We start from the raw sequence: 71,260 nt of genomic DNA on the forward strand, positions 1-71,260 counted from the left end.
CAGTTCTTCACTTGAGATGTCGAATGTATAGTTTCTTGCAGATTACTCAACTTTCACAGGTAAGCTAAGACATAAGCCCCGAGACAGGAAGTGTGGATAAGATTCTTCCTCTCATTGATCATTGTGTCCTTGGATCTTCTTTCTTTTTCCTCTACTATTTGAACTGGAAAAGTTCCCTCCGTAAATGCCTTGTTCGAATTCTGAATGCGCTGTTAGATCGAGCAAGACTTTTCTCTGCTGTGGATGTGGATGTAGTTATATCCTACCAACCAAAGCCTCATCCGAATATGTAACCTTTGCAGCTTTACAGGGATCATCATGCAGGGTACACATCTGCCCTTGTCCATTGACACCAACGGCTCCAAATCAGACATTGCCGACGAAGCCATATCTAGTGGAATGACTCCAAAAAAAAGGACAACACGGTTAACATGGCGAAAGATTGTGCAATGATCTGCTGAGAATAGTCGACAGGAGATGTCTATTCTTGGCCACTGGATCCAGCACGAAAGGCAGTGGAAAAGAAGAGAGGTCGTTCAGTGCTGGTCCAAGGTTTGGTAAGCGGCCAAGCGGGGTGACAATTTCATAGCAGATTCGTGCTTAGCAAGTAAGCAAGAGGTGCAAAAAACAGGCAAAGGGCAGTATGCAAGAGACGGTGGTGTGGAGCTTGCCAGAGTGGCAAGTGAGGATTTGAAAAAATATCTCCTATCATTGAAGTAAGTTGAAAGAGCTTTATTTGTCATTTAAATTCCTTTCTGAACTTCTTTGATACCAGATTCCTGTCTGAACTTACATGCGCTCTGGAAAATAATTTAGCATGCGGTTTATCCCATCATCACTTGTGAGGTGCACTTAGGTAGGAGTACTTACTTCTACCAGTATTATTTATTTTGTACGGTTCCAAATTTTCAGTTTTTGCCTCCCATGTTCACGAAAGTGCTTCGTACGGTTCAGGAATTAAGGCTTACTGGCCCATATAGCTCAGCCTTTAAGTTTGTTGTAGTACGGTTCAATTATCTTCTGGTTTTCTTTGTTTATCTTTTACTATAAAAATTCAGGTGTATTTTTAAAATGTGTGCATATTAAAATAGGTTATTTTTTCAATTTTATAGTTCTTTAAATCCATGAATATTTGTAAAAATGCTCAAACATGTGTTACATTTGTGAACATAATTTCATTTTTTTTAGTACTCCATCCGATCCATATTAATCGTCGTTGATTTAGTACAACTTGTATCGGAGGTAGTAGTACATTTTTATACTTAAAAAAATCAGCTTTTCTTGGAGCCGTTATCTTTCATATCTAAATAGCTAGCCCTCGCTATTAGATTCTATGCAAATGTGTGGTTCCACGTCATGTAAATTGTTGATAGTTGTCTGATCGAAATTGTGTGGCATCAACACATTATGCATGTACATTAAGTTCCATCTTTTAAATTAATTTATCAATGCAAACAAGGCCACCTCACCAGGTATGCATTAATTTATCCATGCAAATAATGCCACCATATCAAGACATGCATGTACTTTTTTTCCTGATGGAATCAAGTCATGCAAATCAGTCACAAGTTGTTGTTTTGGAGTTACGGACACTATATCACTTGACGCGAGCGGTATGATTCACGTCGAATAACATTTGTGAGGCGACCATCAAGTTCCCGAAAGCTCCCTCCTCCCTTTGATAGTTTCACTTTTTCTTGCCCGTAGGTTTCAATTATCCTTCCCGTTTCCCTTTATTTTTCACTCACTCCGGCTCAAAAAACTAGCACAATGATTTTTTGCTTGTTTTGAAAAAAAGTTGATGAAATTAAATGACAAATATGTTAGTGAATTAAATAAATCACAAAAAAAATCATGAGAAATTTGTGAATTCAAAAACTATTCTGTAACCTAAAATTTTCCTATTCAAAATATATTTACAAATTTAAAAATGTTTGTGCATTTGTAAAATATACACGAATTACAAACGTCTTGATAAACTAAAACATGCTCATGAATTTCAAAATCTATTTGTGAATTAAAACAGATTTGGGGATTCCGTAAATATTTATGAATTTTTAAAAATATTCATGAATTTAAACATGTTCACAAATTTGAACAAAATTTACCGATAAAAAAATTGCGAAGTTAAAACAATGTTCATGAATTCACAGATATTCATGAATTTGTATAAAAATACTAAAAAAATAAAAATGTAGATTAAAGAAGGTAAAGTAAGAAAGGGAAGGAAAAAGGAAAATAGACAATGAAATGAAAAGAGGAAAATGCATACAAGAAAACACGAAAACAAAAATTAGAAAACCTGGCTTGCTAATGGAAAAAATGAAGTCTTCCTTTTGTTTAATAAAGACACCCTAAGGGCTTCTTAGATCTGATTAATATCGAACAAGACAAAGGCCAATACAACGCATAGACAACTTGACGAAGAACAACCAATAAATAAATAAAATTATATTAAAAAGCATACTAGCCTTCTTCTTCCTATGATTGTATGTTGCCCGCTGGAAATTGAAAAATGCACTAAACCAACAACAACAAAAAAAGAGACACCTGCAAATGCCCTCGTCATACCAGTCTTTGAAGACCGCCATAGCCACTCGCTCCTTGAGACAATATCTGGAAATCGCTGAAGCAGCATCGGCTGGAGCATCACCTCACACAAAACAGGCTTGCAATACATTACCACCAATTCAGAGGGTAGGAGAGACCGGATCAAGCCACAAAACAATACAAAAGCAAATGTTGAAGTCGCTGCACCAATAGCTAGCCAAAAGCTCTCATTGAAAAAGACATAAAGTGCCAAGGCCTGAATGAAACCAACAGATCTGGGGACACAAACTCACACAGGCCTTTCATCGGGCGCCGGGTCAGACATTGTTGAGGTAGGAAGAGACCGGAGAAACCTTATTCCAACACGCCATCGTTGCTAGCACTTCGTCTATGTCATCGGAGAACCAAAAGAAACTAAGATAAGTAAAATGAAATGGATGGGTCCCCACTCCTCTTCCCATCAACGTGGCTGCCGGACGGGGAAGAGGAGGGGGTGTCAAGGCGGTGGCTAGGGTTGGGAGCTATATAAAAAAATCCCAACATCTTACCCTATGCGCTAATGGGCGGACCCATCAGGGGTGCTCAATGGGCGAGCGCTATCGTAACGATTGCAGCGGGCAATTCATATCATTTATGAAGCTATTTGATCAAAATCAATTTTGAAGCTTTTCACGGATGTTGACAGAACTTCATTGCCCATCCCACCAAGTTGAGCTGGAGTTCCACATGACCACTCTCGGGTTATACACTGAATTAAGCAAGGGCACGTATATCGGGCGCGGCTATGTCTTGCTTATAGCGGGACATATGGCTGTCTCACCAGAAGCGAGTACCAGAATGGGCCGGCCCAGCACGCGGGAAGCCACGGCCCTCAAAAGCCCTTGTTTTTAAATGTTTTTTATTTTATTGTGTTTATCTTTATTTCTAACTTTTTTATACTTCTACATATTCTAAATATATAATTACAAAATATGTAAACATATATGTTAGAAAAATATATTTTATTTTAAAAATGTTAAATGTGCATATAAAAAATGTTCCTCCTTTCTACAAAATATGTACAATGTGTTTGAAAAAGAAAGTATAAAAATACAAGTTACCAAAAATGTTAATCATGTATTTGGAAAATAATAAACGTGTATATAAATGTTACTGTGTATGAAAAATGTAACAAAGAAAGCCAATAAAACCAAAAAACAAGAAATGACAAATAAAAACAAAAAAGTATTAAAACCAAGAAAGAAACAAAAAAACACAATAAAAACCTGGTAAAAATGCTGAAAGAAAAAAGGAAAAGGTTGAAACAGCAAAAAACCGAAGAAAACTGACGAACAAAATAAGAAGACTGAACGAAAGATTAAAAAGAAGACAAAAAACAAAGAAACCCAGGCCAAACCAGTACATCGAACGAGCTAGCGAGCAACCTAAGCTGCGATAGAGTGATCGGCCGGCCCTATATGCAGCGCGCCTTCAAGCGAGTTGGATGTTATACTTGTTATAAGCGAGGTATAACATTTGTGCGTCTATAGAGAACTCCTATTTAATGCTCTTTGAGTCAAATAGGAGAGCGGCGGCACATGGAGCCATCCTAGTGGGCCGGGCCATTGCGCTGAGTGGTAGCGAGACGTACATGCATCGTAGTGAATCGGGATCAAGCATTGTAGCGAGCCAAGACAAAGCACTGAAGAGAACCAGACCAGGAATGGCAACATAACGCATTATGTAGCAACTGATTTTCTAACATGAACATTTGTTTTTGAGAAAAGTGAACGTATGTTTTAAATTATGTGTGTTTTGTAAACTAAAAAATCATTTTTTTAAGCATTTTTGTAAGGAATTTGAATGTCCATGCAGTCCTTTTTGCCGGTCTACACCATTGAATAACAACAACTAGAATATTTATCTCATGTATTCATGAGTGCGAGAAGAAAAGTCTTCCATGTATATATGAAAAATAGTTAACTGGTTCACTTTGCTAGTGCATCCAATCTAAGCATGATATTTGTTTCAATCCAAGTGACATGTTCCTGTTGGGATATAAATTATTTTCTATTATTCTATAAAAAGTTCATATATATTTAGGAAATATTCATCTTTTTGTAAAAAATTATTCAGAGTCTATTTAGAAAAGATTCAATATGTATTTTTTTGTAATTTATTAGAAATTTTGAAGTCACTAAAAATGTCACATACTCTAACTTAAATTCGCATGCTGCTTAAACACCAATGTTCATGCTATTAAAACGTTTCACACAGTTTACAAAAAAATAACACTATTTTACAACAATATATGCATACATTAAACGGAACGTTCATGCTATTAAAAAATACGTGCTGTCTAGAAAAGAATAATAACCATTTTCCAAAAAGTTTACCTATTAAAACAATCTCGCTCTATTTACAAAAAAAATCACAGTATTTTAGAAAAAAATTATGAACTTATAATAAAATTTACATGCTACTAAAAACAGTTCAGGTTGTTTACAAAAAACCACTACATTGTTTTTATAACACGGAAAAACTGGCGTATCTTACACTGTGGAGTAAAGAAATAAAAGTAAAAAGTAAAAATAATATAGAAAGAAAGGAAAAAATAAATTAAATTAAAACACAAAGGTAGAAAGTGGAATTGGAATTGGAAAAAAGAAACAGCAAACATAAAAGAAAAGGAAAAGAAGTAAAGAAACAAAACTAGAAAAAATGATTAAGAAAACATTGGAACCCGGAGAGAAGCATAACAAATACACTAAATCAGGAGTGAACCAGAGAAAAACCGACCAGACAAAGCACTAAAACCAGAACCGAAAAACCAGTGAAAAAGAATACCACTCTGCCTTGGTACTGGGCCGCGGCCCACGTCGTAAGTGCCTGAGGCCAGCACTAGCTCTAACTCGCAGTAGCCGAGATATAGATTCAGCGTTATACAGGTACTTTTGTCAAAAAAAAAAAGGTTATACAAGGACCCATCGTTTTTTTTATTCCATAAAAAATAGAAACATAAATGGGCTAATTTTTTTACCAGGTCCATTCAAATTATCCATCCTAATGGTCTTTACACGTCTCTCTCTAGAAAAAACAGTCTTCACCGACCCAATATATCAATTTCTGTCATGAGTTCAAAAAATTCCAAAATGCAAGTGGGTTTGTACGTATTTCCATGTTTTCAGAGACAACGAGTAAATTGCTGATAGCAAAGTACTTGAACCAAACATCTCAGGCTGAAGCCAGTTTGATCATGTTTAGCCGCGTGATTCTACTCATATGCCGATGACCAGAAGAATTAGCCTAGGGCGAAAACGTGCGAGGCAGGGTATTTGTTACTGAGTTGACCATAACGATTTGTGGTTCTTCCAGTTCTTAGGTGTTGTGCAGCATGGTCATATAGTTGATGGTACTATGTTAGAGTAGTTTGGGCAGACCGTGGCCCTGATGTTTAAGTGTTGTTCGAATTCGTTTTTGTTTCATTTCAATGAAACCGGGAGCGCCGAAGCTCCTCGATTTGAAAGAGTAGAAAATTACTGACAGAAAAGTACTGAAAACCAAACATCTCAAGCCGAAGCCATAACACTGTAGGAGTATGCTACTAGCCCTACTGTGACAATCTTAGGCTGCTAGAACCAAAAGGGTCTAACTGCAGATCTCAAACCCTGACTCGATCGACTCCTAACATATGCCACCAGCTAAATCACCAGCTTCGTCGTCTCATGCGACCGCTCCGGCTCCCTCTGGTGATCCCTACATCATGATGATCAGTCAGATAAGATAAGAACAGAGAGTTCAGAACACATAGTTGGATCTGCAGAAACATGCTACTAGTTCAGAAACGTGCATGCAGCACCATGTGAAGAAGAGAGAACATTTCTTACCTTGTCGCATCATCGCGGTCGATCAGCCGGACGCGCAGGCCGGCTTGCGAGGGGGGAGCTGGTGATGGGGCGTCCTCTGCACGCAATAAACAGAGATTACTTACACCGCAGTTCAACTCTGAAAATCTGAATGATAGATGCTTGCAGTGCAATGTAATGCAGTGTGCAGTTGAGATGGGACAAGGATCACAACCTACCTTTAGCTTTGGCTTCAAGGATTCGATTGCCGCCGCCTGTGCGTTGTTGCTTGCAGCTTGCTGAAGCAAAAGGAGGAAACACAAGATTCAGAAAAGGGGTTTTGTGGATATAGCACATCTAACTTGTCAGGGCAGTGTAGATGATATTCAGTTTTGGATTGCACCAGTACCTTGCCGAGGACCCAGTCCGCGGAGTCGAAGTAGGCGCGCTCATGGTCCTGAAGCAGTAGTAGAATATATAGAAAATTAATGCAAGCAAATATAATCAGATCCTTATTCTGAATATATTTCTTCAGGCTCATGGAACGCTCATTATGTATTAGTTTCAGAAAACAATAGTAGTACTAGTGCGACAGCCTCTTCTATAATTATTTTTATGAAACGGCAGTGATTAAACAAGTCCATGGCGATTGAGTGTGTTGGAAGCCAAGCTTGATAATGAACGTTCACGCAGTAGCGTACCTTTGAAATCAGAGGCTTCTTTGGTGCAATTCCTCCGAACTTCTTCTCAGTGACCGTCTGCAACTCAAAAAAATTCAGGGGTTTCAGAGTTCGACTTTTCTTAACGGCCTCAAAAATTCAGCATAAAAGAGTCTGCAGAACAAAACAAAGATAAACAAATGGCTCGTGTAAAGTCGACGCAGCGATTATATGGTTTGTATGTGCAGTCAACAAAAGCAACCCCCTCCATGGCCCTATCGACTGATGACACGCATGATTTGATTTGATTTGATTTGACCGGTTTTGTTGTGTAGCTGTTGGGGATAAGTGGGAGAAAAGATCTGCACTGACTGGCTGTGGTGCGTGCGATTCAAATAAGAAGACTCCGATTTCCCGTGCAGTGCAAAAGTCTCTCTTTTGTGCTAGAAAATTAGACAGCACGCGACTAGTCAGATGCCCCAGCAGAACAGAGTAAGTACTCCTTTGTGCTGGAGTGTTCCTCTGGTAACCGGCCCGAAAATAAAATGTTCAGATAACGCTCCTCGTCCTCGGCATGTATGAAGAAACATCAACGGCCCTAAAGGAAAATAAAATCTTGAGATAACGCTCAGCTAGAAAATATCTTCGGATAACCGGTCGTCGGCACGCAACACTGCATTGTTTCTACGCCAACTCACAGGGAGAGGGAGAAGAAAAGGAGAGCAAGACAGCATCAACGACAGCAACAGGGCGCCCGTGATCGTTGGAAGGAAAATTTCCTCAAGAAACTGAACGGTTCTCCCGGACTGAATTGGCGTGTGTGTTCAAACTCCTTCAGAAACAGGGGAGGGATCCGATTCAGAGAGATGGCATCGGTCGATCGACCAAAGTACCTGATGCCCCATGGCCGAGGCGGGCGAGTTGCCGTTGCCGTTGCCGCTGCAGCCAGTCATCCGGTCGATCTCTCCACACCAAACAACAACAAGAAGAAGACTGCGACGACGAGGAAGAAGAAGCAGGTTCCAGAGGCCGTGGGAGTCCTGGAACAGCAGATGAAGAATCGGGGGCTATATAATAAGCATGTGCTTGCGCGAATCCGTGTGAATTGCGCAAAGATTTGGGGTAGGTGAGGGGGGGCACCTACTGTGTGGGAGCGAGGGGCGGAAGGGAAGGCGATCGAGGGCGACGGCGATGCGGATCGATCGATCGTGAACGGAGACGAGAGAAAACGTGTGAATGGAAATGGCCTATATATAGAGACGGAGCCGAGAATATGCCCGTGGATGTGGCCGGGGGGAGGGAGGGAGGGGGTAGGAGGGAAAAGGCAGGAAAAAGGTGGCGATATTTACCCGGTCGCGCGTGGAAAACTCGTGGTTTTTAGATAGAAAAATGGAGAGGATGGTTAATTCACTTATGACTTGCCTAGTACGGAGTATATATGGATCGGTGTGTGTGGTAATTCTGTAATTAGGAGTGAAGTTATTTGCTTCCAAGTTTTGTCGTGGTGGCGTCCATGGCAGGGTGTTATTGTGTCCCCCTTCCTGTCGCGCTGCGCCGCGCCATGCTTGGAAGGTAAAGAGATCGCTGCTCGGGCGACAGCACCCCTGATTTGTAGTACTGCTTGTCCTTCAACCCCTAATCTGTCAATAAAAATCAGATACTTTTTTTGTTGCGGGTGGATAAAAATCAGGTACGTGAACAGTAGGTGCGATCCTGGTGGTGGTTCAGACAGGGAGCCCATGACAAGAACCTGAGAAATAGCAAATGAGCAGAACTAATTAACCGAACACCTGAGTGCACACATATAAACAAACAGCATAAATTGGTACTCCCTCCGTCTGAAAAAAATTGTCCCTCAAATTGATGTATCTAGCATCAAGATAGTGCTAGAAATTGATACATCCATTTAAGGTGCAAGTTTGGGACAAACTTTTTCGGACGGAGGGAGTAATTCGTTGAGGTTTCGAACACTGTGGCAGATAGACACAAAGGTCGGCCGAGGTAGACACAAAAGTGTGAACCCGGTCGCGCGTGGAAAACTCGTGGTTTGAACATAACTAGCAAATATGTCCGTGCGTTGCAACGGGAGACAAAAAATTATGGCTAACCAAATAAGTATGACTCAATATCCTGATATATGAGCGTACTCTATTTTAACATAGTGGCTCATCATGTTGCCATTTTTTTACCCTAGCCGATGATGGCCGCGATGTCCACGTGATCACAATGCATTCGACGCGGTAAATCCCAAGGCTATGAGTTCGCCGGTGCATGCCACACGTGTCATTTTGTTGCGCAAGGGAACGTTTAAAACTTTAAAAACAAATCTCATTGACCACGAAATACTCCCAACGCCAAGACATATAAAGACTTTCGAAAAACTAATCAAATCCTAGACATAAAATACTTTTGAATCAGTGAACAATTTTTCGAATAGACAAACAATTTTTTTTTTTGAAATTTTTGATTTTCTCAAAAAAATGATAAAGATTAGTTTTCTTTACAAAAGAATTTAAATGTATGAACCGGTTTCGAATTCATTAACAATTTTTGACCCAACAAACATTTTTAGAAACGATGAATTTTTTTAAAATTATGGAACAAATATTTATTTTTATTTTTGTGAACATTTTCTAAAATGTCATGAACATTTTTTTCAGATTCCCGAATATGTTTTGAATACACGGTCATTTTTTTAAAATCATGAACATGATTTTATTTGCCGACCATTTTTTCTAAATCATGATTTATTTATAATTTTGCGAACAGTTTTGCAAAACCACCAACATTTTTTTAATCTGCAAAATTTTTATGATTTTCTAAACATTTTTGAATTCACATATATTTTATGATTTCTCAAAGATTTTTTTTTTGAAAAAGCGCAACTTTTAAAATATTCAAATCCCAAATTAATTTAAAGAGAAAAGAAGAAAGATAACAGAATGAGAAAAAAAAAGTAAAATGAATAAAAAACAGGGAAGTGAAGTCCCACACATGCGTGAGAAAAGAAAGATAAAAATTGCAAAACGGAGGATCGAACCCTGGTCTGCTCGATAGAGGAGCGATCGGCCAACCAACCTGGTGCGCCTCATCCTGTTACATATACTCGTCGCACCTCTATAAGACAATGAACGGGGCGGCGATATTTGGTCCGACTATTTGAATCGTTTTTTCACTTATGGGTGGCATTGGTGGGTAATTTTTAGTAACTTGGAGGGTAATTTTAATGACGGACGACCAGAAGCAATAGCCGCTTTATACATATATATATATATATATATATGTATATGTATGTATGTATGTATATGTATATGTATATGTGTATACATATACATATATATATATATATATATATATATACACACACACATATATACATATACTATACATATGTATATATGTGTGTGTGTATATATATATATATATATATATATATATATATATATATATATATATATATATATATATAGGTAAGAGGTAAGATAAGATAAGATAGAGAGATGGTTAATTCACTTATGACTTTCCTAGTATATGGCGGTGTGTGGTAATTCTTTAATTAGGAATGAAGTTATTTGCTTCCGTTTATGAAGGTGATCATCCTCTCGCCCCCGTCGCTCCCGCGAGCGGCGGCTGGCGAGCTCCCATTCCCGGCCGCCCCGCTCCCCTACCTCCTCCCTCCTCCTCGCCGCCGCCACTAGGCGCCGCCAGGCGAAGCCTGGCCTGCGTAGGCGGCGGCGGGGCTTCCTCTCCCCTCGGCTGGTGGCGGCTCGCGCGGGCGCCCCGTCCAAGCTGGTGGTGGCGCGCTGACGGCGGGGCGCGGCGGCGCGGCGACGAGTGGCAGCGGAGTGAGCTCGTGGCTGCGTGTTGGCCCGCGGGACCGGCTGCTGGTGGTGGTGCGTGGCAGTGGTGGTGGGGGCGGCCAGCTGCGGGCTGGTGGCGGCGCTCGTCCGATCTGCCGGTGGGCGGCGCGGGCTGAGGCTGAGGTTGGAGCTCGGGCGGCGCTTCTGGCGCGAAGGGGCGGCGGGCTAGGGAGGGCGCGCGGGCGCGGCTCCGGCTCCGGATTTGGCGAGGCCGACGTGGTTCTAGCGCACGGTGGGGGTGAGCTGCAGCTGCAGCTCGGGCGTGGTTGTGCAGGCGCGAGGCGGCCGGCGAGGCCGCGCAGGGTGGCGCGACAGGCGCGCACTGGGTGCGTCGTGGGCGCAGGTGGGCTCCGAGCAATCCGGATCTGGCGCTTGGGCGCGGCTCGGAGGCCCGGGGAGGCGGTGGTCGTTGGCGGAGGTAGCTTGGCGCAGCGGGAAGGTGGAGCAGGTGGACGTCGACCATGGGGATTGTGTGCTGCGCAGTGCTTCGGATCTGCTCGGGTTCGGAGGTGTGGAGGAGCTCCAGGCGAAAGTCCAGCACTGACCTTGGGTCGGTGCCGGCAACAGCGGCGCCATGGCCATGGTGTCGTTTCCTTCTTGAAGGTGTTGCCGTCGAGCTCCATTACACGACTCTCCGGGAGAAATCCCTAGCTTCGGATGGTCGAAGCGGGCGATGTCGGCGGCTACGTCGTTTCCTTCTTTGAGGCATCGCCTTGGAGAGTCAGCATGTTGCGGTTTGCACGGATCTCTTCGTCGTCGGGGACAGTGGACGTCGGGGCGGCGGCTCCGGGTAGTTTCTGATTGTGCGCCGAGATGGCGATCTCGGGAACAATGTGAGTGCAGCTCTATGAGGTGGGGCTCTATCTCGGCATTGGTTGGGTGGCATCCTTGTCCCGCTTGGGCGGTAGGGGTGTCGGCTCGGTCGATGCCTCCCAGAGGGGGCGGTCTGACTTTACGTCGGGGCGGTGGCCCCGGATATGGTGCGACGTTCGTGGTCTGCGAGTGGTTGCCCTGAGCAGCGTGGGTTGCGGGCAGCCGGGTTGTGCGGCGTTGCTGCTCGAGTGGAGCGGTGGTATGTCGGGGCAGCGGCCCCGGAAGGTGGTGCCGGTTGATTGCGCTGGGCGCGACGGAGCGGTGGATGTCGGGGCGGCGGCCCCGAGAGAATCACTGTAGCGACGAGACTTCTGTGGCAACGATGATGGTGGGAGCGACGTCGGCGACGCGGCAATGGTTGCGGTAGTCGGCTCTTCTCCGGCGTGTCCGCGGTTTTGCCTCGGTTTGCTTGCTGCTGTGGAGTCGAAGCCGCGGTGGCGGGGCCCTGTGGTGTACGATGACTGGCTGCAGGTGGCCCATTCGGCGATCGTCCATGGCGCCAGCCGTGCCTGGTTTTGTTCTTCTGAGTTCTCCGCCAGAGTCGGAGCTGCGTGGTCTGGCTGCAGGTCGACTTGTCATCGATTAGGGTGGGCTTTGCCCTGTGTGTTTCAGTCTATGGGAGTGGGCTTCGCCCTTGTTGTTCCGGTTTTTGCCCGATTTTCCGTAATTAACTGGGCAATTCTCTTCTGCTTATTTAATAGATGAGGCAATCTTTGCCTCCGTTTTGAAAAAAAAAAGTTTATGAAGGTGGCATCCATGGCAATATGCTATTGCCCGCTGCGCTCCCGTTCCTTCTTCCAGAAACAACCCAGATCTAAAGGGTAAGGAAAGCAGAGGCGATTCCCCCTTCCATCCGGGGCTCGATGTCAAGGAGAGAGGCGGAGATGGTGAAGCTGGCGGGTGGCAACATAGAGAAGCTGGTGCGGCTGCGTGAGATCGATGAGTGGTTGCCGACGGACAAGGCGTTGAACGACAAAGCGGAGGCGATTCGCTCCATCCAAACCGCCGAGGAGATAAGGAGGTGCTTCCCGAAATTACGACCTCAGCCACCGATGGAGGTGGTTCTCTGGGCGATGTTGGAGGCGGAATCGGAGGATCTAGCCACACGGTTCAAGTGGGCGGCGTTTCGCTTCCACATCTTCGGTCTGCTGCCGCCTCAGGAGGAGGTGGAGGTGGTGATGGCGTTGTTGGCGCCGTGGATGCAGGCGATGCCGATCGAGATCGTCGACAACGAGGTTCCAAGGCCCCACAGGGTGATGAAGAGGAAGACAGTGGCGCTTCCCCGCCGCTCGGCCCGCCTTCGGGCCCTCTCCCGGGCTCGGTAGGGTGCTCTTCGGCCGGCAGCCGCTTCTAGCTGCTAGCAGGAGATGGTTGGCTTGTCGGTTTCATCACGTACTAATTCTGGTTACCTCAAATATCTGATTTCTAGTTCATCGATTAGTGAAGATGAGATTGATTTGGGCAAAAAAAGAAATAAAATTAAGAAGAAAGTTGTTAAGAAAACTAACACACGATCTCATGATTCTGAGATAATTTGTGATGTGCAAATTTCTGATGCATTGGATACAAGTTATAATAAGAGAAAAAAGATTGATGCTATCAACGATTACATGATTAGATAGGGGCTTATGATCAAAAATCATATGCGATAGGGAATTTTCCTCCAATTCCACAATATTTAGAGGATCAAGATATTGATTTTGGGGAGATAGAATTATTCTCCTCTAAAGTCGTGGTAGATAATATGGATAAGACTAGGAATAAATTGGGAAAAAAGTACTAGTGCTGATAAAGCTAGTTGTACAAATTTTGAGGGTCCAGTTGGGACATATTTGGACTTTCTAGAAAGTGAGGTGGACCTGCGCTTTAGAGAGAATGGGCCTTTTCCACCAGACACATGCCCTAAAATATGCTGATGATACTACTTTTCTTATACAAGATGACATAGAAAGTGCAAAAAAAATTGAAATTCATTATGTGTGCATTTGAGAAAATGTCTGGACTCACTATTAATTTTCACAAGAGTGAGTTGTTTCTTTTTGGGGATGCTAATAACAAAAGAGGGGAATATCAAGAAATATTTACATGTGCTATGGAGACACATCCTATGAAATATTTGGGTATGCCTATATTTGGTATTAGAATTAGAAAGTCTTGTGTGACTAACAACATAGAGAAAAGATGTAGATGTTGGCAAGGGTAACTCTTGGGATCAACTGCTGGGAGAATCACACTAGTGCAATCCTGTTTGACCAATATACCCTTTTCATGATGTCTTTTTATCATATCCCTGTTGGTGTGCTCAAGAAAGCTGATTTCTATAGGGCTAGATTGGTCTGGCAGGAAGATGAGGATAAGAAAAAGTATCATTTAGTCAGTTGGAATTCCTGCTGCAAGCCTAAAGATATGGGTGGATTGGGGATTCTAAATTTAAACATCATGAACACTGCACTTCTAGCCAAGCGGTTTTAGAAATTAGAAAATGAGAAATGACTCTGGCAAACGGTCTTACTAGAAAAATATGTTCCTAATGGATGCTTGTCAAGGGGTAAGTCTAAAATTGGTGATTCCTAGTTTTGGACTAGCGTCGTGAAGGTTAAAGAGATCTTTTATAAATTCTGCAAGAAAAAACTAGGAGATGGAACAAATACTAGATTCTGGGAGGACACATGGGTGGATGACAAACCCTTAAAACGTGCATATCCAAGATTGTATATGCTTAGCTTTGACCACAATATTACAATGGTTGAAGCTCTTATGAGGGAATTGGTAGGGGTTTCAATTTCGCAAAACTTTAATTACATGGAGAAACTATGGATCTGTGGAACAATCTTAGAATGAGATGTGAAGAGGTGGAAATGAACACTGACAAAGATCAGACTGAGTGGATGCTGACTCCCAACAAACAATTTACTGTCAAATCCTTATATAGGAAGTTGATAGAAAATTATTGTAACTTCCCTCACAAATTTCGGTGGAAAGTTGAAGTACCTGCTAAAATTAAAGTTTTCCTTTGGTTATTGGCTAAAAAGAGTATTTTTTAAGCAACTAAAAAGAGTATTTTAACCAATGACAGCTTACTTAGGAGGAGTTGGAAAGGAAGTAAACAATGTGTTTCTGCAGGCAGGATGAAAACATAGATCTTTTTTTAAAATGCTCGGCAGCTGTCTTGGTCTGGAATTTACTGAAGTTTAGTATAAACTCTACACCAGACTCTCTAAATTCTTGTTTTGGGGGCTGATTTGAAGCTTTCCGAAGGATAAAAAAACTTGTGCTGGTTGGTATATCTGTTGTTTTCTGGACTCTTTGGAAGTGTAGAAAGAATCTTATTTTCGAGAATAAAACATATGCATACCCACTGATAGTAATTAAGCTGATTTGCTATTGGATCGTGGGATGGTCAATTTTACAGATAAAGGAGGAGCGGAAAGAGGCGCTGATGGTGGAGGCAAGGGTTCTCAAACATGTAGCAAATGAGGTCTACAAAGCTTCTCATAGATGGCACAATGGAGTCTACAGACTGGGAGTGTGATGAAAGACTTTGCCGAACCTCTGTGGTCGTTTTAGCTGCATTTTCTTTAGTTTTTGGTGTAATAAGGTTGCCTCAAACCTGGTTATCTTTTGTACTGCGCCTTTGTCCTGCTCTTTTGTTTCATCAGGTGTGTGGCCGTGGGGCGGTTGATGCTCTAAGATTAATTATTTTCTGTAGTAGTTTGTTCTTAGATGAACCATTTAATTTCTCTAATAGAAATTGCAGGGGGTCAAAAAAAATGGCAATATGCTATTGTGTCCCCTTTCTGTCACGCTGCACCATAGTTGTTTGAAAGGTGAGAGCATCTACAGCCAGACATAGCAAATATAACCCCCTAAACTCCTACGGACGTGCCATGCTTCACTGATCACTGGGATGATATAAGGGATCCGGTTGGGTCACTTTTTTCTTTCTCTCTCCTCCTTGATCACTAGCCAAACGCGTTTGTGGATATATGAGAGAGGGTTTGAGAGATCCAGCTATAGATACTCTGAAATCGCTGTGGGAGACATGACCCATGATTTATAGTGCTGCTTGTCCCGCAACCACAATGAAAAAGGAGCTGTCCTTCGTGGTATATCATACATGTACGTGTGCAGGCTGGCTGCATTTTTTTACATGTTTATATAAGAAATACACAACCGGCCGAGATGCACGTGAGTACGTCCAACCGTTCACGCATGATACGCGATGTTGCACAGTATAAATAGTTATGGGCGTGTTTGGTTGAAGTTGTGAACACTTCCTGTATCGCATACACTTCTTAACTCAGTCTGGTTAAACAAAAACAGGTCCTAATATGTCATTTGTAAGTTGTTTGGTTGGCTACGTCTAGTGTCCATACATTAGGTAATACGTAAGTGCACTTTGTTTGGTTGCCTGCATTGACTCTAGCGGCACATGAACACGGCGTACATAATGTGCTTACCTTGTATCCTAGTTGATGAGCATGCCCAGAATGATCACACCTAGCACACCAACGCCACAACACAGCAATGGCGATGAACTGGGCAAAGATGATGAAGTTCTTTAGCTTCAGTCTAAACTGACGATCCACCTTCACACCTCCAACCTTGCCACTGTCAACACTGTTGCCTCCGTGTTTTCGCACCCAGTCGGAGTAAGCTTGTTCTGCTGCCTACCTAGTCTTGAACCCTCTATGGCTGCTATTGCTATATGGTGCCACTTGTGCACTGGCTTCTTCTCATGAACTGTAAACCCCTGGAGCCTTACCGATGAACACGGCATTACCAGCTGCCCTAGCAATGCACAAGAGCAAGAGTTGAAGTAGTAAATCAATGGAGCACACAAATAGCAAGCAAAGTAGCACACAAACACCAATGAAGCAGAAGAGAAGAAGTAAAACATGCATGATCATACGGCATAGCAAGTTCTACCTAGCACTACCTTGGTGTTAACCTACCACCATATTCAAAAAAGGGTTTCGTCCTACCACCGCAAGTTCACTATCATCGCGAGGGGTTAGTATATACCACATCACCAAAATATACAGACCATCAAATAGTTTTTCAGGCCTAGCTACACAACATGTACGTCGTCGTCATCGTCGTCGCCACAGCCATCGCCGTCGGGGATCATGCACGCTCACAGGCAGCACTACTCTAGTAGTAGTGCTTGCCCAGCCAGCTCCTGAGCCACATCACCTTGTGAGCGTCTGCCATGGCAACGAACCCAACACCCTGGACCTTGTTGTCAAGCAGGTGGCTGAGAGCTGCCATGAGAGCCTCGTCGCTGAAGCCATCCTGGGTCATGATAGCGCCATACAGGTCAGGGTGGACGTCGAGGGGCTTGCACTCCCTGATGGTTGTTGCCACCTCATTCACCGCCTCAGTCATGCTGTAAAAGACATTGATCTCCTTCTTCATCAGGCCTCCTCTCTTCCTCTTCCTATCATGGACGGGGTCAAATGGCTTGTCAAAGGGCTTGTCAGGGCCATCAAGGACCTCGACGTCCGGGGTCCCAGAGAAGTCTGGCGTGGGAGAACCAAGAGGCTCCCCTGAGCCCGTGACATGCTTCCCAGTTGCCAGCCCGAAGGAGAAGATGTGTTGCATCTGGCTGTAGTTCTGTATGGGTGTGATGAGGAACTCAGCATCCCTTGGATGGTCCTAAGAATGAAACACAAGTGTTGTTTGTTGCGATTAGGAGTAGGCAATGGTGGACAGTATGAAAAGGAAGAGGGCAGTGAGCTAACCGCGACATGGCCGACGTAGTGCTCTGTCTCCAGAACTATGGAGCAAGTGTTCTCATCCCATGAGGCGTCGCTAAGGTCTCTCATCTTGGACACTTGGATCCATCGACCTCTTCACTTCCTCAGATGGTTGTACACCTGGGTGGCAGACGCCTCCTGCCCACAGAACTCGAACACATACTTCGCAACGGTGTTCAAGTGCACCTCCTTGAAGCCCTTATCAGTCCTAACCCCACTAGAGATAAGCTCACACATCTTGTTTAGCATGAACGTGGACATGAACGGCTGCCACTTCATGTTGTTCGACCTACCATCCTTTTTTGCCTTGGTTGTTGCTACCTTGCAGCAGCAACAGCAGGAGTTTGCTCAACGAGTACTACTGGCACATAGAGGGAATCAGACGTGAATATCTCTGAATCAGGTGCCATCTCGAACATAGGCTGAGAGTCCTCGACAAACGATGGAGCAAACTGGTTGTCGGATAGGACAAGGGCCTAACTAAGATCTTGCGTCTGCGTGGCCATGTCCTACAATCGTGGCACGCATTGACAGTAAGCATAGCACACAACATACGTATAATCCATGAAAGCAGGAGTATACATGTACATGGTTCATCACTATCATAGCAAGCACATGCTTCACCACTATCATACTAAGCACATGGTTCATCGCTATCATACTAAACATACCGGACAATCTATGAGCACAAACATACATCTACAACAAACAACATGCTACAAATGGACCATCAATAGCTACAAATCACGGATCTAAGCACGAATCAACACAAGCACAAGGTTCAACTCCAAACTCTACTACTAATCTAGCATACTACATGCTTGAACATCTAGCCCTACGACAAATTGCAACCGCAGCATAACAATCAACCATATGAGCTCACAGATCAGACCACTAATCAACCATGCATCTAGTTCAAACCCTAGCTGCAGCTCAGATCTAGCTAGAAGGAACAGAGAGAAAGGGGGATTGAACTCACAGAGGCCATGGCTGCAGCTCGAGGACGAGGGGGGACGGTCGTAGAAGATCAACGCCGGCCGGTGAAGGAGCGTCGACGCCGTGGACCGCCGGCCGATGAAGATGCGCCACTTACCTGCTCGTCGGTGCCGATGCACGTTGGCGGGAAAGCTCGAATGGAGGAAGAATGGTGGCGGGAGTTGGGGCGGTGAGGGAGGGGGCTAAATAGGGGTGGACTCGGCGGGGGGTGAGCCGAAATCCTGCCAGCGATTTTTCGGCGACACGGGCGAGCTCGCGCCATCTTCCTGGTCGCATGAGGAGAGAAGCGCGTCGCCCTCCCTGCCTCGCCCGAGTCAGGCTCGCGAGCTACTGCCGATTCAGGCGTTTCCTCTGGGCCTGGCCTGGACGTGCTTTTAGTTCCATGGCATGCGGGCCGCACAGTAAACGCAGGCAATCAAACGGGCCAAGTTCTTCCTATGCAGGTCAGGCTGGACCAAATGCAGACAACCAAACACGTCCTATATGTATTGTATATACACAACACACGAGACACGACATACATGGAAGAACCGCATGTGCGATCCCGGTGCGGTTCGGACTGACCACACGCGTCCGCGAACCCTTATATCCTCCTTACATTTGAGATGGATACGAGGGTTCACGGACAGGCCAGACATATAGGGACGATACAAGGGATCCAGTTGGGTCATTTTTTCTTTCTCTCCTCTCTGATCACTAGCCAGACGTGTCCGCGGACGTATGAGAGAGGGTTGGAAGCGTTTGTTTCCTTGCGGGCTGTCTGATCCCTGCCTTCGATCCCCTAGCCATCAGAGACTCTCGAGTCTCGATCGATGGTGCCTGCCTTGCGCGCCGCTCTCTGCCGCATGGCCGACTGGCCTCGCATCTCAGCCAATTGTCCCCCTCTCGGTTTCCCCCTGCCTTGTCTGCTTTCAAATGTTCTTCCATATCCAAGGCGGCGGATCGCGTGGACTCGTCGCTCGTGTGTCCCTTTCTCCCTCCGTTTTCACCTTGCAATTTGCATGGCTGGCTGGGGACACACACGCATCGCTTGCAAGTTGCGGCAGCGTTGCACTTGCACGCACGAAAGGACGGACATGCTTGTGCCACGACTCTCTGCTGCCGTTTTTTTGTGTGTGTCACGGACTGCTTCCTGCCGTCCTGGCTGCGTATACGCCAAAAAGAAAAGGGAGAAACCAGCATGATTTGCTCCTGTCGGCATAGCAATGGTCTCGGAGAGGAGCGTCTGAGTTATATTACTTGCTCGGTCGCTTCAGTCTTGGCTTCAGGTTGTGCGTGCGTGCATGAGCGGCCGAGCGGCCGGCACACGCACGTACGCTCGCCTGCTTGTTTTTGTCGTACGTCCAATGCATGCGTATATTTTGAAGAGAGGAACAAGGGTCGACGTACGTACGTCAGCCGCAAACCAAACCGTAGTGCGACGGTGCATGCATGCCGACGACGGCGGTGCTAATAATTAGTCGATTTGTTTGCTACTACCTGGCCTGCCGGACGATTTGATAATTTGCCACCTTTTACCTCTCTCTTTCACAATTTGCCATCCATTGTCTCAATGACGGGCAGGCCTAGACCTCATCTGTCATTCTCAGGGGGGCAAATTATGAAAGGGAAAGGTAAGGGATGGCAAATTATCAAATTTGCCTGGCCTGCCTGCCTGCTCTGTTTTTCTCTCGGACGATCGGCTTTTGTCTCTTCTCTCGTGCTTTCATGCGGCGTGCGTGCACCTTGACGTCCATGCACCCAAATCCATCCTTCATACGAGGAAAAAGAATCCGGGACTCACAAATAAGGGCACATGTCTTGGTCTTCCACGGGACAACGGTCTCTAAAGTTTTCACTAGCCGGTACTTACCACTTTACCGGTATGTAACTAAGGGCATCTTTAATACGAACCCTCAAAACGCTTGCAACACATCCGGACACAATTTGTCATCCAACGCGGTAGCAGCTATCCATTGGTCCGTGGACTCGTCTGGATGACCAAAATCCCACAAACCAGACACAAACCAGGGAGCCTTTGCGGGCGTCTGAACTGCTGCCACGTGCGGATCCGGTACCCCCGACCCACCCAAAACCTCTCCCGCACGAAGCAGTTGCAGTGCATCCATGACGGTTAGCACCGCTCCAGAGCGCCAACACCGCATCCATGCCAGTCCAGAGCGGGTGCAACCTCTCTTTGGAGCCGGTATTGAACTGACTCGTCGGCCGAGAGCGCTACTCAATCTCCACGTCTGTTCAATGCTGGAGAGACTTGACGATTTTCTACCGCATTCAAACCGGCTCCCTTAGTTTTGAAAGAATTCTGGAGCAGTGATTTTTTTTTGCCAAGCCTTCCACGTATGTGATCTCATGATAAAAATTTGCAAACACTTAGAACATTTGTCAAAGTAAAACAAAAAAAAGTCAGAAGTTTTTTTATTTTACTATTCATTCAAACTTATTTGAGCTCGAACTCAGAAGGGTACTTTCGCAATTCAACGCCTTATAAGACACATAGTCAGGCTAATAACTTAAAGGCCCCTATACGGGCCTAGCACTAACACAACCCAATAAAATTCATACTATTTCTATTTTAAGTATTTTATTAATTGTTTTGAAAAACTATTGTGAAAATTAAGATTTTGAATGAAAAAAATCATATATACGAAAAAAAAGTGTTTCATGTACCAAATATATAGGTCCATATATTATTTTTTGGACTATTAAAGGTCCATATATTTGAAATAAGATTTTCATTTATTATTTGAGAAATGTTCATTGTTTATTAAAAATATAATCAAGTATTGAATTTTGTACATGTTTAAAAATGCAATTCATGAACGTCCGTATATGCTTAATTAACTTTGAGTTGTTTTTAGGAAAAATGTAGAAACGTAAAACAGGGCACAAAATTAAGAATAAAAACATAGAAATATAAAGAAAGTAAATACATAAATGAAAAATAGAATAAAAATAAGGAATAAAAATGTAAACAGAGGGGACAACAAAAAAACATTGTAGAGGGATTGCGTGGATGAATACAAATTGTGTGGGAACAACTATCCAAAGGATACCCCTTGTGCTCGGGATGCTCATCCAGCTATCAAGTGGTGGCCCAGCTGTTGCCGCATGTTGCGCGTTGGATGCACTCGTGGTAGCACTTTTTTTTTCTGCACACGTTTTTGGACTTTTCTCTTGTCTTTTGGCTTTTCAAAATTTGCTTGATTTTTCTTAAGTTTCCTCAGGGGAAAAATGTTTTTTAGGGTTTTTCCCTTGTGAAGCACACAATTTGAAAAACACATTATGTTTCCTAATGAAGCACAATTGCGCTTCCACGTGAAAAAGTGAAAATCACAGTTGTGCATCGCGTGAAGCACAACCTGTGCTTTCCGAAAAGTGAAATACATAGTTGTGTTTTTTGCGTTCTTCTAGGAAAAGTGAAACAAAAAATGTGCTTCCGTGTGAAGCACGGTTGTGCTTCCGGTTTTCCTTTCTTTATCTTTCGGTTTTTATGGTTTACTTTTTTTGTTTTTGTTTTTTGATAAGTTCATCTAAATCTATTGACAAGTGATCTAGTTTCGAAGATCTTGACACTGGAACGCAACGGTGGAAATAATTTGTGATTTGGACACATGGTTCGAGCGATAAAACATTTTGAAAAAGGGAATCTACAAAAGGAACACAATACTCATAGGTTGCGACAAATGAAGTACATGCAACGCGTCATTTGTTATCACCAGAGAAAGCGGGAGTGACCTTTGCAAGGGGGTACTCCCTTGACTAGTGATTTCGGAATTGCGCTTTATCCAAACTAGTACTACCTCCATTTCAGTTTACAAGTCCTACGCGTATAACTAGGTGGTCAATTTTATCACCTTAATATAAACTATATAACACAAAAATTATACGGTTTGCAAATAGAACATCTAAAGTTTATATTGGTATATTTTTTGTAATATATGACTTGTATTAGGTTGGTCAAATTGACGACCTAAAGGCACGCACACGTCCTGTAAACTGAGAGAGAGGTAGTAAATGGTATGTTCAATGCACATTAATGTTAGGGAGAAAATTAATTACAGATTAATATTAGGTGGATATCGATTACGCATTAATTATGTGATTAATCCATACGTTGATATCCGGCATGATATTAATTGAATGCTAGACATGTTGAACGCCCACTGTTGGAGCAACATAGCTCATGGGATTGGCATGATCTGATGGTTGAGATTAATTGAATCTGCCTCTTTGCGTTTTTTTATATTGATATAGATATAGATACATATATAGATATAGATATAGATATAGATACATATATAGATATAGATATAGATATAGATACAGAGGGGTATAGAGATAGTTTGTTTGTACCTTGGGTTCTCATCAATGAAAAAAAGTACCTGGGGTTGTTTGGTGGAAACTCTCATGGGCCACATTTCGCTTGCCATGGCACACTCTTGCGCCAAACAGGCCTGCTAATGACACACATGGAAGAAAACCTCTAGGCATTACGGCCCAAATACTCAAGATAGCCGTTTTGACCTGAGCGAGATTTTCCGCAGCGAGCGGGAAAAAAATTTAAGCTCCCACAGCCGCTTTTCTTCCTTCCCCTCACGAAAAAGCCATTCGAAATTCCAAATCGAACTCCCAACCCCGAAGCCAGTGCACGGGCGCGGAGCGGAGCGGCCACCGCGCAGATCAGGCGACCTCCGGTTCCCCACCCCCCATCCACCCAGATCGCCGGCGGCGGCGGCGCCTGCGCCCTACTCGCCCCCTCCTCCCCCTCCGGCGGCCGACGGCGGAGGACGCGGCCGGGTCCTGCTCCCACGCACGCTCGCACAGCGGGCCCCAAGTCGAGCCGCGCTCGGATTGACTTGCCCCCAAGCCCCAGGCCCTCCCCGCGCCTCACGTCGTCGACCTCGACTGGATTCGGCCGGCGGGGAGCTTCGCCCCGTCCCGGTTCCGCTGCTCCAACAGCGGCGAATCCACCGCCAGTGCACTGTGAGTTCGATTCTGCTGCTCCCCTTGGGCGCGCGGCTCGAATTCGGGTCGCGTTTGGCGCTCGACGTTTCCCCCCCTGACTGAAGCGTGGATTGCGGCTAGGGTTTTGCGCGCGCGACTAGCGGGAGATGGGGGTGGAGGACTACCACGTGGTCGAGCTCGTCGGGGAGGGGTCCTTCGGGAAGGTGTACAAGGGCAGGCGCAAGTACAGCCGACAGGTTCGCATCAAACCCCTCCCTCCCCTCTACCGCGCTCCGGTGGTGCCAACGGAGGAGTGACCGATTTGTCCGCGTTTTTCCCCAATATATAAAGTTTGATTCCATCTCCTGTCTGAATTTGATGCAGACGGTTGCCATGAAGTTTATCCTTAAGCATGGGAAGAGCAACAAGGACATCCACAACCTAAGGCAGGAGATCGAGGCAAGTGCTCTGCTGCTGCTGCTAGTTTTTTCTAATTCAGATCAACATCCGTAGAGATTCAGGGTTCCTGCCTGTGGCAATTTATCTGTGCCTGCAAATCACATCCTTGATTCCTTGCTTGGGGATGCCACACGACAATTGCTAGTTTTTGTGAGGATGTGAGGGTAAGCTCAAACTTCCTCCAATTGTATGTTTTGGGGTGGGGTGGGCTTCCAGTTCGTCATGGGGGATGGCCTCAGTTTGAGAGTCATGGTGATACCGTCGGTCTACTGAATCTAAACCAAGGCATGCAACACCTTCGACAATCCCAAATGTCGCTGGCATTTGTTTGTTTAATCTGCTGTGGGAGAGTCATGAGATGTATCATGTATGGAACACGCGATCACCATATTGCTAGAAGCTTACAATAGTTCCCTCTATAGTTGTATTTGTTAGCTCGCTATATGGTGTTTCTTATCTCACTTTACCATCTCAATGATTCTGTAGATTCTGAGGAAACTCAAACACGAGAATATAATTGAAATGATCGATGCGTTTGAAACCCCACAGGAGTTTTGTGTCGTCACAGAATTTGCTCAGGTACACAAGTACTTTTTTTCTAGTCACATTGTGCTTTACACCAATGATTGCTTTCAATGGACTTGGATTGGCTAAATTTTAGTATCAATGGGCTAATGCCCATTTCAGGGAGAGCTATTTGAGGTGCTCGAGGATGATAAATGCCTCCCAGAAGAACAAGTTCAAGCTATTGCTAAGCAGCTGGTACACACTTACCTTTTTCTGGTTCCTTATGCACAAAACCAGTTTAGAACCCATTTGCCTTCATGGTTTGAGCTTGTGCCCTCATTTCAGGTAAAAGCACTCCATTACTTGCACTCTAATCGTATTATCCATCGGGATATGAAACCCCAGAACATCCTTATTGGAAAAGGATCTATTGTGAAGGTATATTCTACTTCATATCTGTGTACAGTTAATAGTTTTAGACCATCATGAGAAGTATTTTTGATTTTGGCATAAGTACATGTTTTTTTCGATGTAAAACACCTGTGTCACAGTTATGCTTCTTTCAGTATGATGTTGGCTAGTTGTGTCTTTTTACTCTGCTAAAAAGAAGTATTTATCTCAGTAACTACAATCCTCACGACAAACACCTAACTGATGACATGAGACAGATTCAATTATCGTCATTTATGAAATTTTTTGCATTCTTTACTGTTCTAGTTATAGTACTTATGATCCATTAGAGATTTACATTATTATAGTTTGAATTCTGATCATAGTTTAAAAAGGCGCGCCTAAGCGAGCGCTTAAGCACGCCTAGGCTCTAGGCGTTGGCAAAATGCATTGCGCATAACTATGCTTAATCTGCGCATAATTGCGCATAAGCATACGCTTTGGTCAGTAAAGCGCAAGGCGGTGGCAAAACGCACAATTTACGCCTAGCGCTTTTTTGAACTATGATTCTGATTGAGGTTTTCCTGCCGTATTCACAGCTTTGTGATTTTGGGTTTGCTCGTGCCATGTCAGCCAATACTGTTGTGCTACGCTCTATAAAAGGTACCTTTCATCTTTGCATGCTAGCCGGTTTTCTTACAAAATCATTTCCTTCATGTATGCCTCTGTTGGTATGTTTCATTCATTATCGTGCAAGTAACTTTGGATCTTGTAAAATCCATTTGTCTGGACTTGTATTAGCTACTGGTCATGACCACTGACATGTTACATTTCTAACATAAATGTGTGTTTGTGTTAGCATTAAATTTTATCGAGAATGAATTTATCTGGGGTTTGCATTAAATTTCAGATTTGACTTAATACTCCCTAGTCCCTACATTCTTACTTAGCTTATTTAAGATGATGATGATCGCTTCTAGTCGAGCATGTCATTGTTGATTCTTACTTAGCTTATTGTGGCATAATATGATACTTATATGGATGTTTTCCAAGTATTTCATGATGACTTAGCTCCCCCTTTGCCAGTCATCCATTTCACTAAGCATGTTTCTCTCACCCAGGAACACCATTATATATGGCTCCAGAACTTGTGAGGGAACAACCTTATAATCACACGGCAGATCTATGGTCCCTTGGGGTCATCTTGTATGTAAATTCTTCTTCTTTTCTCTTCCAAAAATATCTTGTTATCTCTGTATTCTACTGCTGAGTTTCTTTTTGTGTGACCTGTATTCCATGATACCATTCTAATAATGCGTGAGCTAGAGCATGTTTGGAATTACAGTTATACTGCAAACATGCTTTAGGGATAAGTAAACAAACAAAATACAACTCTCAGTCCAGACTTGCTCTAGTGCAAGCATGGTATGAAGAACAATTTATTTGTTTAGTTTCACTATAATATCAATCCCATGCAAGTTTGATGCATGAGCTAGTTTCATCAGGTGATGTAACTTTTTATTTACAAATTCCGGACACTACTGGCTATGTAATTCCACCCTCATTTCTTATATACTTTACTTTATCCAGAGGGCGATACCTAATTTAATCATGAATAGCTCATCTTGTTGCTTCGTTGGTATGCTTAATTATGACTTTCTGTAGCAAGTGTATTGGTTTTACCCTTTTTGCAAAGAATATTTTTCTTAGAACCCAGCTTGCTTGCTTTGAGGTACTTATCATTGTAGCACACAGTTATACTTGGTTTCCACTTTGCGTTTGATAGTCTATCACTCTATTTACTCTCATCAAGCTAACTTTTGTCACTGATGGTCAGATATGAACTATTTGTTGGTCAACCTCCCTTTTATACAAATTCAGTCTATGCACTTATACGACACATTGTCAAGGTTGGTCTGTTACTGCTTGTTTCAAATATCTGCTATTTGAATTTTGTCACTGATTTTTTTTAACATATGCTCTCTCTGTGTCATGGCAGGATCCTGTAAAATATCCAGATAATATGAGTGCAAACTTTAAGAGCTTCTTAAAGGGTTTACTAAACAAGGTCCTAACTGACATTTTTTCTACTAGAGCACAGTAATTGAATTTATTTATTCCTCCTTTTCTTAGCTAATGCTGTATGGTGTTAGCAGTTGCCTCAAAGTAGACTAAGCTGGCCAGCATTGTTGGAGCATCCGTTTGTTAAAGATGATTCAATGGATTTAGTAGCTGTAAGTGCCTTGAATTATTTCTTCTAAAAAATGGATTCTAGAAATAACAAGTCACATATTTGCATACCACGGACTTGTATCCTGAAGCTAATCATTTTTCTCTATCATTTTCCTAGGACACTCAGTCCACACCTTTTGAAGTGAAAAGATCTGATGCCACACGGAAGGCTGATGAAATTCAAACATCAAGGAACCCTGCTGAACCACCAAGTAAATGTTTTTAATGCTAAACATGTTCTCACTCTTAAGCATTTGGAGTTCTTGATGTTAACTTAAACTTACACAAATGTTTGGCAGGTAAAAATGCTGCTAACAATACAGAACATGATCATGATAAACAAAAAAGCAGTAAAAAAGATGGCCCTACATCAACTACCGATGATCATCATGGTTCATCTCCTGGTGCTATTTCTGATGCTCCATCAGGCATGTTTTCCTCCAAACACCAGTTCTAATTGCTTCTAATATTTATATTTATTATGGCAGTAATTTTGACCTCTCTAGATGTTTGTGAACTGAATCTACCATATGCCAGTAATTGCCATCTGTTGGGATTAGAAGTTGTTCTTCACAGTTCATGAGATATTAATGGTATAAAATAGTTATCCTGAATGTAGTTGACCTTTCAGTCAATGATGATAAGGCAGGGGAGATAACTAGTCTTGTATTGCTAATTGGTTGGTTAACGGGCCAATGCATAGGGTACAAGGGGTATATGCCTTTGAGAAGAAGGACAGTACTGAACTGATTTAAGTCACTACACTAGTTCTTAGTCATAATATTGAGCTCTCTAGGAAGAGAGATTATATTAGTTATTGACTACGAATGATCCGTTCATGCAGAGTGGTAAAGTACATGACGGTACATGCACATTCCACAAACCACCCACATAATCCTTTCTAGCTAATTGAACAAACCATCATCCTTTATTACAATCTCTCTCTTTATCTTGTGTACATGCACATCCAGTAGAAGCAACATCAATCGATGTCTTAATATCTTGAATCATCGGACCCCTCCTGGAACTGTCACCAGTAGAAGCAATAGCCTCTTAAGGTTTAATAACTTGTTGATGCTTCACTTTATGCTTAATCGTTTACAAACGTACTAACCAGCACCGACTTGTTTATCGCATTGCAGAGTGTACAGCTTTAGATAAGCTGGAAAAAGCTTCACAAACAGTGAATGGTGCTAGCAGCATTATTGGAGATAGTGCAGTGCTGTCGACTATCCTCAGTCCCATAAAAAATTGGTTGAGGAATCCTCCTAGTTCCCCGAGGTAGATTTGTAGCTTATGCTTTTACATTTAACATGAGCTATTCAAGTTATTGTTTCTACTGTAGAAAAAATAAAGAATGATAATGGCAAACTTGTGCAATATGGTTGTTATTATCTGAAGAACAGTGTTTATACTTGTATATGTGATTGTATGCATCCTATCTCTTCTTCATGTATTTGTTACACAAATTTGATATCATTTTGGTGATAGGTTCCACTCTATAAGGATTTAAACATTGAGATTGTCTATTGAATAGATTATTTGAATTAGGAGATTGCACTGTATAACTGGCAATTATTCATTCAGAGTAAAAATCACTTTGTCATTCTAACTACAATTTATGCTTGGTCAACTTTGCAGGGAACTGAATATTGATGGTGCAAATCAGTCTCTCAGAATTGTTAAAAATCTAATTGAAGCTGGGTCTTATCACTCTTGTGCGGCAATTGATGACATCATCTGCCTATTTCTCGAGCTTACAAGTCTCATTATCAGAATGAAGCTTTCAGGCGCTTACAGCCTTGCAGTGAAGGTATTCACACCAGACATCTTGCAGATTCATATTCACTTGAAATATTATTGACTTTGCCATGTGAAATAGAAGTGCTACCAAAGGAAAACTCATCGTTCTTTTGACATATATGAAGAGCAGGCTGTGCTAATATTAGTTTTGGAAAAGTACAAGTAACTGTTGAGATGTATTTGATGATATAATTGACATTATTAAACAATGCTTCTGTTGGCAGTGTCTAGCTATAGCACGGAAGCTACTTGATACAAGTGAAGGTGCTGTGCTAAATTCTTATGGCAGACACTGGTCCTCTCTGTGTGATCTTTATTCACAGGTCACACTTTGCCACTCACTTCAGGCTCTATTGTCTAATTTTTTTCTTTTGTCTTGACTAGCTAAGAGTTTTGATCTGCAGATTCTGGTTTCCACTGTTGATCCATCTGGACGAATATCTCGCGAGTCAACTGCATGTCTTGCTCTGATGTTATCTAGGGTTATCTCTGTGTTGAAAGCGAGCATCTCTTCTGAGAGTCCAAATCCAGTTGAAGAAAGCCTCATCAACATTATAGATCATGCAAGGAAGTCACAGCTACTAGAACTCTTGTGTGAGTGTCTGATAGCTTCAGGTTCAGACATAATATCAGGTTCTACGAACATGGTACCAGCAGCATGTGAGGCATGCAAGGCCATCTGGTATCTTGCTCATGCTGTTGACATTGTGTCCCTTGGCGCACACAATTTTTCATTTCCATTAGCTAGCTCATGGCGACAAGGTCACTCAAAGTTGGATGGTAAAATGCAAGAGCAAGATTCATTACCAGATTCAAACTCCAGCAGTCTGATAAACATATTTGTCAAATCATTTCTGGCTTCACGGCCAATGCAGATTGCAGTTTACCACTGCTTGCATAATGGTTTAGAGTCAGCTATTCATGCTTCTCTTCAGGTAATTCTTTCATGCTTGGGCAAATAAGTCTTTCCATAGGATTCTTTTGAGTACGATCAGTTATCCTTTTTGTATGCTAATAATATAAGGTGAATATTTGGGTTCTAACTCAAACACAATTTGTTCTTCACCTCTTTGCACTGTTTCCAGTTAACTACAACTTTGTACCCCATTGCTATCTCTGATTTCATCAACTCGCGGGCAAACTCACAAGCAGCCTCACCTGCCGTTTTTATCTCATATGATTCCACTACGCTACATTCTGAGACTTCAGATTCTGTACTTCTGGTTATCTTGTACATTGAGTAACAAAGAAACCAATATGAGCCTGGCTTTCCATTAAAGAAAGTACATTTAGTATATTCACATTGATGGAGGTTATACTCTGCTGTTATATTTTTAGTTAATGCAATATACCCAAATTATAGAAATTAAAAAGCTTAAGGTTGTCAGTTGATTATCCCTTTTACACCAAGAACTATTGATGTTTGAGCTTATTATATTTTTGTACATTGAAAGTGTAACTTAATTCTAACTTATGATAGTTGAGTTTATTATATTTTTCTAAATGTTGCTTTTCAGCTCATTGCTAGGGCCTGCCTGCTGAATCTGTCTTTCTGTGCTATTATGTGTGGTCCAATGAATTCATCACCGGAGGCCAATGAAATAGAATATGGTGGAGATGGGACAATTGTATCTGATATGTTTTCACTGCTGTCACTGTGTGGCTCATATTTGAACAAGGAGTCGAAGCAGAACAGTAATCAGAAATGCAAACTGTCCAATCCTCATGCCCTTGTAGTGCACTGTTGTCTTGCATTGGCAACAATAGCAGCGTGTCTGAAGTCGGAGGGGAAATCTTCAGCATCAATTATTTTAACAAGTTCCCACAAGAAACAGCGGTCCCGGCTTTCTGTTCTTGCGCACCTCTCTTCAGCCGATGATACAGTGAAGAGTTGCCTGCAGCCACACTGTGCAGCTGCAACACTTGCACTGTCAACGCTTATTTCACTTGAAAATGGAGGGCAAACCAGATCTTCCTTATGTGAAACTGCCCTTGCTTTGTTTCCTCGGATGGCAACACTGCACACATTGCTGAAGCTATGGCTATCTGATGGAAGTGAGGAACTTTGCAGATATAATGCTGGTTTACTGAATCTGTTTGGCCTTCGTGATGGGAGTATCGGGCTGTTGGAAACTAGATTGAAATGGGGTGGACCATTGGCTGTCGAACAAGCCTGCTCAGTTGGTATCCCACAGCTCCTAATTCGTTTGCTTACCGATGGTTTCTCAAGGGAGCCTTCTGATGGGAAAGAAGTTTCAACACACCGCAGTGGATTGTCACCGTTGGGAGTTGCCTGGACTCTTTCAGCTTTATCTCAATGCCTTCCTGGTGGCGTTTTCCGTGAAATTTTGTATAAAAGGGAACATCTAAAGCTGTTGACTGACATGCTGTCTGATATGCACCTCAAGGTTTTGGCAGCTTGGGCTGGTCTTGGTGGTGGGAAAAAGGGAGTACGGGAACTGATAAATTCAGTTGTTGATATTTTGGCATTTCCATTTGTCGCAGTGCAGAGTTCTCCAAACATGCCATCAACATCAGCATCCATCAATAGTGGTTTTCTCCTCAACATTGGATCCCCTGGGGGAAGAATTGGTACTGAGAACAAGGAAATGCTCAAAACTATAGAGCATAATATGCCTCAATACTTTCAAGTTCTCCTAGAGGTCTGACTAACTGACTTTGAACTTGTTCTTATTCGTAAGTATTCATTTCCATAACCTTTCTCCTCCCTTTCCTTTTCAGGTTGGTGTTCCTGGTTGTATACTTCGCTGTCTTGATTATCTCAATATGGAAGACATATCAAGGCCCTTGGCCATTGTGGCCAAAATGGTGGGCTACCGTCCACTTGCGTTGCAGCTTCTAAGAGAAGGCCTTCTCAATCCTTCTAGAGTAGCAAAGCTACTCAAAGGTCCTCTTGCTAAGGAGACTTTGCTCGACTTCCTCATGATAATTTCTGATCTTGCACGCATGTCAAAGGTTTGTCTTTTGTTGGCCTCTTTGCTCATGTCTTGGTTGCACAAAGAAGTCACGTTGAGATATCAAAACTTTGTTGGATATGCATAGTGACACGAGTTACGCTATTGCCCAGGACTTCTACGAGCCCATCAACAAGGCAGGCATGGTTGAATATTTGAAGAACTTTCTATCAAATGAGGACCCCGATATAAGAGCAAAAGCTTGCAGTGCCATTGGCAACATGTGCCGACACAGTCCCTACTTCTATGGTCCATTTGTAAGACAGGATTTAGTTATCTATTTATTTGCAGATTAAAATTTATGGAAGGGATGTTTAACCTTGTTATCTGGGAACAGGCAGCAAATAAGGTGATTGAGCTTGTAGTTGACAGGTGTTCTGACCCTGACAAGCGGACGCGGAAGTTTGCATGTTTTGCTGTAAGTTTGTAAACTGGCTTCTGATTGTTGTATTTTTATCTTCATACTGAGATGATAATCCTCAACCCTGTTAATGTTTTCGTGATTGATTTTGGAACCTAATTTAGCTGTTGCTATTTCAGGTAGGCAATGCTGCTTATCACAATGACAAGCTGTATGAAGAACTCAGACGATCTATACCTCAGCTCACTAAGCTACTTCTTGCTCCTGAGGAAGATAAAACCAAAGGCAATGCTGCAGGGGCCCTGAGTAATCTAGTCAGGAACTCTGACGTACTCTGTGGAGACATTGTATCCCAAGGCGCAATTCAGGTTTGCCACCCTTTGCGTACTGCTCATGATTCATGTTCTGTCATGTCATGTCTTCTCCTTGTATTTTTTACTTTTAGCGTAAAGGGAGGAAACCGTCATCCATACTTCGTAGATTCTTTTTCTTGATACATGGTGAAGCTACTAAACAGCAATGCCTTTTGGTGCTCGGGCTCCATGAAGCCCGTTTTGTCTTGAAAAATTCAGCAAAAATGATTCAATGTTTCAAAAATACTGCCCGTTTTGTCTTGATAAATTCAGCAAAAATGATTCAATGTTTCAAAAATACTGAAAAAAATTCCACAGTATCATACGGATGTATACTGCATGTGTGCAAATATTCATGAAGAAATACATTGACATGCGAGCTACACAAAAAAGACAAATTGGTGATTTTGAAAATAGTGAACAGTGTCTGCACAACACTCTGCCTTATATAAAACCGACGATTTTCACTTTTTTGTGTAGCTTGGGAGTCAATGTATTTTCTCATGAAATTTTACTTGAAATGTGATTTTTGAATGTTTCAAAGAAAAGGGCTCCATGGAGGCTGAGCAAAACGCTTCACTCAGCTAGTAATGGGCTATAACCGCATAAGTCAATTATTGTCATCTCAGTGTTAGCAAAAGTGGCAAATCTGCTATTGCTTCGTTCCATTGAGTTCTACCATATTCTGACATCATTTTTAAGAAGTTGAATGGATCAGATATACATTTAAAAATTGAAATATATGTATTCGTACCATGTGTCAACAAAACTAACCAAATGCTTTGGTCGTCTATTCAGTGGTAAATTGTCGATTCTCAATTTCTTCAACAGTTCTTTGTGATGCTCATCAGACACTCTCATCCCTCGACTTATTCATGCGCAGGCCCTACTGAAGATGGTCAGCAGCTACTCCGCGGTTGCTCTGAGCCCCAGCAGAAAGGATGCTCTAACCGAATCCCCACTAAGAATCGTGCTCTTCGCGCTGCGCAAGATGTGCGACTACACCGTGTGCAGGCTCTTCCTGCGGTCATCCGAGCTGCTCCCCATCATCGTGCATCTCAGGCAGTCGCCTGACCAAACGATCTCCGAGTACGCCTCCGCCATCGCTAGTAAAGCGAACCAAGCTTGACGAGTTTCGCCTGGCAGGCGCACCGCGAGGGGTCCTATTCTGCAATGTAGTAGCCGTTCAGTTTTGCTGAACAATTCTGCAATCCATTCTGTTTCTGGAATTGTAACTTATTAGAACAGTATCACGGGCCGGCGTACCGAGTTGTTCATGTATGTAAGATCTCCGCTCTTTTGCCATGTATATATATATACATATATGCAGCACCAAATCGGTTCAGAAAAAGTCTCTAATCACATGCCAATTTTTATTTTTAAACAAGATCACATCCGTTTGCAGTTGCACGAGTCGATCGGCGTCAGAAGAGCCAGTGAGGCACCTTCCTCGGCAGCACGCGCTCTTCGATCGTCCTCAAGCTGGGCTTCCAAGGCCCGCCGCGCGTCAGTTCCTGGCTCAGGAACTCCGGCTGGTGGTCGCCGGGCCCGCCAAGCAACGGCGCAGCCTCGTCCCGCTGCTCCTGTGCGCTGACCGGCATCGACCGGCACCGCGCAAGCAGCCGCGATGCCGTGAGCGCTCGCCGGGCCTCGTCGGCGGAGACCCTGCCCTGGGTGGCCGGGAGCACGACGTACACCCCGGCACCGTCCAGCAGGTGGTCGGCCGGCAGCGCGGCGACCTTGTCGACGCTGGCCACCGCGAGGCGCGCGTCCACGACGAAGTGGCGCGGGTGCTCCACCATGAGCTCGGCCACGGACACGGGCTCGCACAGCGCCCTGACGCTCCCGTCCGGCAGCACGATCTTGCCGCCGCCCGCGCTCGCCGACACCAGGTTGCCCATGGCGGCGGCGGCTCCTGCGAAGTGTGGCTGATGTCTTTTGGCCGAGGAGGAGGGAAGGCGACGGCGGGTATAAAAACGCTGGCGGTTGCGAGGTTCAGTTGGCGTGGATCCGGCGAGAGATTTTAAAACCATCGAGGGTTCGGTGTGAACCTGATCTATCGACAGGAGCGAGCCAGCTGCTCCGCTACCAACATCGTCAATGGCTGGACGGTCACGGCGCGGCGCCGGGACAGCGCCGGCGGCGCGGCGACCCATGCACCGTGCGTCTCACGATGTTTCTTCCGTTATACTCGCCGTTTGGTCAGGCGAGTGTGGTGGCGCTATATTATTTATTAGTAGAATATAGTAGAAAGAAAAAAAACGCGTGGAGTAGGAACACAGATCTTCGGTCACTTGCATTCTTTACGATCCACACGGCTCACTTTATCTGGATTGTGTTTCGTTCATGCTTGCAGTTGCTGCCACAAAACTGGCTCATTAAATGGCGCGTCTAAGATGGAGGTAATGTGCATCTTTTCATTGGCTGCGAATGTACTTGCCTGAACTGATACCGTATTTCCTTGTATGCTGATTTATGTAAACAATAAAAGCTCTTTAACTAATAAAAACACGACTTTATCTGCACATCTCAAAGCAGCTGCAGATGTATGTGTGTGCACAAGAGCATATCTCAAGGTGTACACCTGCGGTGTCTATTGGAGAATATAAGGAAAGAAATAAACAGACTTTGAAGATACCAACAAAGTCCATAATAAAACAATCGTAAAATCATTAAAGAAAAGGCAAAACTTGTACATTCTTGGGTTTGTAACAAACCTCTAATTTTTCTTATTTGACATGGCTCCTCAGCTATCTAGCTACGGACATTCTCGTCAAAATTTCCTTAAAACATATTGTCACATGGGGCACTAGGAAAAAACAATCATTACAACAAAAAGTTACTCCTGATCTTGCAAAGAATGGCCTAGCTGCAAACTTCGTTCAGTATTCAGTCTTGCCCCAAAGACCTCGCGCAATCTGAATACTCTGTTTGAATTGCTTGCTAGCTTGTTTCTGTCTCGTTCTGGAAGGCTATCTTGTATATTTCACTGTATGTGTCAACAAAGTGAACCTCGAGACCCTCCTTTACGTTAGCAGCAAGCTCATCGAAATCCCTTTTGTTTGCTGCTGGAAATATGATCGTCTTTATCGAGCTTCGCCTGGCAGCAATGGCCTTCTCTTTTACCTGTTTTCAGGATTAAATATAATAAATACGTCAGGGTGAAAGTGCTTGCACACAGGAAAGCATGCACCAAAGATCAATTAGTGGTCATGACAGTATGATAACAGGATGATCTATCTTTTCTAGAGACTGGAGTATGTAAAATGCATGCGAGATGATTTTGAGGACTACAAGAATGCATGGTACACAATTCATCAGATATGACATGTATTGTTGTTTGCAGATCAAGCACTAACTGTAAATGTCAACATGAACAATTAAAGATGAAATGCCTCAAGATGTAAACATCACAGCAATGAAATCAATTGATGTTCTGGTGAATAAACAAAGTTCCCTTGTTTGAGAAAGACTGCATGTGTGTAACCAACAGAGGGATTCAACAAACCAAGTTTGAGAAAGGAGTAGAGGAAACATACCCCGCCGATTGGGAGGATTCTTCCAGTCAATGTTACTTCACCAGTCATTGCTAAGTCCTTCCTGGCAGGTTTTCCCATAGCCAAGGACAACATTGATGTGATCATGGTACATCCAGCACTAGGGCCATCCTTAGGGGTGGCCCCTGCAGGAACATGCAAGTGCAACTTTGAGTTTGCAAAGAATTGATTATCTGGCTCTCTATCTCGCAGTATAGCTCTACTGACTGTGTGAGCAATCTGAGCACTCTCTTTCATGACATCTCCAAGCTGCCCCGTCATCACAAGTGCACCTTTTCCTTCTCCTTCCTCCACTTTTGTTGTTTCAATGTACAAAGTAGAACCACCCATAGAAGTCCAAGCTAAACCCATGACCACTCCAACAGGAGTTTGCTCATATATACGCTCAGCATGGAATACAGGTTTCCCGACAAAATCGTCAAGGTTTGATGAATTAATTAGTACCTTCTTAACTGCCTTGTCTGCTGCCTCCTCCTTTACTCCGTCTGTGTCCTTGTTGCCCTACAGAATCAGCACTTAGTAAATTCATTACGATTTCAGCTATAACTTACAATCATTACCAACTCTCCTCAGCAATATTCTCGCTCGAAAAAAAACTCCCCTCAGCATAGACTATCTATATACATTGTCAAGTCAGTTAGAAATTTAAACATCTGTTAATTAGCTAACATTTGCATCCACCACGGTAGCCAGGGCATGGGGAGCAACAGTTGTATCCAGTATTTATTAAAAAAATGACGAAACATCAATATATTAATTTCATCAAGAGTCAAGAATATCCTATGAAACATACTAGTTTACTCTGCTGCATTGCTTGTCTCAGATCTGGCCAATTATCATCAGGTAAGTTAATCAGCAGCACATAAAATACCATGTATATGATTGGGTTTGCGCAGTAGAGCACCATATTCAGGATCAAGCTATTCACATTTTATCTATAAGAAACACAATGGAATCCATGATGGTCATACTACCTCTGGTGTGCTCAATGTGTCGGTTGATAGAACTGGCTCAGTTACAAGAGTTTCTTTCAGAGATGGTTCCTTAGCTTCCTCGGGATCTTTGACGGCGGGATCATTCAACTTCTCATCTTTCACGATTGTTGCACTACCATCATCAGTAGGTTCTACGCTTGCTGTGACAATCACAGCCTCTAGGGCTGGCTCATTTGATACCCCTTGGCGGACAAGCTGCAGAGCTATCTGCAAAGACAGGTCACATGGTATGTAAAGTATGTACGAGGATAAAGTTATACTCAATTACTCATTATAGAAGAACTACTAGATAGTCTAATTGCCAGTACACTGTGCCAGTAATGCGGGAACAAGTAACTTTAATCAAGATTAAGCAGACACCAAAAACAATGCACATGTCATGATGTTCCTATTTTGTATTGCTACAAACACTAATTTCAAGTGCACAGAATTACAACAGGTTTGTCGCCCTCCTTTTCTTTACATGGTATTGAGTATAGACAACCCATCCTTGCTTCAACAAACTAACAGTTCAAAGATAATTAGGTTGGCACTCTGTTGCCATGTTGCGTACCTTCCGGTAAATTTTCTCAATCTGCTTTTGAAGGTTCCGCACTCCTGCTTCTCGGCAGTAATTTTCAATAAGGGCAAGGAGGGCAGCATCTGTAACTTCAACCTGTACATGTTTTTAGATGGACCATTAAAGCTAAAATTAACAATAAAATGTACTCACAAAGAAATATCACTGGAAGCCTCGAGCTCTATTACTGTATAAGTCGAGTGATACAGCTAAGTGGAAATTTCAAGCTTAATGTGATTGTTATTTCCATTTTGTTCTTTAGTTCACTCTGGAAGCACTTCCAAAGATACTCCTAGATAGGTGGTCTAAATGTTTCTCAAGATATACTCATGTATAATAATATTAATGACAGGAAACTGCATAACAGGAGTGTCAACCTTGAAAGAAAATCACAGATGGGCATGTCAAAATACTCCCTGCCTTCCAAAATGTAGTACATATTTTGTTTTCTAAAAGTCAAATATATCTATGTTTGACCACGTTTATAGAACAAATATCAACATCCACAGTACAAAATTAGGTTCATTAGATTCATCATAAAGTATACTTTTGTATTTATATATTTGGTATTTTAGATGTCAATAGTTTATTCCATAAATTTGGTCAAAGATAACCACGTATGACTTTTGAAAAACGTAATATGCACTACATTGTGGAACGGAGGTAGTATTACATATGCAATGAGCACCGAATAACTACATTAGGCTTACAAAATTCACAAAACTAGTCACAACCATAGGTAAAACTTATCCGTAAAAAATAAATGGTTAAGAGTTAAGAGTGGCATCCCCAAGTTACATGTCCCCCCCCCCCCCTCCACCCCGGTGGTGAAGGTAGAATTTGACAGTTGGGTAAAGCCTCTGTTAGAAATTTATGGCTTCAAGAGAATTCCATTTGGCAGATCATTTTTGGAAGTGGCAACGGGTTACTATCTTACTAGATACAGTAGATATTTTCCACGTGCTGACCACATAGAGTGCAATATAGTTGAATATACCACCTAAGTCTGGAAGCCTTGTGGTGAACTAGGATTTGTTAAGTTACTACAACTAGTCACATTTTCCAGCATCACTAAAAAGAACTTATGTGGCGCAATAATGCATAGAGAGTTGTAAGAATTCAGAAGTCATACATAACAAAGCATAGCTTGGTGAGATTTAAGCTATCTATATCATACTCCCTCCGTCCCATAATATAAGAGCGTTTTTGACACTAAAAAACGCTCTTATATTATCGGACGGAGGGAGTACAAAGCAAAGCATGACCACTAGTTTTTCTGTATGTCATGGTGTGGACTTCCATTTTGTAGGAAAGTGAACTTTTAAAGTTATAAACAACACTACAAAATAAAGCAGATTGAATAGCTAGTCTACTTGCAAATCTGCAGATACCTGTTCAGGTTTAATGCCACAAGCCTCTCTAGTATTCTTCTCCAGATAGTCCCGAGCAATATGCATCTTCTCATCAGTTATATAACCAGCTATTGAAATGATCTCCATTCTATCCAGCAACGGATTGGGTATTGTATCAATAACATTTGCTGTGCAAACAAACAGAACCTGATTTTCATACAACAAAATGTCAGGGAATGTTTTGCAATAATTAAGTTCAAAAACTTATTATATGGAAAAAGAACATCATAAACAGAAAATTGCATGGCAGAGAAGTCACGAAGCACAAGCAAAACAGCAGCAATTAGCAAGATCGGAGAAGGGAATCGAGCAAAAAAGCAATATCGCATTAACTTAATCAAAACTCTCAAGGAGTCGAGGGTAATAATGCTCTATCACACCTCATGAATAATAGCATAAACACTGCATGTGATAGCGCAATAATAAGCGTGGTGCACGCCCAATCATAACAGCATGCCAAGAGATGTAAACTGATGATGTTTGCTACAGTTGTTGAGGAGACATTAGAAAACATTACTTTGAACCGTAAACTGAAGTTACCCGAATGCATATATAGGTAAAACAGGCAAGTGCCCTTGAGAAAGCAACAGACTAACCTTGGATAGGTCAATAGGAACATCAAGGTAGTGGTCCAAAAAATTAATATTCTGCTCAGGGTCCAGAAGTTCCAGCAGTGCACTCGCTGGATCACCAGAATGCCCTCTCCCAAGCTGCCAGCAAACAAAGATAGCCAGTTAAATTTCGAAGTAATGCAATTGAGTCAAAAAGTTCATAGTGGCTAACAAAATAAATTGCTGTTGAATATGTAGTCCATGTCTAAACAAATGCAAGTAATCGTTGACTAAACGATTAAAAAAATTGTTACAATACCTTGTCGATCTCATCTATCAATACCAGAGGATTTGCTGTCCCAACTGATTTGAGACACTGCACCATCTTCCCTGGCATTGCACCAACGTAGGTCCGCCGATGCCCCTAAGATTATTTAAATGTTATTATTGGAACAACAGCTCAACTAGTTTTAAAGAATACCAACACTTAACAAGAGACGTGACATGGATATTTGTTGCGCACCTTGATTTCTGCAACATCGGCCAAACCTCCAACAGAAAATCTGTAAAACTGTCGATTCAATGCACGTGCAATAGAGCGACCAATACTAGTTTTACCGACTCCTGGTGGCCCAGAAAGACATATGATCTTCCCTGTATAAATGATAGACGAACAAAGTCATTGGTTGAAAATAGCTACATGTGAGATGTGAAGTAAGGTACTCCACCCACTACCACTCACAGAGAAGTGTTTTAGTGTTGTTTAGAGTCAAACTTTAAGCTATGGTGACTACAGATATATCTTTGAATATTGAAAATGGCGTATGAAAACAATGTGTAGATTTATACAAACAAGTATTTAAATGATATGATTGTTTCACTGGTTTGTTAATATATAACAAAAGGTGAGTGGTCAATGTTACGTTCTGAAGACCATGTTTGTCAAAGATGGCACTCATTGTGACAGATCAGATGGAGTACCAAATTTAGCGAGAATTAAGCGGTAATCCAGCTACAGTATATCTATCAGAAGTCTCTGCGTGCAGCTTTCAAAATCCAGCTTCTACCAAATGACGAGCTATGATGAAATAGAGGAACCAGATCCTTTATACGACATTTTTCATGAATGCAGTATATAACTAAGGATGCCAATAGAGCACTTACAACTAGGTCCACACCATACCGGTGAATAAATGAAATGATATTTGAAACACAAAACAGAAAGGGAAATGTTAGGACGTAAACCTTGCGAAGTCCCTCTTAGCTTCCCAACTGCTATGAACTCCAGTATTCTCTCTTTAACATCACTCAGACCATAATGGTCTTCATCAAGGATTTGTTGGGCATGATGAACACCAAAATTCTCATTGCTGCAACAAAGGGGCAAACACTACATGAGGCTCAGATAACTGACCTATGTTTCAAAAGAAAGGCGGATAAATACAAACCTATAATTTCCCCATGGTAATACCGTCAGCCAGTCCAAATAATTGCGAGTTACATTGAACTCACTAGAACTGGCTTCTAGCAGCTGTAGCTTGGTGAGCTCTTCTTCAATGACTTGCAAAACATGAGGAGGACACTTGTCTTTCTTTGCTTCAATCCTTTCCCTAAACTTTTCTGCACCCCATGAATATTTAGTCAATTATGAAAAGCCAACAAAAGTGAAAGCTCTAAAAGTGATAAAAACAACACATTAATTTTCAACAAGTATGAAGGTTCAAGAACAGACCAGACAATGCTGTCTTGTCATCAGTCTCCAAACCTAGCTCCTGCAAACATGAGATATGGTGAGTGATAATGAAGGACCAACAAAATCAGATCAACCTAAAAGTTATGGTGATTTCACATTTGGCATGCACAAATGGTTCAAGAAGCAGACACCAGATGGTGGTATTATTCAATTCGACACTTAATGAGAATCAATGGTTTCATGGATCCTTAAAAAGAGCTAGCTTATACAACAGTAATTATTTGAAAGTCAGACTTGAAGGAGCATAATTAAATTGATAAGAGAAACAACGAATGATCAGTACCTTCTTGATTGCTTTAAGTTGTTCGTTCAATAAATAACGTCGCTGATCACCGCTAATTTTTTCTTCAATTGCCTTTGCAATTGCTTGCTGTAAAAAAAGATAACAAGAAAGCTCAAACTAAGAATAAAAACTAACAAGAGAGATTAAGATAATGAATTACCTGTAACTTACTGATCTCCATGTCCTTCTTTACTAACTCAAGAGTTAACTTTAGACGCTTATCTACCTGTTCAAGAAATGCCACATTTGAATTGAAGCAGAACAAGAAAGCTATGACGTGGTCCGAACAACATATTGTTCATTCAAGAACACATAGATGAGTGATGTATTGATGACACAAAGAGAGTATCCTATAGATCATTTTTTTTTCAAAATTGTTTATTTTTGTGAATTTGGAAAGAATTTTTGCTAGTCCAAGGACCAGTATTATTGTTTCACCAAGTATTCTTGTGCTATCAATTTGGTTTTAAGAAGGCCAACAAGTATGCTTATAGTGGACAAAAAGCAAAACACAATAATCTTCTGCTGATCCATGAGAATGCTGTTCAATTGCTTAGATGAAATGATTATATCTCACAATAAAATATTTAGAGTACAAAGTCAAACAGAAGCATAAATAAGTCCAGTGCCCATGGTAATTCACAGTTTCCATGGCATCTAGACATTCAATGAATGTAAAAGTTCACAAAGAACTGTATGGGTAAGAATTTGGTAGGTTTCAAGTAACATCCATATTGCTTAGGGAGTTGGATTTAAAGAAGTAAAAGAAACGTAAAATGGATGAAGTTCCAAGAAAGCTTCTTACATCTAATTCCTCGAGCACTTCCTGGCAAAGCAACTTGTTGGCGCCGGAAATAGCAGCACCGAAGTCTGCTAGCCGTGGGTAGTTGAAATCACCTACATGCTGAATCAAGTGAAAGAAGAAAAACATTCAGAATGCCACCATGTAATCCAATGGCACCCAAGAAAAAGGAAATGCATATAGGTATACAATAAAAGTAAATGTTAAATTTATCATCAGGGATTTCTATGTCAACTATTACATGGCCACTGGTTATAGCTCTAATATATTGTCAGCATGGCGTTAATGGCAGGTACAGGTAGCTGGGAGCGAATAAGATGTGTATCCTAGCCCTTACTCATTTGGCTCCTATAGATAACCCTGCGTGTTATCCACTTTCAGCAACTAAACAGGATGAAAGAACTTAATAAGGTTCAGTAACATGCTTACCCTGCCTATGTTAGATATCAACACAACATTTCAATAATCAAAACACCAGCTGTGTCACAAGGTTGACAAGTTCTATGGTTCTCAAACAATATTCAAATAAATGATTACAGGGCACGCTTGGTTTGAAGCCTAAAATTAGCTAGCCAATAAATTGCCAAACTTGCCAACAATTGGCAACTTTTCTAGAGGTGGGCAATGCAGTCTGGTAAGCAACCAGCTTGTAGCCAATATCTTGGATTTGCCCAAATATTGGCAAGTCAAAATTTGGTGTCATACCAACCACAAACAAAGGAAGAAATTAAGGAAATAATTCAGACCTGTATGTAGGTCTGAACATGATCCTTCCAAAGGGAACTTGTCTTGAGAACCTCCCTTAAAGTTGATATAACTTCAAATGAGGTTGCTTTTATAACATCGTCATCCTTGTTGTAGGTATTTTCCTGCAAAGGACAAGTTAAATGGTCTAAAATGCAAGGTATCTTCTGACAGTTTATAGCAACGAAGCAATCTCACATTTAGTTCATAGTGAAATCAGGGTTAACTAAGAAAAAAAGTATTTTATTGCAGATTCAATTAATCTTGTGCCATCTAAAAGTACACGATGAGAAACAAGTGAGAAAAATTACATCACTAAAAAAACACAATGGTGCAGGAGCACACACAAAATAAGATCGCAAAAGGAGGGTGATCTGAATACTGGTATGTGATATACATAGTATTGCATGGATGCAGCTAAAATTCACAGCTATAGCAGAAATTAGAATCATATATGACTTCTCCTTAGCTTCAAGAAACAAAATTTTAGTGTTCTTGTTCATTTTTTGTGTGTGAGGGATTTGAGCAGTACTTTCCACTTTGGGGCAGGTGGGAGGAATTAGATGTCCATAATGGCAAATATAAAAACAAAAACAAAAACATGGGAGCTGGTGATATCATTGTAGAGTTACCTTCAGATGGTCAACTTTAACTGTAAGTGGGTCCTCCTCAACCTGCAATTTTGGGTATCTTGATGTAAAGGAAGTTCTCTAACTCATCAAAACTGAATAGCAGTGAATCTAACATATCTCACCATCTCAGTTATCCGCAAACGCCGGTGACCAAGAAGCACTACCTGATCCCCTTGTATGCTAGTTATCTACAGAAACAACAAAGACTGGTTACAGGAAACATATTAACGTAAGACTGTGTTAGCACAGGACAATCCCCGTCTTTCTAATCATCAATTACCTGAGCCAGAGTGCCAACTTCATGAAGACGCTTCAACAACTCCTTCCCTTTGAGACTATCAATGGTTTTATTGTCTGATGAATCTGGACTGGCTACAATACTAGGGTCAGTACCCTCTTCATCCTTCACAAGAAAGGCACCTGCATATGGGGCTGATCTTTTGCGATTTTCAATCAAGGCTTGCAACAGCTTTTGGTCCTAAAGTATTTTGAAAAGAGAGGGAAAATTACCATGTCAGTAAGAGGCAAGAAGGAAATTACAGAGTAGACCAAATTCCTCGACAACATACCTTTACATAGATCGGCATATAAAATCCTGGAAAGAGTGGTCGGTGTGGAAGAGGCAGTGCAATGACCTAGAGTAAAGTAAGAAAAAGGGTACGCTTATTAGAATGCACCATGAAAATATAGTCACACATCAACTGTTCACTGTACTAATTCTTCTCTATGACTATTTCAAGTTTCATATCAAATACATTTTGATCCCTTCACTGTGCAACCCAGAGTATTAGATGAATCAATCACATCGGCCCCAGAATAAATACATTACTTCCTCTGCCACTGAATTTAAGCCAGTTTATCTGTTCCTATTTCCCACTAGATGTTGGTCAGTCCGCAATTTGTAGGTGTTTTTCTGTCACTAGTTCCTAGTTTTCCTCTCGCTGTAAGCCGCCTTTCACGGCAAATCAAGGGTTCATTTACAAATCATTCTGAGCTCAGACCAAAATACACACTCTACTACTAGTTAGTAGCACAATTCCACCGAATGGCTGATACAGGTAACTAAAACAGAGCGATTACTATCCGAAATGAGAGAGAGCGCACCGAGAGGAAGTCCTCAGGACGGGGGTTGGTGGAGACGATGGCGGAGGACGGCTTGCCTTCCGCCTCACCCTCGGCGGCAACCGCATCCTCGGCCTTCGCCTCCGCTGCGGCCGCCGCGGCGGCCTCGGAGTCGCTCCCGGAGGAGCTGGAGCAGAAGCGCGCCCGCCTCCCCATCACCGAGCTCCGGCCGCCCCTCAGCGACCCGAAAACCCTGAGCAGCGGCGACCGCATCTCCTCCGCCGCCGGCACGGCCGGCACGGCGGCGAACCGCGCCGGGAAGGCAGCGGCGGCAGCCGCCGCCGCGCGCAGCATGAGGGATTCGGGCGGTTGGGCGGTGCGACTCTAGGGTTTGGACGAGCAGCCGCGAATGTGCGGGCGGCGTGCTCTGCCGTTCTGGTTTGGGGAAGAAGAAAGAAAGGAAGGAAGGAGCCAGACTGCGAAACCCTTCCAAAACCCCTTTTAATATTATTTTTGTTCTAAATAAAAAGATTAACCAATTCAAGGCTGAGTTTTTTATTTCTGCTAATTCAGCTGGAACGTAGAACGCCGAGTTTTTCCTTTACCATCTCGGGTTATTAATAAATCCACTAAACCACCCGAACTATTAGCGGAAAACCATCACTTTACAATTTGTGACATTTCGTACCGAACCGAAATTCTGAAAGTGGCAAAAACACCAAGTAAAAAAAGATCTCGTTTTGACGTGGCCGATCCCGAGCCAGCGGGCAGCGATGACGACGCGGCGTTAACGGCTGTCATTTTTTTCGGCGCTCGGGACGAAGATGTTGGATCGGGTCGGCGCGTTCGCGCGTTTCCGTTTACTGTACTGGGCTTGTTCGTCAAATGAGCCGACGTGTTCGCTCTACTCATTCTCAAACCCAAACCCAACCAACAGGTTGTCCGGTTCTTCTAAAAAGACGAGCAGTCGTTCGATCGATAGATTGTCGCCCGTTTGATTTCTCCTTCTTCCAGGAAATCTCGGTGTCCACGCTGCATTCATTTATCTCCCCTCGCACAGATAACCACCAGGCGCTCGCCTCCATTCAACTTCTCTATTCCATAGAAACAACAACAACAACAACAACAACAACAACAACAACAACAACAACAAAACCTCCATCGCGCCATGGCGTTTGGCTTCGGATGGGACCAGGCTCTGCAGGAGATCTTCGACGGCGACATCACCAAGCTCTCCTACGTGCGCGAGGTGAGCACCTGGTACAACAGCATTGCAATCCAGAGGAATCATGCGCGCGCGGTGAGGGCATGCGCCACGCATGAACAGAGGTCATGAAAGCCATACCTCCACCACCCACTCATCGAGAACTTGATCGGGGCGATGGAGGAGGCCAGGGATTCCCGGATCCATTTCGACGGTCACACTGGTACATGAACCATATGAAGGAAATATGCCCTAGAGGCAATAATAAAGTTGTTATTTATATTTCCTTATATCATGATAAATATTTACTATTCATGCTAGAATTGTATTAACCGGAAACTTAGTACATGTGTGAATACATAGAACAACAGAGTGTCCCTAATATGCCTCTACTTGACTAGCTCGTCAATCAAAGATGGTTAAGTTTCCTAACCATAAACATGTGTTGTCATTTGATGAACGGGATCACATCATTAGAGAATGATGTGATGGACAAGACCCATCCGTTAGCTTAGCACTATGATCGTTTAGTTTATTGCTATTGCTTTCTTCATGACTTATACATGTTCCTATGACTATGAGATTATGCAACTCCCGAATACCGGAGGAACACTTTGTGTGCTATCAAACATTACAGCGTACCTGGGTGATTATAAAGATGCTCTACAGCTGTCTTCGATGGTGTTTGTTGAGTTGACATAGATCGAGATTAAGATTTGTCACTCCGAGTGTCGGAGAGGTATCTCTAGGCCCTCTCGGTAATGCTCATCACTATAAGCCTTGCAAGCAATGTAACTAATGAGTTTGTTGCGGGATGATGCATTACGGAACCAGTAAAGAGACTTGCCGGAAATGAGATTGAACTAGGTATGATGATACCGACGATCGAATCTCGAGCAAGTAACATACTGATGACAAAGGGAACAACGTATGTTGTTATGCGGTTTGATCGATAAAGATCTTCGTACAATATGAGCATCCAGGTTCCGCTATTGGTTATTGACCGGAGAGGTGTCTCGGTCATGTCTACATAGTTCTCGAACCCGTAGGGTCCGCACACTTAACGTTCGATGACGATTTGTATTATGAGTTATGTGATTTGATGTACCGAAGTTTGTTCGAAGTCCCGGATGAGATCACAGACATGACGAGGAGTCTCAAAATGGTCGAGACATAAAGATTCATATATTGGGAGGTTACATTCGGACACCGGAATGGTTCGGATCGTTTCGGATGAGTTTCGGAGTATCGGGGGTTATCGGACCCCCCCCCCCCCCGAAAGTTATTGGGCCTCATGGGCCTAGTGGCGGAAGAGAGGAGGCAGGCCAGGGACATGTGTTGTCATTTGATGAACGGGATCACATCATTAGAGAATGATGTGATGGACAAGACCCATCCGTTAGCTTAGCACTATGATCGTTTAGTTTATTGCTATTGCTTTCTTCATGACTTATACATGTTCCTATGACTATGAGATTATGCAACTCCCGAATACCGGAGGAACACTTTGTGTGCTATCAAACATCATAGTGTAACTGGGTGATTATAAAGATGCTCTACAGCTGTCTTCGATGGTGTTTGTTGAGTTGGCATAGATCGAGATTAGGATTTGTCACTCCGAGTGTCGGAGAGGTATCTCTAGGCCCTCTCGGTAATGCTCATCACTATAAGCCTTGCAAGCAATGTAACTAATGAGTTTGTTGTGGGATGATGCATTACGGAACGAGTAAAGAGACTTGCCGGAAATGAGATTGAACTAGGTATGATGATACCGACGATCGAATCTCGGGCAAGTAACATACCGATGACAAAGGGAACAATGTATGTTGTTATGCGGTTTAATCGATAAAGATCTTCGTACAATATGAGCATCCAGGTTCCGCTATTGGTTATTGACCGGAGAGGTGTCTCGGTCATGTCTACATAGTTCTCGAACCCGTAGGGTCCGCACACTTAACGTTCGATGACGATTTGTATTATGAGTTATGTGATTTGATGTACTGAAGTTTGTTCGAAGTCCCGGATGAGATAACAGACATGACGAGGAGTCTCAAAATGGTCGAGACATAAAGATTCATATATTGGGAGGTTACATTCGGACACCGGAATGGTTCAGATCGTTTTGGATGAGTTTCGGAGTATCGAGGGTTACCGGAACCCCCCCCCCCCCCCGGAAGTTATTGGGCCTCATGGGCCTAGTGGCGGAAGAGAGGAGGCAGGCCAGTGACATGTGTTGTCATTTGATGAACGGGATCACATCATTAGAGAATGATGTGATGGACAAGACCCATCCGTTAGCTTAGCACTATGATCGTTTAGTTTATTGCTATTTCTTTCTTCATGACTTATACATGTTCCTATGACTATGAGATTATGCAACTCCCGAATACCGGAGGAACACTTTGTGTGCTATCAAACATCACAGCGTAACTGGGTGATTATAAAGATGCTCTACAGCTGTCTTCGATGGTGTTTGTCGAGTTGGCATAGATCGAGAGTAGGATTTGTCACTCCAAGTGTCGGAGAGGTATCTCTAGGCCCTCTCGGTAATGCTCATCACTATAAGCCTTGCAAGCAATGTAACTAATGAGTTTGTTGCGGGATGATGCATTACGGAACGAGTAAAGAGACTTACGGAAATGAGATTGAACTAGGTATGATGATACCGACGATCGAATCTCGGGCAAGTAACATACCGATGACAAAGGGAACAACGTATGTTGTTATGCGGTTTGATCGATAAAGATCTTCGTACAATATGAACATCTAGGTTCCGCTATTGGTTATTGACAGGAGAGGTGTCTCGCTCATGTCTACATAGTTCTCGAACCCGTAGGGTCCGCACACTTCACGTTCGATCACGATTTATATTATGAGTTATGTGGTTTGATGTACCGAAGTTTGTTCGAAGTCCCGGATAAGATCATAGACATGACGAGGAGTCTCAAAATGGTTGAGTCATAAAGATTCATATATTGGGAGGTTACATTCGGACACCGGAATGGTTCGGATCGTTTCGGATGAGTTTCGGAGTATCGGGGGTTATCGGACCCCCCCCCCCCCCCGAAAGTTATTGGGCCTCATGGGCCTAGTGGAGGAAGAGAGGAGGCAGGCCAGGGACATGTGTTGTCATTTGATGAACGGGATCACATCATTAGAGAATGATGTGATGGACAAGACCCATCCGTTAGCTTAGCACTATGATCGTTTAGTTTATTGCTATTGCTTTCTTCATGACTTATACATGTTCCTATGACTATGAGATTATGCAACTCCCGAATACCGGAGGAACACTTTGTGTGCTATCAAACATCATAGTGTAACTGGGTGATTATAAAGATGCTCTACAGTTGTCTTCGATGGTGTTTGTTGAGTTGGCATAGATCGAGATTAGGATGTGTCACTCCGAGTGTTGGAGAGGTATCTCTAGGCCCTCTCGGTAATGCTCATCACTATAAGCCTTGCAAGCAATGTAACTAATGAGTTTGTTGTGGGATGATGCATTACGGAACGAGTAAAGAGACTTGCCGGAAATGAGATTGAACTAGGTATGATGATACCGACGATCGAATCTCGGGCAAGTAACATACCGATGACAAAGGGAACAACGTATGTTGTTATGCGGTTTGATCGATAAAGATCTTCATACAATATGAGCATCCAGGTTCCGCTATTGATTATTGACCGGAGAGGTGTCTCGGTCATGTCTACATAGTTCTCGAACCCGTAGGGTCCGCACACTTAACGTTCGATGATGATTTGTATTATGAGTTATGTGATTTGATGTACTGAAGTTTGTTCGAAGTCCCGGATGAGATAACAGACATGACGAGGAGTCTCAAAATGGTCGAGACATAAAGATTCATATATTGGGAGGTTACATTCGGACACCGGAATGGTTCAGATCGTTTCGGATGAGTTTCGGAGTATCGAGGGTTACCGGAACCCCCCCCCCCGGAAGTTATTGGGCCTCATGGGCCTAGTGGCGGAAGAGAGGAGGCAGGCCAGTGACATGTGTTGTCATTTGATGAACGGGATCACATCATTAGAGAATGATGTGATGGACAAGACCCATCCGTTAGCTTAGCACTATGATCGTTTAGTTTATTGCTATTGCTTTCTTCATGACTTATACATGTTCTTATGACTATGAGATTATGCAATTCCCGAATACCGGAGGAACACTTTGTGTGCTATCAAACGTCACAGCGTAACTGGGTGATTATAAAGATGCTCTACAGCTGTCTTCGATGGTGTTTGTCGAGTTGGCATAGATCGAGATTAGGATTTGTCACTCCAAGTGTTGGAGAGGTATCTCTAGGCCCTCTCGGTAATGCTCATCACTATAAGACTTGCAAGCAATGTAACTAATGAGTTTGTTGCGGGATGATGCATTACGGAACGAGTAAAGAGACTTACCGGAAATGAGATTGAACTAGGTATGATGATACCGACGATCGAATCTCGGGCAAGTAACATACCGATGACAAAGGGAACAACGTATGTTGTTATGCGGTTTGATCGATAAAGATCTTTGTACAATATGAGCATCCAGGTTCCGCTATTGGTTATTGACCGGAGAGGTGTCTCGGTCATGTCTACATATAGGGTCCGCACACTTAACGTTCGATGACGATTTGTATTATGAGTTATGTGATTTGATGTACCGAAGTTTGTTTGAAGTCCCGGATGAGATAACAGACATGACGAGGAGTCTCAAAATGGTCGAGACATAAAGATTCATATATTGGGAGGTTACATTCGGACACCGGAATGGTTCAGATCGTTTTGGATGAGTTTCGGAGTATCGAGGGTTACCGGAACCCCCCCGGAAGTTATTGGGCCTCATGGGCCTAGTGGCGGAAGAGAGGAGGCAGGCCAGTGACATGTGTTGTCATTTGATGAACGGGATCACATCATTAGAGAATGATGTGATGGACAAGACCCATCCGTTAGCTTAGCACTATGATCGTTTAGTTTATTGCTATTGCTTTCTTCATGACTTATACATGTTCCTATGACTATGAGATTATGCAACTCCCAAATACTGGAGGAACACTTTGTGTGCTATCAAACGTCACAGCGTAACTGGGTGATTATAAAGATGCTCTACAGCTGTCTTCGATGGTGTTTGTCGAGTTGGCATAGATCGAGATTAGGATTTGTCACTCCGAGTGTCGGAGAGGTATCTCTAGGCCCTCTCGGTAATGCTCATCACTATAAGCCTTGCAAGCAATGTAACTAATGAGTTTGTTGCGGGATGATGCATTACAGAACGAGTAAAGAGACTTACCGGAAATGAGATTGAACTAGGTATGATGATACCGACGATCGAATCTCGGGCAAGTAACATACCGATGACAAAGGGAACAACGTATGTTGTTATGCGGTTTGATCGATAAAGATCTTTGTACAATATGAGCATCCAGGTTCCGCTATTGGTTATTGACCGGAGAGGTGTCTCGGTCATGTCTACATATAGGGTCCGCACACTTAACGTTCGATGACGATTTGTATTATGAGTTATGTGATTTGATGTACCGAAGTTTGTTCGAAGTCCCGGTTGAGATCACAGACATGACGAGGAGTCTCAAAATGGTCGAGACATAAAGATTCATATATTGGGAGGTTACATTCGGACAATGGAATGGTTCGGATCATTTCGGATGAGTTTCGGAGTATCGGGGGTTACCGGAACCCCCCCCGGAAGTTATTGGGCCTCATGGGCCTAGTGGCGGAAGAGAGGAGGCAGGCCAGGGACATGTGTTGTCATTTGATGAACGGGATCACATCATTAGAGAATGATGTGATGGACAAGACCCATCCATTAGCTTAGCACTATGATCGTTTAGTTTATTGCTATTGCTTTCTTCATGACTTATACATGTTCCTATGACTATGAGATCATGCAACTCCCGAATACCGGAGGAACACTTTGTGTGCTATCAAACGTCACAGCGTAACTGGGTGATTATAAAGATGCTCTACAGCTGTCTTCGATGGTGTTTGTTGAGTTGGCATAGATCGAGACTAGGATTTGTCACTCCGAGTGTCGGAGAGGTATCTCTAGGCCCTCTCGGTAATGCTCATCACTATAAGCCTTGCAAGCAATGTAACTAATGAGTTTGTTTCAGGATGATGCATTACGGAACGAGTAAAGAGACTTGCCAGAAATGAGATTGAACTAGGTATGATGATACCGATGATCGAATCTCGGGCAAGTAACATACCGATGACAAAGGGAACAACGTATGTTGTTATGCGGTTTGATCGATAAAGATCTTCGTACAATATGAACATCTAGGTTCCGCTATTGGTTATTGATCGGAGAGGTGTCTCGGTCATGTCTACATAGTTCTCGAACCCATAGGGTCCGCACACTTAACGTTCGATGACGATTTATATTATGAGTTATGTGGTTTGATGTACCGAAGTTTGTTCGAAGTCCCGGATAAGATCTTAGACATGACGAGGAGTCTCAAAATGGTCGAGTCATAAAGATTCATATATTAGGAGGTTACATTCGGACACCGGAATGGTTCGGATCGTTTAGGATGAGTTTCGGAGTATCAGGGGTTACTGGACCCCCCCCCCCGAAAGTTATTGGGCCTCATGGGCCTAGTGGCGGAAGAGAGGAGGCAGGCCAGGGAGTGGCGCGCGCCCCCTGGCCCAAACCGAATTGGACTAGGGTTGGGGGGCCGGGCCCCCTTTCCTTCTCTTCTCATCCTCATTCCCCCTTCTCCTTGTGGGAAGAGGAAGGGGGCGAATCCTACTTGGAGTAGGACTCCCCCCCTTGGGCGCGCCACACCATGGCCGGCCTCCTCCTCCCTCCCTCCTTTATATACGTGGCCAGGGGGCACCCCATAGACACACAAGTTGATCTTTAGCCGTGTGCGATGCCCCCCTCCACAATTACACACCTCAGTCATATCGTCGTAGTGCTTAGGCGAAGCCCTCTACCGGTAACTTCATCATCACCATCACCACATCATCGTGCTGACGGAACTCTCCCTCGGCCTCAACTGGATCAAGAGTTCGAGGGACGTCACCGAGCCGAACGTGTGCAGATCGCGGAGGTGCTGTGCGTTCGGTACTTGGATCGGTTGAATCGCGAAGACGTTCGACTACATCAACCGCGTTACTAAACGATTCTGCTTTCGGTATACGAGGGTACATGGACACACTCTCCCCGCTCGTTGCTATGCTTCTCCTAGATAGATCTTGCATGATCGTAGGCAATTTTTTTGAAATACTACGTTCCCTAACAGTGGTATCAGAGTCAGGTCTATGCGTAGATGTTTTATGCACGAGTAGAACACAATGAGTTGTGGGCAATAATAGTCATACTGCTTACCAGCATGTCTTACTTTGATTCGGCGGTATTACTGGATGAAGCGGCCCAAACTGACATTACATGACTGCGTTCATGAGACTGGTTCTACCGATGTGCTTCGACACAGGTGGCTAGTGGGTGTCTGTTGCTCCAGCTTTAGTTAAATCGAGTTTGACTATGCCCGGTCCTTGTTCAAGGTTAAAACAACACACTTGATGAAAACTCATTGTGGTTTTGATGCGTAGGTAAGAACGGTTCTTGCTAGAAGCCCGTTGCAGCCACGTAAAACTTGCAACAACAAAGTAGAGGACGTCTAACTTGTTTTTGCAGGGCTTGCTGTGATGTGATATGGTCAAGACGTGATGATATATAAATTGTTGTATGAGATGATCATGTTTTGTAAAAGTTATCGGCAACTGGCAGGAGCCTTATGGTTGTCGCTTTATTGTATGAAATGCAATTGCCATGTAATTGCTTTACTTTATCACTAAGCGGTAGTGATAGTCATAGAAGCAATAGTTGGCGAGACGACAATGATGCTTCGATGGAGATCAAGGTGTCGAGCCGGTGATGATGGTGATCATGACGGTGCTTTGGAGATGGAGATCAAAGGCACAAGATGATGATGGCCATATCATATCACTTATTTGATTGCATGTGATGTTTACCTTTTTATGCATCTTATTTTGCTTAGTACGACGGTAGAATTATAAGATGATCTCTCACTAAATTGCAAGGTATAAGTGTTCTCCCTGAGTATGCACCGTTGCGACAGTTCGTCGTGCCGAGACACCACGTGATGATCGGGTGTGATAAGCTCTACGTTCACATACAGCGGGTATAAGCCAGTTTTGCACACGCAGAATACTCGGGTTAAACTTGACGAGCCTAGCATATACAGATATTGCCTCGGAACACTGAGACCGAAAGGTCGAGCATGAATCATATAGTAGATATGATCAACATAGTGATGTTCACCATTGAAAACTACTCCATCTCACATGATGATCGGACATGGTTTAGTTGACATGGATCACGTGATCACTTAGATGATTAGAGGGATGTCCATCTAAGTGGGAGTTCTTAAGTAATATGATTAATTGAACTTTAATTTACCATGAACTTAGTACCTGATAGTATTTTTGCATGTCTATGTTGTTGTAGATAAATGGCTCGTGCTACTATTCCGTTGAATTTTAATGCGTTCCTAGAGAAAGCTAAGTTGAAAGATGATGGTAGCAACTACACGGACTGGGTCCGTAACTTGAGGATTATCCTCATTGCTACAAAGAAGAATTATGTTCTGGAAGCACCACTAGGTTCTAGGCCTGCTGTAGACGCTACTGATGACATTAAGAACGTCTGGCAGAGCAAAGCTGATGACTACTCGATAGTTCAATGTGCCATGTTGTACGGCTTAAAACTGGGACTTCAACGACGTTTTGAACATCATGGAGCATATGAGATGTTCCAGGAGTTGAAGTTAATATTTCAAGCAAATGCCCGGATTGAGATATATGAAGTCTCCAATAAGTTCTACAGTTGGAAAATGGAGGAGAATAGTTCTGTTAGTGAACATATACTCAGAATGTCTAGGTACCACAACCACTTGACTCAACTGGGAGTTAATCTTCCTGATGATAGTGTCATTGACAGAGTTCTTCAATCACTGCCACCAAGCTACAAGAGCTTCATGATGAACTATAATATGCAAGGGATGGATAAGACAATTCCCAAGCTCTTCGCAATGCTAAAGGCTGTGGAGGTAGAAATCAAGAAGGAGCATCAAGTGTTGATGGTTAACAAGACCACTAGTTTCAAGAAAAAGGGTAAAGGGAAGAAGGGGAACTTCAAGAAGAACGACAAGCAAGTTTCTACTCAAGTGAAGAAGCCCAAGTCTGGACCTAAGCCTGAGACTTAGTGCTTCTACTTCAAAGGGACTAGTCACTGGAAGCGGAACTGCCCCAAGTATTTGACAGATAAGAAGGATGACAAAGTGAAAGGTATATTTGATATACATGTTATTGTTGTGTACCTTAATAATGCTCGTAGTAGCGCATGGGTATTTGATACTGGTTCTGTTGCTCATATTTGCAACTCGAAACAGGAGCTACGGATTAATCGAAGATTGGCTAAGGACGAGGTGACGATGCGCGCAGGAAATGGTTCCAAAGTCGATATGATCGCCGTCGGAACGCTGCCTCTACATCTACCTTCGGGATTAGTTTTAGACCTGAATAATTGTTATTTGGTGCCAGCGTTAAGCATGAACATTATTTCTGGATCTTGTTTGATGTGAGATAGTTATTCATTTAAATCAGAGAATAATGGTTGTTCTATTTATATGAGTAATATCTTTTATGGTCATGCACCCTTGATGAGTGGTCTATTTTTGTTGAATCTCGATAGTAGTGATACCCATATTCATAGTATTGAAGCCAAAAGATATAAGTTTAATAATGATAGTGCAACTTATTTGTGGCACTGCCGTTTATGTCATATTGGTGTAAAGCGCATGAAGAAACTCCATGCTTATGGGCTTTTGGAATCACTTGATTATGAATCACTTGATGCTTGCGAACCATGCCTCATGGGCAAGATGACTAAGACCCCATTCTCCGGAACAATGGAGCAAGCAACAGACTTGTTGGAAATAATACATACTGATGTATGCGGTCCGATGAGTGTTGAGGCTCGCGGCGGATATCATTATTTTCTGACCTTCACAGATGATTTGAGCAGATATGGGTATATCTACTTGATGAAACATAAGTCCGAAACATTTGACAAGTTCAAAGAATTTCAGAGTGAAGTGGAAAATCATCGTAACAAGAAAATAAAGTTTCTACGATCTGATCGTGGAGGTGAATATTTGAGTTACGAGTTTGGTCTTCATTTGAAGCAATGCAGAATAGTTTCGCAACTTACGCCACCTGGAACACCACAACGTAATGGTGTGTCCGAACGTCGTAATCGAACTTTATTAGATATGGTGCGATCTATGATGTCTCTTACTTATTTACCGCTATTGTTTTGGGGTTATGCTTTAGAGACGGGTGCATTCACGTTAAATAGGGCACCATCTAAATCTGTTAAGACGACACCATATGAACTGTGGTTTGGCAAGAAACCCAAGTTGTCGTTTCTTACAGTTTGGGGTTGCGATGCTTATGTGAAAAAGCTTCAACCTGATAAGCTCGAACCCAAGTCGGAGAAATGTGTCTTCATATGATACCCAAAGGAGACTGTTGGGTACACCTTCTATCACAGATCCAAAGGCAAGATATTCGTGAAGGAAATATGCCCTAGAGGCAATAATAAAGTTGTTATTTATATTTCCTTATACCATGATAAAAGTTTATTATTCATGCTAGAATTGTATTAACCGGAAACTTAGTACATGTGTGAATAAATAGACAAACAAAGTGTCCCAAGTATGCCTCTACTTGACTAGCTCATTAATCAAAGATGGTTAAGTTTCCTAACCATAGACATGTGTTTTCATTTGATGAATGGGATCACATCATTAGAAAATGATGTGATGGACAAGACCTATCCGTTAGCTTAGCACTATGATCATTTAGTTTATTGCTATTGCTTTCTTCATGACTTATACATGTTCCTATGACTATGAGATTATGCAACTCCTGAATACCGTAAGAACACTTAGTGTGCTATCAAACGTCACAACGTAACTGGGTGATTATAAAGATGCTCTATAGGTGTCTCCGATGGTGTTTGTTGAGTTGGCATAGATCGAGATTAGGATTTGTCACTCCGATTGTCGGAGAGGTATCTCTGGGCCCCCTCGGTAATGCACATCACTATAAGCCTTGCAAGCAATGTGACTAATGAGTTAGTCACGGGATGATGCATTACAGAACGAGTAAGGAGACTTGCCAGTAACGAGATTGAACTAGGTATGATGATACCAACGATCGAATCCCGGGCAAGTAACATACGGATGACAAAGGGAATGGCGTATGTTGTTATGCGGTTTGACCGATAAAGATCTTCATAGAATATGTAGGAGCCAATATGAGCATCCAGGTTCCGATATTGGTTATTGACTAGAGATGTGTCTCAGTCATGTCTACATAGTTCTCGAACCCGTAGGGTCCGCACGCTTAACGTTCGATGACGATTTGTATTATGAGTTATGTGATTTGATGACTGTCGTGGGTTTGTCACGGCAGATGTCCTTGTGAAAGGACTTAGTCATGGAGCCATCGCTACGGGTTAGCTTAAAGGGGTTAAACCGGACAAGGGGACACGGGGAATTTTATACTAGTTCGGCCCCTTCAAGGAAGGTAAAAGCCTACGTCTAGTTGTGATTGGTATTGCTAGGGTTTCGAAGGCCAGGGAGCGAATCCGCTTTGTCTGGCTCTCGAGTTGTTGTCTGTCCCTAAACCGCTGCCGGGTCGTCCCTTTATATACATAGGTTGACGCCCGCCGGTTTACAGAGTCCCGAAGCCGGATCATAAACGTATCCAGTTCGGTCTCTATCCTTCCTATCTTACAATACAAGTTACACGACTAAGCCGGTTTACATTTACAGGCTTTAACCCGCCTTCGGGCCTTGGGCCTCCATGAAGCGCCATCATCCTTGCATCTTTATGGGCTTCTAATCTTCAAGGAGTCAACTTGGCTACATAAGGCCGGTTTACCTCCAGTAGTAATATCCCCAACATTAGGCCCCAGATTGGTTTGAACTCGTTCATGTCAATCTTCTATAGTTAGAAAAATTCTTCCCTCATATCTTCACCTCGATCTTGTAAACCGCCGTGACGTCATACTTCAAGATTATGATAAACCGTCCTGACGTCATACATCCGTTGATGTCGAAGATTTCCTTCATTTAATATGTCTTCAGCCATCGAGGCGACACCCTTATTAACTTATCCATTTTGGGGCTCCTCGATTCCCGCACTTGCCGTTTCATCTCTTCGCCTTATAAATAGGGACATCAGACCCTTTTCTTTTCTTTTCTTTCCACTACACATTCATCTCTTCTTCTTCCTCTCGACGACCTCGCACCCGAGCGCCGCCGTCATCTTCGAACTCCGCCTCTGCTTCGCCGTTGGCCGCTGCATCAACCTGTTCGCACCAGAGTTCCACAACGCCCTTCCGCTGCTTCCGCCGTCGCAGTAAGTCTTTTCCCCTTTCTTTCTTAGATCCATTAGGGTTTCCTTGTTCTTCGCTGTTCTTGAGGTTCATCAGAGCTTTCAGTGTTGCTCTTTCATGGCCTTTAGGTGTATACTTCGTATCCGACGTACTCCTTGCCGTAGCTAACCTTCCATTGTCACAACAAACCCTTATGCGCAAAGAACTGATCTACTCCTTCATAAGTTGCTTAAGTTCTGCACCCCTTCTAGATCCAATTATTTTTACTTTTCTATCTTATCTTAGATCCAAAAATTTCATATGTCACTGTGAGATCTGTTTCTCCTTGCACCAACATAGGCGGTTTAACCTTGTATAAGCAGTCTATGCCATTAGCCCTCTGATAAACCGGAGGAGCATTTTACCTTCATAATTATGCTCCGGTTTAACAGTGTCTGAGTAATCCGGTGCTAGTATTACCTTTTCCCCTTATGGCATTAGTCTCCGGTTTACACCATTTCACATATCAGTATGTTTCTTACTCCCTTGTCTCTTGCATATAATCATGCGTAATTTATAAACCGGCCTTTCATTTTCAGCTTGTTTGTTTCGCAATGGCCAAACAATTCACTGCCTGCAACTGGGCTCATTCCCGGGTTACTGAGACTCAGTTGAATGAGATGGTTAGCATCGGCTCCCTGCCTAAGAAAACTGAAATCAAATGGCGAGTTCCAGGAACAGAAAATCCTCCAACCCCAAGGCAGGGCGAGGTGGTGGTCTTTGTTGACCATATAGGCCGTGGCTTCAAACCGCCAGGGTCAAAGTTTTATCGAGATGTGCTTGCCAGCTTCCAACTTCATCCGCAAGATATTGGTCCCAACTCGGTTTCCAATTTATGCAACTTCCAGGTCTTCTGTGAAGTATATTTACAAGAAGAACCAACTGCAGAACTGTTCCGGGATTTCTTTCACTTAAACCGGCGCACAGAGTTTGTAAATGGCCCGAACACAGAACTTGGTGGTGTCTCGATTCAAAAGCGGAAAGAAGTTGAATTTCCTCATGCCAAACATCATAGCCACCCAAAGGAATGGAATCAAACTTGGTTTTATTGCAGAGACACTTCGCCTGAAGATGAAAATCCCCTCCCCGGCTTTCGTGATCACAGACTATCCAATACTCACCCCATGCCACAACGCCTGAGCTCTTCAGAAAGGGCGAAATACGCTCCTCAACTCGCCAAACTCCGGGCCTTTATGGCAAACGGTTTAACAGGCGTGGACTTTGTGCGCTGTTGGATATCCTGGAGTATCTTGCCGCTAAGCCGGCGTCCCGGTTTAATGTGTGAATATACCGGTGAGGTTGACGACCCTCAACGCCATTGCAACATCCAATTATCTGAGGAAGAAGTCACTGAAGGTGTAAAGAAGATTCTGAATGAGTCGGAACTGATCTGTAGTCAAACCGGTCTGAGTCCCTTCTATGCCAAGAACAAACCGCCTGCTGTAAGCATTATACTTCCTCTTCATCTCTAATATCTTTAACTTATGCAACCTGTAACCCTTCTTCTTTATATGTAGGGTGATGACCCCTTCTGGAAACGGAAAACCGTAGAGAAAGCGGCAAAGCCGACTGGAGACAAAGCGGTCAAGCCATCCCGCCCAAAGACCAAAGCCATAAAACGGACGTCAAAACGGAAAACGGCTGACCGGATTAATATGGAGCTTGATGACGATACTGATAATCCAGAAGTTGAGGTAGAACTTGACTCACTTGGCTCTCTTTTCATGCATCTCATTAACAATGATCTTCCTCAGGAGGACGCAGAAGCTAGTCAAGCTGATGACGTAGAGGTAATTACCCTTTCCTCTGGTTCAGACTCTATGCCAACACAAAAAACTCGCCAAGCAGTCCGGAAAGTAAGCTTTTCTCATCCTCTTGCTCACTTGGATCCAACATTTATTTTGAAGACTCAGTAGCATGAAGCTCGCCAGACAACCCGGCACAGTGGCCAACATGTCACTTCAGCTGGTTTACCTGATACTCCGGTTCGGAAGCGCCGGTCTGAGGTCTCTCCTACTTCTGACCATTCTTACCCCAAGGCAGGTTATTTCAGACAGCCTCTTAATCCGTCCGATTCAAATTATCAGGTGACACCTCCTTCATCTTCTGGTGAATCAACAGCAACTCAACTCCCCCCTTTGAAAACTGTGGCCAGGTAAGTTGTAAAAACCTTTCCTTTCAATGCACCATAAATCCTTTGAATAGGATGTTAATCCTCTTTTATTCTGTTTGCAGGGCCAAAGCCAGTCCCAGTAAGAAAGCTCGGACCACCAATCCGCTCGAAGATCCGGTCGCCGAAGAAGGAGAACCAAGAGGTGAACCGGAACAAACTCGTGAACCGGAAAGCCCTCATCCTGAATCTGCTTCTGATAACCCGCCCCTTGAAGGCCAAAATACTGATGAGCCAGCAGACGTTGATCCTGCCGCGCCAGATGCTGAACCGGCCAAACCAAACCGGGCTAGCCCGGTGAAAGATGCTGAAATTCCAATATCATCAACCAAAAACCCTGAAGGCCAAGGTGATGACGTTATTATTACTGGAATGGGCCACAGCTCTCCTGGCCGTCCCGTCATTTTGGCTCAACACAGTGCCAAAGAAGAGCAAGCTGACAGGGAGAAAGGTAAATGGAGCAGCGATTTATCAAGCTATGCTCATCTTAACGCTGATGAGCTCCATTCTGGCTTCTTGAACCGTCTGCACTCAAACCAGGATTATGAAGCCGGTTTGGTGAACTTGATGAAAGAGCAATATGAGGTAAATTCCTCTCCCTTTGTGTATTGATTTATAGCTGAAACACTATCCCAAGTAGCCCCCAAGGGCCGTTTTATGATTGTTAATCATAAACCGGGTCTTTGTAATACTTTAAGCATCTCATCATTGATCCTTGCAATGGCAGGTCTCTAATAAGAGATAAGACTTATCTTGAAATAATTAGATAACGTTCTGCAGCATAGCCCCCAAAGGCCGGTTTAACTTAGAAGGTTAATCCGGGTTTTAATCTGCACCTCCGCTTTAGAATCGACGCACATTAGCCCCCAAGTGTCAAGGATAATGCTTGCATTCTTCTGGAGACTTGTATAAATTGTAGCACTTTTAGAGCAAATAGGCATTAGCCCCCAAGTATGAAGTGTATAACTTGCTATATGCTTTATACTTAGCACATATATATGTTGTTTGTTGAATATACCTTCAATGTTGCAGGCTGAACTGAGAAGCAAAGATGCCCGAAATTCTGACTTGCAAGAAAATGTGAAGTCACAACAAGCTGAGGCTGCAAAAGCCAAAGAGGAGCTGACCCAGGCCCTGGCCGTAATGGAAAAGCTGAAAGAATCCTTCAACCAAGAGCGTGCTGAATGGGAAACCGAGAAATCCGGTTTAACCAAAAGAGCTGTAAACGCCGAGGCAGCCCTGAAGCTAGTGGTTGAAGAACTAGCCGGTTTGAAACGCCAAATCAATGCTATGACCTCTGCTATCTTTGGTAAGTGTCTGCTTATGTGTGTTGCGCCAGTCGATGAATCTTATAACTGACCAAAATGTTGATAAAATCTTTGACAGGCACCCGGATCGCTCATCTTGGTATAGATATGCGGATGAAGCTCAAAGCGGCATATACATTGGTTGAACAGCTATACTCTGGGTCTCAGCGGGTTATTAGCACGACAGCTTATAACAAACTGGCTCCAACTTTGATTAAGGAGACCCTTGAGAAGCTGGGCATGTTACCAGCCCGTATTGCCGAGTTGAAGAGAGCAGCTGCCAGAGCAGGAGCTTTAACCGCCCTTATTCGAGCCAAAGCCTGGATTCCAGACCTTGAAGCGGAGGATATCATTAAAGGATACCCAGGCGTTAAAGAAGACGGTTCAAACTTCAACAATGATGATCTTCGGCGGCTGACCAAACAGATGCGGCCAGCAGCCAGCAAGTTGGCTGATGATACCGATTTGTCCCATTTTCAACCGTTTTATGATGCAGAAGGGAAAAGACAGCCGACCGACATCCATGAAGTCGAAGAACTTTTGCCTCCAATTCGTAAGCACACTTATGCCCCTGATATTAACCCTTCCAATCTTATCCATGAGGAAGCAGTGTTCCAAGCGTTAACTGGAATCGATTGGTCAACGACTGATTTCCAACGTCTGGGGAGGGATGAAGAAGTGCCCACACCAACTGACCCTCAACCGTCAAACCGTCACGATGAAGAGTCCTGATCCGGTCGCCGGTTTATATGGCTACTGTGAAAAACAATGATACTATTGGAGCCGCTTTGAAGCTTCATGTAATAGGATAGCCGAAACTCCACTATCTGCCATGCCATCGAGCATGTTTCGTAATACTTTGTAACAATCTGTGCCGCTCTTTGGGATATATTTATGCATAATCCATGATGAATTGCGTTCCTGGGTACAATAACTTAAAAGTATCTAGCGGTTTACCGCTAGACGTGTCATGATGTCCAAGAAGTATATAATACCTAAATGAATAATCAAGTGTTTGTACAAAAAGTAATGTACATAATATACCTCATTGGTTGACCAATCGGGTATACGACAAAGGTGTGAATACCAATCCGGAACTTTGATAACTCCATCTTCGTAATACCGGTCTATATATTAAACCGGACCGGGATAACTACCAGATTTTCTTTATAACACTGGCGATTTAGTCAAACCAGACCAGGTCAATGAACACCGGTTTATAATTGATCATGTGCCAACAACTTGTAGTTTTGAAAAGCACGTCGGGTCAAGGACACCGGTTTAAAAAATACTTATGATTTTCAACAAACAAAATTCAAACAGGAAAATATGCAAGGCTTTTTACGAGCTGCCAGGCTCCAAATCGAGGCTTTTCATGGGATGCCAGGCCTCTGAGTTAAACCATTTAACAAAGCCTTTTAAGATGGGTCTCCAATTAACCAATCATCATTTTAACTTTGACAAGTTCAGGGTCTATAAAAGATTGACATGTCAAATGTTCGATGGGTTATACCAGGATTACCTGGGCAAGAGTGGCTTACTTGATGAAGGCAGGTTAACCCAGGTTTTTAGGTGAATACACCAGGCTTCCAAGCCGTGGCTTGATAGCCAATTACAAGGGTCCTTTCGAACTCTATGTTGCTTTGCAAAAAGAGCCCCCAAGTAACTTTGTGAGCGATGCTCAATGTGTGCCCATGTTTGAGTCTGTACTCTGTACAACACTCTCTTTGGCTCCACAAAATTTTCCCTTTGTGGCTTAAATGCCTATCAAGAGGTGTAGCTATGGTGTGAGGACAACCAAGCCCCCTAATGATATCTCTTCGTGGTTTAAAAACCGATCAAGAGGTGTAGCTGTAGTTCAAATATGACCAAGCCCCCTAGTGACTTTCTTTATATCTATGCAGCTGCTAAAGCCGGATTAACAAAAACTCCGCTTTGTCAGTTAACTTGTAAAAGCACACACAGGATATAAAAAGAACAGATACCCTGCTTATAATGGAGGCTCCGGTTTATTATATGATATATACACTGTCATAAATATGTACAGATGAAGAGCCTATAGCTTCAAGTATAGTAAGGCCGAAGGAGAGCTATGTCCCATGGCCGCTTGGTCTCCTCCTCCGATTGACGTGAGTCTTCATGCTCTCGAACATCAACGAGGTAGTAAGATCCGTTGTGCAGATTTTTGCTGACCACAAAGGGTCCTTCCCAAGGTGGGGATAACTTGTGCATATCACTCTGATCCTGGATGAGCCGGAGCACCAAATCACCTTCTTGAAAGGTTCTGGTTTTAACCCGGCGGCTGTGATAACGTCAGAGATCTTGTTGATAAATCGCTGATCGTGCTGCTGCAAGATCACGCTCTTCATCCAACAAGTCCAGAGAATCCTGACGTGCCTTCTCATTATCAGCTTCAACATAAGCTGCCACACGGGGCGAATCGTGATGGATGTCACTAGGAAGAACCGCCTCCGCTCCATAGACCATGAAGAAAGGTGTGTAACCCGTAGGCCTATTGGGTGTGGTGTTGATGCTCCATAACACAGAAGGTAACTCCTCAACCCAACAACCCGGCGTCTACTTTAAGGGAACCATAAGACATGGTTTGATACCCCGTAGAATTTCTTGATTTGCCCTCTCTGCTTGACGATTAGATTGGGGGTGAACCACCCCGATTGCCACCCCTTTATGGTTTCCACAAAGGAGCCCTCGAGCCATGTTATGTTGGGCATCTTGCCCACCATGGCGCCTCCGCACTCCGCCTGGCGGCCGCCCACCACCTTCGGCTTGACATTGAAGGTCTTCAGCCATAAGCCGAAGTGGGGCTTGATGCGGAGGAAGGCCTCGCACATGATGATAAACGCCGAGATGTTGAGGACGAAGTTCAGGGCCAGATCATGGAAATCCAGGCCGTAATAGAACATGAGCCCCCGGACGAATGGATGGAGAGGGAATCCTAGTCCACGGAGGAAATGGGTGAGGAATACTACCCTCTCATGGGGCCTGGGGGTGGGGATGAGCTGCCCCTCATCTCAGATCCGGTGCGCGATGTCGTCGGGCAGGTATCCGGCTCTCCTCAGTTTCTTGATGTCTCCCTCCATGATGGAGGATACCATCCACTTGCCTCCCGCTCCGAACATGGTTGGAGAAGGTCGAGGTGGGAAGTGCGGACTTGGGCGCTGGAGCTCGAGTGTGCGAGAACAGATGAGCAAAGGAGGAAGAAGGCGTGGATAGAGAGGTGAATCCTTATCCCTTTATATGGGCGGACAAAACTAAGCGTCCCCACTTGCCTGGTAAAACTCGCTTATCCCCCAAGCGCCGCAATTGATGGCGTGGTTGGGTTACCCATGCCCGTATTGATGAGAATCCCGTAATAAGGGGACACGATCTCTGCTTTGACAAGACGTGTCAAAAAACTGCCTCGCGTTATGTGCGGGGCTGGTTAAAAGAAATGGTTCAAATAATCACCGGGCCCTGACATAACGTCATGCTGCCAAAACAAGCCAGCAAATTAGATCTGCGAAGATATTATTCTCTCTACGGTGGAATGTGGAACTTATTTTGCAGGGTCGGACACTATCCTCGTATTCAAATTCTTCTGTGATGTATTCAGAGAAGGAACCCGCCTTGCAATGCCGAAGACAATACTGTGCGCCGGACTCATCGTCATTGAAGCCTGGTTCAGGGGCTACTGAGGGAGTCCTGGATCAGGGGGTCTCCGGACAGCCGGACTATCTCCATTGGCCGGACTGTTAGACTATGAAGATACAAGATTGAAGACTTCGTCTCGTGTCCGGATGGGACTCTACTTGGCGTGGAAGGCAAGCCAGGCAATACGAATATGGATATCTCCTCCTTTGTAACCGACCTTGTGTAACCCTAACCCTCTCCAGTGTCTATATAAACCGAAGGGTTTTAGTCCGTAGGACAACAATCACAACATACAATCATTGTTGGGGAACGTAGTAATTTCAAAATTTTCCTACGCACACGCAAGATCATAGTGATGCATAGCAACGAGAGGGGAGAGTGTGATCTACGTACCCTCGTAGACCGACAGCGGAAGCGTTATGACAACACGGTTGATGTAGTCGTACGTCTTCACGGCCCGATCGATCAAGCACCGAAACTACGGCACCTCCGAGTTCTAGCACACGTTCAGCTCGACGACGATCCTCGGACTCCGATCCAGCAAAGTGTCGGGGAAGAGTTCCATCAGCACGACGACATGGTGAAGATCTTGGTGTTCTACAGTCGCAGGGCTTCGCCTAAGCACCACTACAATATTATCGAGGACTATGGTGGAAGGGGGCACCGCACACGGTTAAGAGAACGATCTTAGAGATCAACTTGTGTGTCTAGGGGTGCCCTCTGCCCTGTATATAAAGGAGCCAAGGTGGGGGTGCGGCCGGCCCTAGGAGGAGGCGCGCAGGAGGAGTCCTACTCCTACCTGGAGTAGGACTCCCCCCTTTCCCTAGTTGGATTAGGACTTGGGGAAGAAGGAAGGGAGGGAAGAAAGGAAAGGGGCGCACCGCCCCCTCCTTGTCCAATTCGGACTTGGGGGGGAGGGGCGCGCGGCATCCCCTAGGCCTCCTCTCCTCTTCCTCCACTAGGCCCATTAAGGCCCATTAGGTTACCGGGGGGTTCCGGTAACCTCCCGGTACTCCGGTAAAATGCCGATTTCACCCGGAACACTTCCGATGTCCAAACATAGGCTTCCAATATATCAATCTTTATGTCTCGACCATTTTGAGACTCCTCGTCATGTCCGTGATCACATCCGGGACTCCGAACTAACTTCGGTACATCAAAATATATAAACTCATAATGAAACTGTCATCGTAACGTTAAGCGTGCGGACCCTACCGGTTCGAGAACAATGTAGACATGACCGAGACATGTCTCCGGTCAATAACCAATAGCGGAACCTGGATGCTCATATTGGCTCCCACATATTCTATGAAGATCTTTTATCGGTCAGACCGCATAACAACATACTTTGTTCCCTTTGTCATCGGTATGTTACTTGCCCGAGATTCGATCGTCGGTATCTCAATACCTAGTTCAATCTCGTTACCGGCAAGTCTCTTTACTCGTTGCGTAATACATCATCTCACAACTAACTCATTAGTTGCAATGCTTGCAAGGCTTATGTGATGTGCATTACCGAGAGGGCCCAGAGATACCTCTCCGACAATCGGAGTGACACATCCTAATCTCGAAATACGCCAACCCAACATGTACCTTTGGAGACACCTGTAGAGCTCCTTTATAATCACCCAGTTACGTTGTGACGTTTGGTAGCACACAAAGCGTTCCTCTGGCAAACAGGAGTTGCATAATCTCATAGTCATAGGAACATGTATAAGTCATGAAGAAAGCAATAGCAACATACTAAACGATCGGGTGCTAAGCTAATGGAATGGGTCATGTCAATCACATCATTCTCCTAATAATGTGATCCCGTTAATCAAATGACAACACATGTCTATGGTTAGGAAACATAACCATCTTTGATTAACGAGCTAGTCAAGTAGAGGCATACTAGTGACGTTTAGTTTGTCTATGTATTCACACAAGTATTATGTTTCCGGATAATACAATTCTAGCATGAACAATAAACATTTATGATGATATAAGGAAATAAAATAATAACTTTATTATTGCCTCTAGGGCATATTTCCTTCAGTCTCCCACTTGCACTAGAGTCAATAATCTAGATTACACAGTAATGATTCTAACACCCATGGAGCTTTGGTGCTGATCATGGTTTGCTCATGGAAGAGGCTTAGTCAATGGGTCTGCTACATTCAGATCCGTATGTATCTTGCAAATCTCTATGTCTCCCACCTAGACTAGATTCCGGATGGAATTGAAGCGTCTCTTGATGTGCTTGGTTCTCTTGTGAAATCTGGATTCCTTTGCCAAGGCAATTGCACCAGTATTGTCACAAAAGATTTTCATTGGACCCGATGCACTAGGTATGACACCTAGATCGGATATGAACTCCTTCATCCAGACTCCTTCGTTTTCTGCTTCCGAAGCAGCTATGTACTCCGCTTCACATGTAGATCCCGCCACAACGCTTTGTTTATAACTGCACCAACTGACAGCTCCACCGTTTAATGTAAACACGTATCCGGTTTGCGATTTAGAATCGTCCGGATCAGTGTCAAAGCTTGCATCAACGTAACCATTTACGATGAGCTCTTTGTCACCTCCATATATGAGAAACATATCCTTAGTCCTTTTCAGGTATTTCAGGATGTTCTTGACCGCTGTCCAGTGATCCACTCCTGGATTACTTTGGTACCTCCCTGCTAGACTTATAGCAAGACACACATCAGGTCTGGTAGACAGAATTGCATACATGATAGAGCCTATGGCTGAAGCATAGGGACATCTTTCATTTTCTCTCTATCTTCTGCATTGGTCGGGCATTGAGTCTTACTCAATTTCACACCTTGTAACACAGGCAAGAATCCTTTCTTTGCTTGATCCATTTTGAACTTCTTCAAAACTTTGTCAAGGTATGTGCTTTGTGAAAGTCCAATTAAGCGTCTCGATCTATCTCTATAGATCTTAATGCCCAATATGTAAGCAGCTTCACCGAGGTCTTTCATTGAAAAACTCTTATTCAAGTATCCCTTTATGCTATCCAGAAATTCTATATCATTTCCGATTAGTAATATGCCATCTACATATAATATCAGAAACGCTACAGAGCTCCCACTCACTTTCTTGTAAATACAGGCTTCTCCAAAAGTCTGTACAAAACCAAATGCTTTGATCACATTATCAAAGCATTTATTCCAACTCCAAGAGGCTTGCACCAGTCCATAAATGGATCACTGGAGCTTGCACACTTTGTTATCTCCCTTTGGATCGACAAAACCTTCCGGTTGCATCATATACAACTCTTCTTCCAGAAATCCATTCAGGAATGCAGTTTTGACATCCATCTGCCATATTTCATTATCATAAAATGCGGCAATTGCTAACATGATTCGGACAGACTTAAGCATCGCTACGGGTGAGAAGGTCTCATCGTAGTCAATCCCTTGAACTTGTCGAAAACCTTTTGCGACAAGTCGAGCTTTGTAGACAGTAACATTACCGTCAGCGTCAGTCTTCTTCTTGAAGATCCATTTATTCTCAATTGCTTGCCGATCTTTTGGCAAGTCAACCAAAGTCCACACTTTGTTCTCATACATGGATCCCATCTCAGCTTTCATGGCTTCAAGCCATTTTGCGGAATCCGGGCTCACCATCGCTTCTCCATAGTTCATAGGTACATCATGATCTAGTAGCATGACTTCCAGAACAGGATTACCATACCACTCTAGTGCGGATCTTACTCTGGTTGATCTACGAGGTTCAGTAGTATCTTGTTCTGAAGTTTCATGATCATCATCATTAGCTTCCTCACTAATTGGTGTACGTGTCACAGAAACCAGTTTCTGTGATGTACTACTTTACAATAAGGGAGCAGGTATAGTTACCTCATCAAGTTCTACTTTCCTCCCACTCACTTCTTTCGAGAGAAACTTCTTCTCTAGAAAGTTTCTGAATTTAGCAACAAAAGTCTTGCCTTCGGATCTGTGATAGAAGGTGTATCCAATAGTTTCCTTTGGATATCCTATGAACACACATTTCTCCGATTTGGGTTCGAGCTTATCAGGTTGAAGCTTTTTCACATAAGCATCACAACCCCAAACTTTCAGAAACGACAACTTTGGTTTCTTGCCAAACCATAGTTCATAAGGCGTCGTCTCAATGGATTTTGATGGTGCCCTATTTAACGTGAATGCAGCCGTCTCTAAAGCATAACCCCAAAACGATAGCGGTAAATCAGTAAGAGACATCATAGATCGCACCATATCTAGTAAAGTACGATTACGATGTTCGGACACACCATTACGCTGTTGTGTTCCGGGTGGCGTGAGTTGCGAAACTATTCCGCATTGTTTCAAATGTACACCAAACTCGTAACTCAAATATTCTCCTCCACGATTAGATCGTAGGAATTTTATTTTCTTGTTACGATGATTTTCAACTTCACTCTGAAATTCTTTGAACTTTTCAAATGTTTCAGACTTATGTTTCATTAAGTAGATATACCCATATCTGCTTAAGTCATATGTGAAGGTGAGAAAATAACGATATCCGCCACAAGCCTCAACATTCATCGGACCACATACACCTGTATGTATGATTTGCAACAAATCTGTTTCTTCTCCATAGTACCGGAGAACGGTGTTTTTGTCATCTTACCCATAAGGCATGGTTCGCAAGTAGCAAGTGATTCATAATCAAGTGGTTCCAAAAGTCCATAAGTATGGAGTTTCTTCATGCGCTTTATACCGATATGACCTAAACGGCAATGCCACAAATAAGTTGCACTATCATTATCAACTCTGCATCTTTTGGCTTCAACATTATGAATGTGTGTGTCACTACTATCGAGATTTAATAAGAATAGACCATTCTTCATGGGTGCATGACCATAAAAGATTTTACTCATATAAATAGAACAACCATTATTCTCTGATTTAAATGAATAACCGTCTCGCATCAAACAAGATCCATATATAATGTTCATGCTCAACGCTGGCACCAAATAACAATTATTTAGGTCTAATACTAATCCCGAAGGTAGATGTAGAGGTAGCGTGCCGACCGCGATCACATCGACTTTGGAACCATTTCCCATGCGCATCGTCACCTCGTCCTTAGCCAATCTTCGCTTAATCCGTAGTCCCTGTTTCGAGTTGCAAATGTTAGCAACAGAACCAGTATCAAATACCCAGGTGCTACTGCGAGCATTAGTAAGGTACACATCCATAACATGTATATCACATATACCTTTGTTCACCTTGCCATCCTTCTTATCCGCCAAATACTTGGGGCAGTTCCGCTTCCAGTGACCAGTCTGCTTGCAGTAGAAGCACTCAGTTTCAGGCTTAGGTCCAAATTTGGGTTTCTTCTCTTGAGCAGCAACTTGCTTGCTGTTCTTTTTGAAGTTCCCCTTCTTCTTCCCTGTGCCCTTTTTCTTGAAACTAGTGGTCTTGTTGACCATCAACACTTGATGCTCCTTCTTGATTTCTACCTCCGCAGCTTTCAGCATTGCGAAGAGCTCGGGAATAGTCTTATTCATCCCTTGCATATTATAGTTCATCACGAAGCTC

At 43.3% G+C, this 71,260-nt stretch overlaps 4 protein-coding genes across 6 annotated transcripts; 1 reads left to right on the forward strand and 3 right to left on the reverse strand.

Annotated features, from left to right (window-relative positions):
* Positions 1-6,048: 6,048 nt before the first annotated feature.
* Positions 6,049-8,393, reverse strand: LOC123184672 (uncharacterized). 2 transcript variants are annotated; one of them, XM_044596753.1, is made up of 7 exons: positions 8,178-8,393; positions 7,927-8,073; positions 7,076-7,132; positions 6,784-6,831; positions 6,614-6,673; positions 6,417-6,492; positions 6,049-6,285 (listed from the first exon to the last, which is right to left on the reverse strand). In XM_044596753.1, the coding sequence occupies exons 2-6, from the start codon at positions 7,984-7,986 to the stop codon at positions 6,439-6,441; spliced, it is 279 nt and encodes a 92-aa protein (XP_044452688.1). In that variant the 5' UTR covers positions 7,987-8,073; positions 8,178-8,393; the 3' UTR covers positions 6,049-6,285; positions 6,417-6,438. The 2 variants fall into 2 exon arrangements, with proteins under 2 accessions (XP_044452688.1, XP_044452689.1); XM_044596754.1 differs by having other exon boundaries at positions 8,174-8,322.
* A 14,725-nt stretch (positions 8,394-23,118) lies between these two features.
* Positions 23,119-33,907, forward strand: LOC123187398 (serine/threonine-protein kinase TIO). Its single transcript, XM_044599255.1, has 23 exons — positions 23,119-23,504; positions 23,607-23,722; positions 23,850-23,924; positions 24,411-24,503; positions 24,612-24,686; positions 24,777-24,869; positions 25,421-25,484; positions 25,943-26,027; positions 26,659-26,731; positions 26,821-26,889; positions 26,978-27,055; positions 27,172-27,265; positions 27,353-27,481; positions 28,196-28,334; positions 28,695-28,866; positions 29,081-29,179; positions 29,261-29,791; positions 30,374-31,519; positions 31,599-31,832; positions 31,945-32,088; positions 32,169-32,249; positions 32,372-32,560; positions 33,429-33,907. Exons 2-23 carry the CDS (start codon positions 23,633-23,635, stop codon positions 33,672-33,674), a joined length of 3,999 nt encoding a protein of 1,332 aa, XP_044455190.1. The 5' UTR covers positions 23,119-23,504; positions 23,607-23,632; the 3' UTR covers positions 33,675-33,907.
* On the reverse strand, positions 33,829-35,061 carry LOC123187400 (uncharacterized). The gene has a single exon (XM_044599258.1). The coding sequence runs from the start codon at positions 34,699-34,701 to the stop codon at positions 33,970-33,972; it is 732 nt and encodes a 243-aa protein (XP_044455193.1). The 5' UTR covers positions 34,702-35,061; the 3' UTR covers positions 33,829-33,969.
* Positions 35,062-35,195: 134 nt separating this feature from the next.
* LOC123187399 (lon protease homolog, mitochondrial) lies at positions 35,196-45,364 on the reverse strand. Of its 2 annotated transcripts, XM_044599257.1 has the most exons (21): positions 45,249-45,266; positions 44,938-45,158; positions 44,403-44,468; positions 44,114-44,311; positions 43,956-44,021; positions 43,834-43,875; positions 43,204-43,326; positions 42,461-42,559; positions 41,816-41,881; positions 41,656-41,742; positions 41,352-41,391; positions 41,068-41,239; positions 40,865-40,989; positions 40,143-40,273; positions 39,939-40,043; positions 39,665-39,778; positions 39,048-39,215; positions 37,651-37,752; positions 37,077-37,304; positions 36,085-36,603; positions 35,196-35,671 (listed from the first exon to the last, which is right to left on the reverse strand). In XM_044599257.1, exons 2-21 carry the CDS (start codon positions 45,109-45,111, stop codon positions 35,489-35,491), a joined length of 2,808 nt encoding a protein of 935 aa, XP_044455192.1. In that variant the 5' UTR covers positions 45,112-45,158; positions 45,249-45,266; the 3' UTR covers positions 35,196-35,488. The 2 variants fall into 2 exon arrangements, with proteins under 2 accessions (XP_044455192.1, XP_044455191.1); XM_044599256.1 differs by having other exon boundaries at positions 44,938-45,364.
* Between the last annotated feature and the right edge of the window lie 25,896 nt (positions 45,365-71,260).

The sequence above is a fragment of the Triticum aestivum genome, chromosome 2A (genome assembly GCF_018294505.1).
Source record: "Triticum aestivum cultivar Chinese Spring chromosome 2A, IWGSC CS RefSeq v2.1, whole genome shotgun sequence".
NCBI lineage: Eukaryota > Viridiplantae > Streptophyta > Magnoliopsida > Poales > Poaceae > Triticum > Triticum aestivum.

Bases quoted from the DNA above. Each gene is read 5' to 3' on its own strand.
- LOC123184672 (XM_044596753.1), bottom strand. From the start codon at position 7,986: ATGACTGGCTGCAGCGGCAACGGCAACGGCAACTCGCCCGCCTCGGCC. The intron at 7,133-7,926 runs GTACTTTGGTCG...TTTGAGTTGCAG, and splicing joins CCTCGGCCATGGGGCATCAG to ACGGTCACTGAGAAGAAGTT. The intron at 6,493-6,613 runs GTAGGTTGTGAT...TATTGCGTGCAG, and splicing joins CCTTGAAGCCAAAGCTAAAG to AGGACGCCCCATCACCAGCT.
- LOC123187398 (XM_044599255.1), top strand. From the start codon at position 23,633: ATGGGGGTGGAGGACTACCACGTGGTCGAGCTCGTCGGGGAGGGGTCC. The intron at 24,504-24,611 runs GTACACAAGTAC...TGCCCATTTCAG, and splicing joins TCGTCACAGAATTTGCTCAG to GGAGAGCTATTTGAGGTGCT. The intron at 27,266-27,352 runs GTAAATGTTTTT...AATGTTTGGCAG, and splicing joins GAACCCTGCTGAACCACCAA to GTAAAAATGCTGCTAACAAT.
- LOC123187400 (XM_044599258.1), bottom strand. From the start codon at position 34,701: ATGGGTCGCCGCGCCGCCGGCGCTGTCCCGGCGCCGCGCCGTGACCGT.
- LOC123187399 (XM_044599256.1), bottom strand. From the start codon at position 45,249: ATGCTGCGCGCGGCGGCGGCTGCCGCCGCTGCCTTCCCGGCGCGGTTC. The intron at 44,469-44,937 runs GTGCGCTCTCTC...ACTTTACTCTAG, and splicing joins GTCCTGAGGACTTCCTCTCG to GTCATTGCACTGCCTCTTCC. The intron at 43,327-43,833 runs GTAACTCTACAA...TGTCCTTTGCAG, and splicing joins TTAAAGTTGACCATCTGAAG to GAAAATACCTACAACAAGGA.